This window comes from Lepidochelys olivacea (genome assembly GCF_965140295.1).
Source record: "Lepidochelys olivacea isolate rLepOli2 genome assembly, chromosome: 2".
NCBI lineage: Eukaryota > Metazoa > Chordata > Testudines > Cheloniidae > Lepidochelys > Lepidochelys olivacea.
The window spans coordinates 82253656-82308708 of NC_140412.1; the positions used below are offsets into that span (position 1 = coordinate 82253656).

The 55053-nt window shown below is 45.4% G+C and overlaps 1 protein-coding gene across 1 annotated transcript; it reads left to right on the plus strand.

The window, feature by feature from the left end:
* The first annotated feature begins 1945 nt into the window (after positions 1 to 1945).
* On the plus strand, positions 1946 to 44510 carry ANKRD29 (ankyrin repeat domain 29). The gene is made up of 10 exons (XM_084620301.1): positions 1946 to 2514; positions 13984 to 14094; positions 16196 to 16294; positions 20285 to 20383; positions 25922 to 26020; positions 29595 to 29693; positions 36513 to 36611; positions 37355 to 37450; positions 39635 to 39733; positions 42690 to 44510. Exons 1-10 carry the CDS (start codon positions 2494 to 2496, stop codon positions 42771 to 42773), a joined length of 906 nt encoding a protein of 301 aa, XP_084476427.1. The 5' UTR covers positions 1946 to 2493; the 3' UTR covers positions 42774 to 44510.
* Positions 44511 to 55053: the final 10543 nt, after the last annotated feature.

A 55053-nucleotide genomic window follows, 5' to 3' on the forward strand; every position in this document is an offset into this window, starting at 1 on the left:
GGTTCATGCACTTGGCAACATTCAGGGCACACCTGGAGTATTGTGTAGGAGCAGTGCACACACGGCTCCTCTCAAGGGCATGAACCTTGGAATCTCCCCCAGATGACATGAACCGTGGGAAGCCTCCCAGGACTGGGCTCAAGGCCCGAGAGCAAGGAATGCGGTAGATAGATATTGGTAAATAAGAATATTAAACAAAGCCAGTGTATTCCTTTTATCTGTTGGAGTATGTAATGCGTGGGGGGAGAGAAAGAATAAAAGAGAGGGTGGAAAGCTGACAGGAGACCAGCCCGTCGGCAGACCAGCCTGCTTGCTTGCTTAAAGCCTTGTTCTGTCTTGTATTTGAACCGCAACAAATTGGTAAATATGGTATTAGAGCGGGCATCTGTGTTTGAAGACCATGGTTTGAAGGTAAACACAAAGAAAACTGAAGTTATGCAAGTACGGAAGGTGGAAGAAGAGCTATTGATTGAAGTTTCAGGAGAGAAGCTGAAGCATAAGAAAGAATGTGTGTACTTGGGGCATACAATTAGTGTCATCAGAGAGGGGTCTGGAAAATTGCAAAGAATGCAACGTGCATGGGCGGCAGTGAAAAAGTGGCAGGGGTACTGTGGGACCGGCAATTAAGCAACAAACTGAAAGAAAAAGTGTATTGTGTTTGTGGGTCTTACAGAGATGGAAGAAAAGAAGAAACTGGTAGTATGAGAACAGCTGGCAAGTGGAGGTGAGGTGGTATGCATGGAAGAAATTAGGGGGAAGATGAATTTGGGACTCTCAGTGTTAGGCTGAGTAGGGCACATTTGAGATGTGCTGGACATGTGATAAGTATGTGTAGCCCAAGGTCCAGTCTGCTTCAACAGCTGCCTTGAGAACTACAAGTTGTGGACTACAAACTGTGGCATGTTGGGAGAGCTTCCTGGTTCCTGCCAGGAAGTCACCCCTGCCCCTCCAAGCAGGAAGTCTCTGCACTGACTGAAGCTGGGAGCAGGAGACAAGCAGTAGAAAAGAGGCTGAAGTGTAATCCTCTTCTATGTTGTTGTTTTTTAAACAGAATAAAACCTTGTTCCTGGTGGTTTGTCCGAGTGGGTCTGATCTGAAGTGAACACACACAACGTAGACCACACAGAGACACTTCAGGTCCAGCTTCCCAAAGTTGTGTAAAAAGTCACAAGGCAGACTTTCCCTATGTTGAACACCTTCATATTGGGCCAATGAACAGGAGAGGGGCTACAAATGGAAGAACCACCAGTAAAGAAAGCATGGGAGGAAGAGGGTGGCAAGAAAGGATGTGCAAGACTGAGCATACAATGGAAAGACTCTGTCAAAAGAAGTTTGACGAGAAAAGGACTGGAACTCCAAGACCCACAAATGCATGCCATGGACTGGAAGGAGTAGCAAAGAATTGTGGGCGTGTAGATGGGAAAAGAAGTCAAGAAGTGAAGTTTTGTGGGGGTGACATCAGTGCATCTATAAAGGCTTGTCTGCACTCAGATTTTGTACCACTTTAACTATATCTGTGTGAAACCACTATAAAGTCACATGGTACACCCCCTTAGTATGGATGTGATCATACCTGTATAAAGGTGCTTATGTAGCTTATTCCTGTAAATATAGGGGAGCAACCTATAGTGAAGTAAGGCACCTTTGTACCACAGTGAGTGCATTCATATTAGGGAGTTGTGCTGATTTAACTATTTTGGTTTAAAAAAAATTGCAACCCTAACTGAAAAAGTTAAATTGGTGTAAAAACTGTGTGTGGACTAGGCCTAAGAGTTAGAACAAAACAAAAATGATAGTATTATAAAAATAGTTGTGTCTTGTTTTATCTTGGATCATATTGCTCATCTACTTGATATCAAAACTCCACCTTTGGAAGGAGGGTGTAGTTTGGTGCAATATGCTTGCATTTTCATGGGTTTGGGTTTGTACAATGCATATGTCTGTCTGCATTTGGTGAGTATATAGCAATATTGTCTGATCACGCATACATTTATATTTGGGAAGTGTATATCATGAAACATCCAACTTTATAGGCTGCAGGCGTGTGCACACATTTGAAAACTGTATTATCTGCATGCGTGTGATGCATCGGTACATTTGTGTGTTCACTGGGAAGTATGAAGTGTGGGAGTCAAGGCGGAGGCATCTGTGTGTACTTCGCAAAGCGTCCATCGCTGGGCACACAGGCTTGCATGATGCGCCTTGGGTCCACAAGCCTGCACTGTTCTATGCTGTGACGCGGGTAGACGGCGTATGTGTGTGTTTGGATTCCCGAGCGAGTGGACGGTGCAGCGTGTAGCAGCTCTCCGCGAGCAGCTGCGAGCCCTGGGGCGCGATGCAGCCTGCAGCCCCTGCAGACGCTGTGCTCCAGTCACTCTGCAAAGCGAGTCTATGATCGCCACCCTGCCAAGTGGGCGAAGGGCTTGAAAGTGCGAGATCGGACAGCCGGCTCTGCTCGTCCCCCGGGCTAGCTCGGAATGAGCTGCTGCGGTGATGTGCAAAATGTCTTTCAAGGTACGCTTTGCTCACTGCACTGCCGCGCTGGGGAGATCCCATCCCGCCCTCCTCCTGCTGCCGCTGCCATGTCCCGTTAGCTCTGCAGATGCTGTGGCTTTAGCAGGCCTGGCTGATCGGCTGTAGTCTGAGTCTGCCTCTGCTTCTCTGTATACGGTCTCGGCTCTTGTTTCCCTCTGCCATGGATATATTTCCTTCCCACGACCTTCCCTCTGCAGCCGATGGTCCTGGTGGGTAATAGGCACAGCTGCAATTGTTGTATTTCATAATATGTTGATCTTCCTGTATACGAAGCAGGGAGGAGCGGGGTGGTTAAAGTCTAAATGTGAACTTTGGTGAGTCACTGTGAGGTTAAGTTTAGTATGGGATAACTCTTGAACATACAGGGTGCAGATTGTTGGGATAGTACTGGGGTGTGGTGGTGAACAGCTATACTTAATACAGAGCACAAGAAAGGAGGCATAATGCAGGAACTAACTTTAGATTTTTTCACCTACAAATCTATAAGCTATTAGGTCTGTTTTACATTATATCTCTTTACTTGTTTTATACTTTGTCACAAAAGCCTGTCTTTGTGAAACTCTCCATATTATTTGTTTAAAGAAAAAGCAGGATTGTTTGACCTCAAGGGAAACAAGAAGTAACTCTGTAGGTTTATGGGATACATAAATCTTATTATTTTAGGTGTTAATGGAACTAATATTTTATCTAAAAATTAAATGTATTAGCTCTATAGTTTATATATAAATATTAAGTTAAGTTAGTCTGTACATTTGCTTTAGGACAGTCAGAATATACACATATGTATATTGTGTGTTTATTATTTGTAATCTTAAAACCCTTACCTGTCATTTGCAAAAAGAAAAGGAGTACTTGTGGCACCTTACAGACTAACCAATTTATTTGAGCATAAGCTTTCATGAGCTACAGCTCACTTCATTAGATGCATTGAATTTTAAAACAGATCATTTTAAAAACTGAATTTACTTTTTCCCATTTGTTTGCCATTTGTTTACAATCTGCATTCCACTCAGTTAGTGAAATTAGACTGGTTAGTCTCATTTTCTGTTTCTAGTCAGTTTTGCTTTTGTGAACACTGTTAAACAATGATGTTTTAATTGAGTTTCCATATCCCAGTGGAATGTTTATATTTAAAAACCTGAGTAGGCCTTGTTCAGAGTCATCCCAGTGGAAACATCCATGAGGAAGGATCGCAAGATCTGTCCCTTGTACCTGATCTCATAAAAGAAAACCATAGATCCAAAAAGAAGATTAAGAAGACCGATAAGAAAGGAGGAAAGCAAGAAGCAATTTATAGATAACACTGGAGAACATTTACTCTGGAGATATAGCTCCTGGCTAATTGTGCAATTTTCGTATCATTTACCTACTCTTCCCCTATTGATTGCCCTCTCAGTACCAAGCCTTTGCATTGCTTTGATTGATTGTCATCAGTTCCCCTTTTTCCTGTAAATTCCTTTCTTTGCTCCATTGCCTCCTACAGCACCTGCCCTTTCTTCTGTATTGCCTTTCTGTAGCTCCGCTGTATTATTTTTAATTGTGATAGTGCTTGACATGTGCGGGGTTCCAAACAGTTCCTACCCTGAAGAGCATACCCTTTCTTACAATGCTCTTCACCCTTATTCTCACCCTTGAATACTCCAGGGTCATGTCCCTTCCACCTTCTGTTGTCCTCAAAACCCTTCATCTTACCTCCCTCTACTCTGTTTCCATTATTCTTCTTATCCTTCTGCTAACTTATCTCCTCCTTTCCGGCATCACAGATATTCAGCTCATTTCCCTCTATCTCTCATTCTCCTGGATGCTGGTAACAGCTGTTCGACATAATTACAGCCCTATATACACCTACATTCTCCTATCTTAGCCAGTCCTACCTCCTGCCCTACCCCTCAAGCTTTGCTCCTCTAACCTTGTTTCTGACAGCTGCCTCTCTCATGCCCTACTTCCCTTTTCCTGCCCCCTCAGGGATTTTTACTCTTATCTAGCTCTCTGCCTGACTAATATAACTCTTGCAAATTCCATCTCCCCACCCTCACCCTTCCCTGGCTATGTCTGTGGCTGCCCTGTTTTATGGTGTTCTCTCCTTCTCCCACTTCCCTGCCCAGAAGGCTGCAGTGCATCCTCTCTCCCTTGGCTGTTATCTGTCTCCCTCCTCCTCCTCTTCCGTCTCCACCTATGAATTACATGTGATTTTGATTTTCTTGTCCATATAATATTTCATATGACTGTCATTTCTCCTAGCAGCTCCTCTGCACATTTGGGTGCTTAAGTATTCTTCTGCATCTCCACCTACCTCCCTCCTCTCTTCTTGGATATTATACATGTATTTAGGGGCCATATTGACAGTATCCGACAAAGTCCTCAACTCCCTTCTTCACACACCCACCTTTCATTGTATCCTCTTTGTTCCAAGTCTCCAGCTCTACTTCTTGAATCCCTCAGCCAAACCCCCTAGCTTCTAGTGGGCCTGATTCAGAGGCAATCGAAGGAAAAGGGAGATTGTCCATTGACTACTTTGAACACTGAACCAGGCCCAGTCTGATTAGATCCCTTTCTTATCTTGTCCTTCTCTCTCATCGTCAACCGCTCTCTGTCCTCTGGCTCTTTCTCTCCATCTTCAAGAACACTGTTGTTTCCATAACTAAGAAACACACCCTCTCTTTTCAGGTGTCACCCCATCTGTCTCCTCTCAGGACAAACAGCATGTCAGAGATAGAGCAAGGAATTGAACCTGGGAGTTATAGAATGTAGAAAGTATTATTATTTTTCTTCTAGCTACCACTAAGCTGATATATAAAATTACATTTATTTTACTTTTTTCCTTCACTGCCATCCAGAGATGGAATGTCTGATCTAGAAAATATCCACGTGTTTTCTCTTCAGCATTTTTGAAGAGGTGCTTATGATGGGTGCCAGTTTAAAATGTATACAGTACCCCATATCGCCTTTAAAGTTTACTGAAAGTATATGCAATCCAAAATATCAGCACAGCCGTAGTTTAGAATAATGCTTTAAAACATCTTGATGAAGTAAAGGAGATCAAATCATATCCTGGTGCTAGAACAAATGGCATATTGAAATAAATAAATCACATTTGCACCAAAGCTACCAGCTGATAACTTTTCCATTATTATATTCTGTGCCACAATTGTCAATGTTAGGGATTAGTTATATACTTTAAAGATTCTTTTTTTCTAGGGTTTAACTAACTTTATAAATATGTCACAGTTTTATCTGACAGTTTTATCTATTCCTTGTAAGTTGGTAGTACTAAAAAGAATAAAACCAATTGTTCAAGTCAGATATTTTTTGTACTGCACCTAGCACAAAGGACTCCAAGTCCTTGACTGGGGCTCCTAGGTGCTGTGGTCATACAAATAAATAATAAAGATAGGACTGAGTCAGGAACTGAGCAATAATGATCGAGGCTTGTGGCATTTCCTGGAGATTAAAGATCAGTGGGGAGGAGTTCATTGCTCAAGGATCATTAAATCCAGCTGGTCAATAATGCCAAAATAGAGCCCTGCTCTAAAATTACTATTGCCCTACAATCTGAAAATGAAAATAAAAAACATAGATGTAGATCTTTGTTTTTAACTTGGTGGTGTAATTCCAGTTGGTAGGTACAGGGCATTTTTGTAGGATTAATGTCCTGTTCACTGGCCAGGTTGCTTGAATCATCTCTGTACATTCCATTCAGCTTAGAACATAAAATAGCAAATGTTTTTTCTCATCTGACTGTTACATGCTTGATGCTCTAGGTCAGTGGTCCCCAAACTTTTTACCTCGTGCCACCCCCTTACTCCTGTCTGCACCCCTTTCCCCCTCCCCCCCAATCAGGTTGGCAGCTGGGGCGCGGAACAAGGCCACGGTTGGGGCTGAGGCTGGAATTGCAGCCGGGCTGGGAGCCGGAGGCAGAGACTGGGGCCACAAATGGGGGCAGGTCTGTGGCTGGGAGCGGTACCACAGCCGGGCTTGGGAGAAGAGCCATGGCCGAGCCGTGACTGGGGGCATGTCTGGGAGCGGGGCCAGGAGCTGGGGCCGGAGCAGAGCTGGGGGCAGAGCAGGGCTGGGTGGCACTCCCTCCCCGCCTCCTCTAGGGGCTGGTCTGGGCCCCGCCTTGCCCACCAAACATTCCTCCACACCCCCTTAGAGGGCCGCACCCCACAGTTTGGGGACCACTGCTCTGGGTGTACTGCATACTTAGCTTTTGCAAGGAATGTCTGGCTATATACAGCATGAGGAGAGAAAAGTGCATTGCTAACATGGCAGCTCCAACCTGAGGCTGGGAAGCAGTGCTTTGAAAAGCCAGATTCATGTGCTTGGTACACATGACAATGCTGCCATGGCTTGGATCTGATCCAGAAGGTATGGGGAAGCTTTTGCTGGAGGGTTAGTGCAGGATTTATTCCCTAGCAGGGCAGGGGAAACAGTTCACAGGCAGAAGGAAAGAGGAATTTCATGAACCACAAGCTTAAAGGCTCTGGGTTTGATTCTTCTCTCACACTGGTTTTATGCTGGCACAACTCCTTTGATTTTATTGGAGTTATTCCTGACTTACATCAGTGTAAGTGAACAGAGAGTTAGGCTCTCTGACTCCTTCTGCTTAGTCCCTGAATCCTGATTCCAGATCCTAGCTAATCCATAAAGGCCCTTCTGTAGAAGTCAGACTCAGCAGTATGGAGTCAGACAGCCATTATGAGTGGTGAGAAAACTGTGGCAGGTGAAAGAGTCTTTCCTACAAGCAGCAAACATTGCAAGCCCCAAAAGACTTTCAAAACATTTAGGGTCAGAGTGAAATGATAAAACTAATCCAAGGAGCATTGTCCATCAACACTGAACTCCCTTCCAGAGGAGCTGAGAATAACTACAAACCTCATCACCTTCAGGACAAAATGTCAGATCCCACCTTTTGCAATAAGTTTTCCAAAAACATCATAGCAACAGCAATGTTCTAAAAAAAACTAACTAGACCATTGGTTCCCAAACTGCGGGATGCGCCCCCCTGGGGAGGGCGTGAAGAAATTTCAAGGGGGGCACGAGGCTGCCTGGCCCTTGAGCTTCCGGCGTGGGCAGCACAACTTGCTTGGTAAGAGGGCAGGGAGCAGGGGGAGGAGGGTTGGATAAGGGGCAGGAGGTCCTGGGGGGGGGGGCAATCAGGAGACAGGGAGCAGTGGGGGTTGGATAGGGGGTGGAGTCCTGGGGGCTCCCGGGAGGGGGTGGTCAGGGGACAAGGATTGGGGGCATTGGACGATGGTAAAGGAGGGGTGGGGGCCATGAGGGTTTCTTGAAAATTAAAAAGGGGGCGTGATGCCGAAAAGTTTGGGAACCACTGAACTAGACATCTTCCTCTGTTTAGTAGGTAGGAGAGAAACGGGCAAGATGGGTCAACTGATTGTGTAGGTCACCTGGCTGGATTTATGTAAAATTGTCCAACGGCGAGTGCGGTAAGAATAGATACACCATCACTCTTCACCAATGGCTAGCAGGGCAGGCTGAGACGGTTAGTAGTTTTGGGCCAGACTCTGATTCCAGCTGGTGTCAATCTGGAGTTAGTCGATTGTAACAGATCAGAAAATCTAACCTATTGTGCAAATCTCTATGCTCCTTCCCTGCCTTCTGCCATCCATCTTTTGGTATGTAATAGTTCAAACCACTTTATGAAGTGTCTTGTGATTTATGAAACGGTTGAAACTTCTCATGCAGTTACCAATGATCCTAATTGCTAACAGCTATAAAAATAGCTATGTCAGAAGGTAGCTGGCCCTCTGAGATCTTTTCTTAAACACTCCAGCCATCAAAACAACAATGTTAAGACAACATAATAGAAACATTAAAAAAAAGTAAAAAAAAAAGAGACCATACTAGTGCAAGACAGCACAACCCTTCTCTTCCTTCCAGCGTCAGGTATTCTCTTGAGAGGAGAACCTCAACACTGAAGACTTGCCCCGTTCACCAAATACATTTGGAGTCTACAGTCCAATCTAAGCAGAAGTCAGCCATGACCAGTTGTTATTGCTTAATTCCATAATAGGTGCTGCATTCCTCCATAGAGAGTCCGTTACATATGCTGAAAATTCTGCTTCTGGTGTCCTTCCAAAATGTGGACACAAACACAGCTCCTTGATACACAGAAATGCGTTCCTCCATGGAAAACAAAAAACAGAGAAAAAGGAAAACAATCATTCTACATCAATAGCAAAATCCTCACAGTCATTACGTAATACTGATACTGCATACCCCTGACATACTAATTAATCAACCATACTTTTGGTCCAACTCTTGGTCCAACAGCCATATTCTTGGTCCACCCTGTACAATAATCTTTCCAATTCCCACCATATCATGAGCTAAAACACATTTCAGCATCCTCTTACTCCTTCACAATTTTGTCCTGAACTTACTCCTGACAGCCTCTGGGCCTATGCACTGGGCTCCTCCCCCACCTTCGGAGGAGAGAGGCCCAATCCAAACTCAATCCATGTTAAACTTGGATGTGCCTCCATGACTTCCTCTCCTTCACCAGCGCTCTCCCATCCCTCTGTACTGATGTCTGCTGTTGTTGCTCTTCTCCCCCAAATAACATGGCATAATAAACCTGGATCACATCCAGCATCTCCTCTGGATCTATCTGGTATACCTCCTTTCTATGTTCCTCAGTCCCAACATGTCCCAAGCTGCCTTCCTCTCCTTTCTGTAGGCAAAAATCTGGTGCCAATTGGTCTTCACTCTTACAGCAGCTATTTTCCCTTTAATTTATTCTTAACCCTGACATGAAGGCTCCTGATATTCTTCTCCCCATTCTTTAGATTATCACTCTTACCCTGACTTTGGACTCCCCTTGCTAGTATTGTTGTTTCCTGCATTAACCAATCCTCAATCAAATTTAGAAGAAACTGTATTGTTTCTAAAAAAGAACTGTTACTTTCTTTATGTCTGCAGCGGTTAAAGAAACAGCCACCACACACTGCCAGTGCCCTTTACCTCATACCGTCCCATAGTGCTTCTAAACACTCTCCATCAGAGAGTTGTAACGAAAGCAGAGGTCAGCGTCCCTCGACCTTGGCAGCTGAATAGCCATTAGGAGATCCAAAGGCACAAACCCAATGCCTTTCAGTATAAGTTCCTATATTAAGAGATCTCTTTCTGGCATTGGTGTTGTTAGGGAAATGTATAGAAAATGGACCATATGCATCCATGCCTAGCTCCAATTAGTTGTCCCTGTACCCATACTTCCCTTCCCCCACCCCACACTCTCACACTCGGCCTCCTGCCCTAACTGTTGGCCACCATCCCTTCCTCTCAGTCGCTTCAAGGTCTCTGCAAAAGATAACACCAACCACACAGCACCTCACTTAGTAGTGGCAAACGCAGCATCTGATTGCAACCCTTAGCTGTCATTGTCCTTTTCCATGCTAGGGGCCTAAGCTCCTGAGAAGACCCATGCAGTTCCTTGCTCTGCTGCTGCATTCATACCACACCGGCCTTTGCAGCTGTCCTACCGTCCCAGAGAGCCCGAGCAGTAGAATTGCCTGAGTTAGCCCTGTCTTCCTGAGTCCTCGATTTTTTAGTAATCCTCCTCTTTTGCTTGGGAGACTTTTGTTCCCTAATCAGGCAGATTATCCTGTTTGTCCAGTTGATCCGCCTTCTCCAATCCCACTCCTTCCTTGTCCTCCTCTTCAAAATCCACTCTGGTTCGTTCCAACCCGCTCACTTTCCTCTGCTCTATGTCCACATCCTCATCTCTCCTCAGTGCAGCTCTCAATCCAAGCACCGTATGAGCAGTGACTGCCTTCACCACCAGCTCCATACTAGGCTTTCCTCTAGGCACTAGTGACTCATCAGGCACCTGGGATGCTGCTCACTGCACCCCAGGCCTCTGTTGTTCCTCGGGCACTGCAGACATCATCCACATCAGCTGTTACTGCCAGTTCTCGTGACTCACCCTCCACCACCAGGTATGAAAGGGTGTGCCCAGCTTGTGTCCCTATCCTCCCTCCACATTCCCTGCTCCGCCTGGTTCCATTGGTCTTCCTGCTCCACTATGGAATTTGCTACAGCCACGATGCTCAGTGAAGCCCGCCCAGATCCTGTGGCTGTTACTGCTGTACAGCTCTTTGCCTTCTCCAGGGTCTTTTCCCCCAACCTCTCCAAACTATTGGCCCTTCTGAATCCCAACATCCTCCTCTGTCCTCTAACCTGCTCACTGCTCTCAGAAGTCTTCTGGTTTACTAGTTGTAAGAACTCCTCCTGGTAGGGTGGGCTCCCCAGAGAAACCCTTCTCCCCACCCACAGACTCAAGAGGCAGGCCCCTTCTCTCCTGGCTCAGTCCTACTGGACTGTCCCAAACTGCTCTCCATACCCTTCTCTTTGTGCCCTTGCACTACTACAACCCCTCCCAAAACCTTCTTCTGTCCTCTTCCCTTCTTCATCCTCCTTTTCCTTCCCATCCCTTGAATGAGAGCCTTCCAGAAGAGAACCCTGCAAAGCCCCTGGGTCTCAACCCTAGAGCTGCAGAGCCTCCAGACTCAACAGCCATCTTGCCCACATCCATAGCTGACCCTCTGAAGGGGTCAAAGGCTCAGCCTACCTCTGACAGATTCCACAAGGGGGAAATGAGGCAACTCAGGTTCTCCTGGGAATAGTTAACTCACAGAGTAATATGGATGCAGCGTAGTTGTAGCTGTGTTGATCCCAGGTGGGTGAGGTAATATCTTTTATTGGATCAACTTCTGTTGATGAGAGAGACAAGCTGAAGAAGGGCCCTGTGTGGCTTAAGAGGTTGTCTGTCTCACCAAGGAAGTTGGTCCAATAAAAGAAATTACCTCACCCACCTTATCTCACTGAGAAATTTAGAGGCAATTAATTAGACAAAGAAGTACTTGAGCATGCTAAAAGGCTAAGGACCTCAGTTAGAGGGAGATTCCTGAGGAGGGGAGTTTCCAAGGAGCCTGAACCAAGCAAAAACTGTGTCCTAGGGTAGAGAGCCTGAATTAGGTGGAAGCCATGCTTGCAGGGCAGGGAGATTGAGCTAGACAGAATCTATGCTCCTGAGCAAGGGAACCTGAGCCGAACAGAAGCTGAGTTCCTAGGGAAAGAAGCCTGGATAAGCAGAAGGCAAACTCCTAGAGCAAAGAGCCTAAAGTGGGAGCCTGGAAGGAATGCTTTTGGAGAGGGGAGAACCCTAGTGGGAGAGGGACAGCAGGCACACAGCCCAGCCAACCCCATTAGTATTTGGAGCGGTCCTTGGAAGAACCTCCATGAACCATTATGTCAGAGGAAAACTCCACCCAGGCAGCATCAAGAGACCAGAGGCGAGAGCAATTAGAGGCAGTACCTGGATGGAGCTGAATGCTGAACTCAGGACAGCTGACAGCGAGTGCCTCAGCTTGGAAGCTGAGCTAGGAAGGTGTGATGTGTGCGCCTGTGTGAAGCTTTCTGTTAAACAAAGCAGAGCCTCTGGGGAAGTGCTCTCTAATACCCAAACCAGGTTTGGACTTGTTTATACTCTGGGTAGAGGGAAATCAAGGCAGGATTCACCTGCAGTGCTGCACCCAATCATAAGGTGATTGCCAGGGTGACTTTCCACTCCTTCACAAGCTAGTGCTAAACTAATTAAGTACACTGAGTGTGACAGATCCAGGACACACATACTAGCGAACTTATGTCTGCAGGATTTTGTGAGGGAAAGAAAACTGCATCGGAGCTCTGATGTGTTCTTCTGTTTAAATATCTTCCTATGTGGCACTGAGCACTCTCAGCAGCACTAGTGTGCCATCGCTTTGCTCAAATGTCTTTGCTGCCTTCTGCATGGGCCAGGAATTAATGGGTTGTCTGTACCCTCTCTCCCCTACTGTCCCCATGCAAGGCAGTGATAATTCGGCCCTTGACGTGGGGTGTCATTGAGATACTGGCTGTGTTCCTAGGATTGAGACCCAGGGAGATCATTACTGTTAAGTGATGTCTGTCTGTACTTTAGCTGTTCAACTGTACTATTTATATTGTGTAGCATCCCTATTTTGCTATTCTGTCTGCCCAGGATGTTGCTGTACATGTCTAATAAATGCTATTATAGCCCTCTGAGGGCATCATCTTTAAGGGGCATCATCTCAAAGACATATCACAGCAAGAGAATCTGTATCTGAGGTGCACATCTGTCAGGCCCCACTAGCTGATTAGAGAAGAGAGTGTTTGAAACATAGATTATCTTCAAGACAAATTGGGGGATTTTGTCTGAGCCAGGTGTCCTTGTGAGACTCAGACCAAGTACATGCTGCCTGAATATGATCTTGAAGCATTGGTGGGAGGGGTTTGTATATGAAAATTAGCTTTTTCAAATTTTAAAATCATCTAGTGTGAAGAAAGACTCATTCTGATTCTAAGTATCAATTTTGTAAGGTCTCAAATTCAGCTTACAGCCCTGTAAGCATCCATGACTTCAATACACACAACTGGGATTTTTTAAGTTAATTTGTTTTTAAGTGAAATGTTAATGTTAAAGATGACAACTGATAAAAGCTCTGCAACACAAACCCTCTCCCCACTGATGTTTAACTATGCTCGGAAAGGGTTGCTCAGTTTGTACTTTAGTGAATGCCCCAGACACAGACCACTGAAATGTGGGATATGCTAATATGACGTATTTCAATATATTGTCATCATGTTTTCTGCATTGCTTCTCTTTGACTCTGATATCACTTCCTCTCTTCTTTGTCTGTCTTGTCCCCCTCCTTTTACTTTCCCTTTCCCATCCCTTTTTATCCACTGTAGTTTCTCCTTGCTCTCTTTCCTGTGTCTTTGCTGTTTCCCCGTCACCTTTCTAGCTCTTATCTCCTCTCTTGTAGAATGGTAGCATTTCTCGTGCAGCTCCCATACTGCTAAGTTTGGTCTTCTCCACACCCCGTGTCCTGCGCACAGTTGACAGCAAAGTGCTAATTAAGGGGAGCAGACAACTCAGTAGTATGGAAGATGTGTGAACAGCATGTTTCACATCTTGGGACTTAGAGGTAGCAGGGAAGGAGGTGGTCAGGAAACTGGCTGAAAACCAGGAAGTCCCACAATGGGACACTTGAGATGCATAGTTGAGACTCCATGATGATCCAGTCTTTGGCTTCTCTGCTGCGACTGGCAATATGGGTACCAATTGTCACTGTTTGTCACACTTAGTTGTGTTGTGGACTCCTTTTCACTGGGAACTGGACTAAGATCACCAACTCACATTACCTAGGCCACCAAGAGTCAACCGAGTATAATGACTTTCAGTCAGTACTGACATGGGACAGATTGGAAACAAGATAGGGCAGCTTATAGAGGCCAAGGTTTCTAACAAAGCAAATTAACCCTCTTGCCCCAACCTGGTTATAAAAGAATGACACATTGGTTTGAACTGAGAGCATGTGATATTTGTACTTGTTCTGGAACAGATTTCAATCCTTTTTGTCTTAACAGAGGGAAACACCGCTCGCAAATGCTGCATTCTGGGCTGCAAGGAAAGGAAACTTGGCTCTTCTTCAGCTGTTGTTGAACAGTGGGCGAGTAGACGTGGACTGCAGAGACAGCGTAGGCCCTCTATACGTGCACGCCAAGAATATATGCTTTACATCACTTTACACAGCCCTCTATGGCATTAGTGATTTTACTACAATCATTTGAGTGTCTTATGTTGCTTAAGCAAGATTTAAAACCTTTAGCAGCTATGAAAGCAAGTTTCAAAGCTGAGTTGTAACAACGTGATGAATTATATCAATCGCCGGTTTTGGATGCGGTTAAGAAATTTGTGAACATCCAAAAACCTATCTGTTAATTATTTCTTTGTTGCACTGGCTTTGCACTAGTGTAAATAATTCATGAGGTGCAGAGCAATGCAGAATCAGGCTTAATAAGATTTCTTAGTGAAGATAAGCCCAGATACCCTGCAAATATGTATGTGATTCTTTTCTCTATGGATGGTCATAACTTTTATTTCAGAGTAGCAGCCATGTTAGTCTGTATCCGCAAAAAGAAAAGGAGGACTTGTGGCACCTTAGAGACTAACCAATTTATTTGAGCATAAGCTTTTGTGAGCTACAGCTCACTTCATCGGATGCATTGGCATTGGTGGGAATTAGATATGAAATTAGAAATGGGCTGAAATCACAAATGCCCTGTGTCCTGTTGCTTCTGCATAGCATATACATACAAGGAGTGGGCTGTACTTGGATTTCCAAAAAGGCAGAGAAAAACAAGGTTAAGAGATTACTTGAAATAGAACAAGTACTTTGTGCTTAGTTAAAAATGTGAGCTGTTGAGAGACACTGCCACACATTGGATGATTTTAGTGCCACACTGGTCTATAACACAAACCTAGCCAACTTCGCTCGCCTTGAAAATAGCTTGGGGAAGATTTTAGCACAAAAGGGAGTTAGGTACTTAACTCCCATTGACCTTGAAAGATGGATCTTACTGCCCTTTTGCCTTTCAGAATCTCCCATGTTGTATTCTAGGGATCAGTCCTGTGTGTGTTTTTTCCCAAGTAGAATTTTGCATGTGGAAGGATGGTGAGATCAGGGTGAGAATCAAACTGGAAACAGATGGAATGTGAAGAAATCAGAACAGTTATTGGTTAATTAATTTTTATCAAATTGGTGCTTAATTTTGATCCAGGTTTATGCAAAACACTGAGAATCTGGTTTGCTAACTTGATTAGGCCTTTGTTTACTATAACAGAACTACAAGTTTTCTAGACTAAAATATTTTAATGTGATGTAGGGTACATGCTCTTTCACTAGTAATGTCTCACATTTGCAAGCATGATCAGTACATACATTTTTCAGAAGGGGGGTGAATTTCATCCCTATGCAAATGGCCTCTGAACAACACATACACTGCTCTTCTATTCCACGAGGCTTAAATTGAATTTAACTAGTGCATTGAGCTTGTGTGGGTGTCCTTTGCACAGGGTTGAATTCTACCCACAAAGTAGATTTCTGGCTATGGAAGTATATTTGATATAATTTCAAATACTACAGCGTTTAAGACAGTGTGATCTGGTGATTAATGCAGGAATTAGGCATCCGGACAACTTGGGTTCTATTCATGACTTTGTCTCTGACCTCACTGTGTGACATTGGGCAATACCATTCAGTTCTATGTGTCAATTTCCTCCCCTATGAAGTAGGGTAATGATGCTAATCTATCTTTGCAAAGCTCTTTGAGATTCCCTGACAAAAATTGTATTTTAGTGAAAGGTATTATTGATTATTATTTATTAATAGGGGCCATAACACGAGATCATTGCATAGTAATTATATCCTACTTGGGCTACACTGTTAAGTTCTGATCGTGCAATGGGCTCAGTGCAGAGAGAAGCTTGTTATAGGATTGGGCTTAGCACTGAAGGCAAGTGTGTGAATGTTTGTTGCTGTAACTACTTTTATTTATTTGATTGATTCTTCACTTTTCAAAGGATTTTAAATGGCAAATGTTTAACTTTTTTTTTTAAGGTAATTTGTTGCCCCACAATTATATAAAGGGGAGAACAGTTTTTGTTCTCTGGGGAAATTATAATCAGTTATCATAAGTATCCCCCCCAGTTATGCTGAGAAGTTGTTTGTTTTAGACAGGCTGATTTATTATTAGAGGTAATAGTCTAACATACTGATTTGTTTTTCCTTATGCCCAGCTTGGCACAACAGCTCTGATGGTAGCTTCTCACTATGGCCACATAGAATGTGTGAGGGAATTGGTGTTACAAGGCGCAGACATCAATCTGCAGAGAGAGGTAAGAAACGTTCTGCATTTAAAAAAAGAGATTGCAAAAGCAACCATTACTGACTGGAATGATAGAAACCATAGAGGAGTATTACCAATTGCTTATCTGTTTGTTGCTATGCAGTATACGTACAAACAATATCTATTCGGTAGATTCTCCTGAGAATACATAGGATTTCAGAATTTTAAATTGAAAAATGAGGTGCAGGATCTACTTCTATAAATAATCCATCAAGAGTTTCTAGTGCACCCAGTTTGTGTAGACCACTTTCATCACTACTGCAACCCCATTGACACCAAGCATGCATTGACCATTCTATTCATTGTTGCAGTAACATGCAGATTTCAGAAAGTGATTAATAAGGAGAGGTCGCCTACCATTAAATTAAAGAGACTAGCCATAAAAATGGAGTTGGCAGAGTTACCCCAGGAATTATTCTGGCCCAGTGTGCTTTGTAATATGTTCATCTCAGTTGGCAGCAATAGACTTTATCACACATCTAAATCACACCTTACTTTGTGAGGACAGGACACGGTTGCCTCCAGTTTGTTTGTAGAACATTCATTATAACTTTAAGTCAGGGTTGGCGTTTGTGAACGTCCCATCAGTAGCAGCATCTGTAGTCATTCTGATTTGTAGGATGTCTAGACATACAACAAAATTGCTCTGTTGGCTAAGGGTCCTGAGAGAGAATAGTAATTTAACAAGAGTTTGCAGTAATGTTGGCTGACTGCAGAATAAAGTGATAGCTCAAAATAATGGCACTGTTCTCTGCACTGTAATGATAAGTGTATACATTTCTAACCGCTCTTGGTTATCTGGAACTAAGACATAAATCCCCTGCTGACATCTGGAAATTATTGCCTCAACGAATGTAATAGTCGATATCATCAGTTTTCTGGAATTGATTTAACCAGTATAAAATTGCTCTATTAGTGATTACGGGTAGACTTTCAATAAGGCCCCAATCCAGCAAAGCACATAAGCACAAGCTGCTGCAAAAGTAACACCAAAAGGACAGGAACGATCTGAACTACAAGCTTTTTTGAACTCATTTTTGTGCATCACTTTGGATACGTTAACTAGGCCAGGCAGCAAATAAAGAAACAGAAAGGAATAGAACCCCTCATAGGGCAAAATTCACCCTTGTGCACAGGGTTCCTATGATGACAGGAATACAGGAGACCCTAGCTGAAGTTTAAACCCTGCATTAAAGACTTAGAGCCTTATCTTGCAAATAGATCCACATACTCAGACTTGTACTCTTGCAATCCTATTGGAGTCAGTGGGACACCGCATAGGAGGAAGGGTCCATATATGTGGCTCTGTTTTGCAAGACTGGACCCTTGAATGGTACATAGAGCCATGTAAAGGCTTTCTGCACTGGTGTGAATTTCCACATGTAGCTCCCTTTTTTCTGCCTCTCCAGATGAGATAAGAAAGCCACAAGCAAGGAAGGCAAGAGTTTCTGGGGATAATGATGCTAACCTTCCTTTGTAAAGTGCTTTTGAGATCTACTGATGAAAAGTGCCATATAAGTGTGATATACCAGGGTATAATCCAGACTAATGAGCTGCTGTGTCACCCCTGCTCTTCAACCCTGGGTGCCTTATAATGCTTTGCTGAAGTAGCTCCCACCTGGATGGCTCACAAACAGTCTTCCAGCGTGCAAGCCACACCCTGTGTGTCTGTGTGTAACTGCAGTCTGCCAGCCACATTTGGGTTACGCTCTGCCTCTCACCAGCCTTGGTTGGGTGACCCCAACACACCCCCAGTTCCAGATTTCCCCCCAGACTTGTATATTCTGTACCACCCAGGCCCCTCCTGGATAGTAAAAAATATTTTAAGTCCATTATTCCTTTAAGGGAATAGTATGCCATCTTATTATGAATAGTTATTCAGACACTTCAATTCTAATATACTGGATTAGATAAAAGCGTAAAACAAGTTTATTAAGAGAGAGATTTTAAGTGAGTGCAAGTAATGAGGAATGAGTGTCAGAAATGGTTACAAGAAAAATAAAGATAAGACATTCACTAATATCTAACTTAAACTATATCAGATTCAAGCAAAGTTTCTCATGCATGCTTTCAGCAGTAGCAGTCTTACTGACCAAATCCTGTAGGTCAGGATCCCTCCCCCAGAGCATTTCCAGCTGGAAGCAAGGCAACAGACACTGTGTGGAAGGGGACTCCATGCTGTTCCTTTGCTAAAATGTAGATTCCCCCCCCCCCTTTTTTTTTTTCCCTGACCTCTTTCCTGCCAAAAAATGGCCACTTAGCAGGTAATGGTCCATCAGCATTGTTTACACCTGGCTGAGACAGCAGTTTACCCATTGTCTCTGAGAAACTGGTCTTGCCTCTCCCCAGACTTCTCTGGAATGCATACTTTTAGTCACGATCTCAGCTTATGTTTATAACTTCACATGTAAAACTGCTACGTGCATTTTGCCATGTTGTTATTGATCAGCAAATTATGAGGTTGTAAAGGAAAGGATACCTCACAAGACATGGCTTGTACAAAATTGTTACAATAGTGTGTGGGGTGTGAACACAGGGGCGTATTCTGTCACAATACGTATCAATAATAATAATATTCTCTGGTAATTTTTGTATCCCAGAAATTTAAGTCTCAAAGGGTGGATTCTCACCTTGATTTATTGATATTTTGGTGACAGAACTAGGTGTGGAAAATATTTAGGCTTTGATTCTTCGCTGTATATGAGCTGAGTTTGACAGTGGGAGTTGATTCCCTGATTCAGGCCTGCCTGGCATCTGTGCAGGATACCATTGGCATAAGTTAGGGCTGTACAGGGACAATGGTGGGGACCTTGCACTAGTGGATAATAAATAGGGGAGCTCTGCTGTGTGATGCCCCCTCTGTTCTTATCTATACTCCACTCCCAGTACATCCCCTTGTTCCCCTTTCACAAGGGGTAGAGAGGTACCTGGTGCAGGATGTGGTGGGAAGGTCTCCTGTGCAGGAGGGATTCTCCACTGTCTATCTTTAGCCTGTTTCAAGCCACTTTGCTCTGTTTATGGTGACTGACTGGACTGGAGAATCTGGTCGTGAATTTTTCGAAAAGAAAAATATATTTGGGGGGCAGAGGGAAGGTGAAGTAGGAGAAGGAATAGTCTGTAAAATATCATCAGTAGACATGGTAATTGTAATAGCCTTTAAGATTTAATCAGCTGGGATACAAATATTACCAGAGAATCGTGCTTACCTCACTTTGGGCTTTCTTGTCTCACTTGAACAGGACAAGAAAATGAGTAATATAGTAGAGGCTTCACCCAGAAGCCCATTTATGTGAAGGGAATGGGAAATATGGATCTTATGCAGATAAACAGAATGTGGGATAAACATCAGTAAGGATATGATTCTGTCACCGCTTCTGTGATTTTTCCGGGATCTCCAGGACTTGTTCTGGGGAACGGTTGGAGCAGCTGTCGACCCCGGGGCCGCTGGAACAGTTGATTGGCGGCCGGCCCCAGGTGCAACAGGCCAGCGGCTAACCCCAGGCACAGTGGCCCTCTGGGGCTGGAACAGCAGTGGTCACCCTCTGCTGCAGGAGCAGTGCCAGGGCTGTAGCAGCTGCAAGCCCCAGCAGCACTCTGTTTGTGTGTGTCCCGGCCCCCCACCCCCGTGTCCTGTCTCCTCCGCTCCCCTCGGGATATTTTTCATAAAAGTCGGGATAGGTTGGGGGCTTCCGTTAATTTTTGTTTATTGCCCGTGACCTGTCTGTGACTTTTACTAAAAATACTCATGACAGACTCTTAACCTTAAACTTCAGACATTTCAGTGCAGTGAGATGAGAAATGACCTCCTCCCCTAAGTTCTGTTGTATCCTCTACAGTCCCAAAGATCATCATGAGTCTGTCCAGCTATCGTTCAGTTATTCAAGTTCAATCCATTTTAATTCTGTTTAAAAATTAAGTGCATACTTTATTCACATTTTATCCATGTTTGTTTGAAATGTGTTTCCTTTTTTGTTTACAGTCAGGCACAACTGCTCTGTTCTTTGCTGCACAGCAAGGCCACAATGATGTTGTGAGGTTTCTCTTTGAATTTGGTGCCTCTACTGAATTTAGAACTAAAGTAAGAGATTGGTCTGCTTTATTTCCAAAATTTAATTCTGCATTAATGGCTTGTTTCCTCTTGATCTGCGACATGGCATTACAGCAAGAGGATCATAAAATAATTTCCCTGCTTGCACATTTTCTAAGCTATGAGTAATACAGTCCTCTGGCAAAGTGTTAATTCAAGGCTAGTTTTTATTGTCTAGGCTTGATAGCTTGAGGTTGGTACCATTTCTTTACAGTGTATATTTTCAGATTGTGAAAGCTGCAGTGAAGAGATCAGTCCCTCTCATGCTGTCCCACAATGAGAAGAAGAGGTCACACAATGAAATTGTTGACAAGTAAATTTAGAACAAATAGAAGGAATTAACACAGTGGTGAGTCTGTGGAATTCACTGCTGTAGGAAGTTAAAGTTAAGAAGCGCTGGTTAATCATGTTTATATATACTACATGAGTAGTATGTGTGTGTTAAGAGGGGTAATTAAATCTGTTTGCTTGATGCTTTAGGATGATCATGGAAGAAATCAGGAAATCTTTTTCCCTTCATATTCAGCATTGCACTGGTGGCACTGTGCCTATTATTAAGGCAGCCTGATACTTTCTAAGACCTTGTTATAACTGCAAAACTTCCTTTGTTTGAGCCGAACTCTTCCAGGCTGGGTGTCAGCCTCAGATCAAAAATTTTTTTAGAAAATTTTAATCAGAACAGTTCAGCTGTTTCAAAGAATGAGGCTAGTGAAATTTTCTTTGCCGATGTTAAAATATTCTGATGAACTTTTCTTGAAAAGCTCTAGCCCCTCACCCCTATGCTTTAGGGTAGAGGCTTGCAATTTAATGGGATGGTAGCCTTACTATTAAGGATGCACCTTTTGCCATCCCATGGAAAATCCACCCAAATCTGGCCAAGTGGTAAGCCTTTGAAATATTGCAGTTCATGCATGTTCAATAGAGATTTTAAGCAGCTAAACCCTCCAAAGATTCCATCCTCATTGAGGATGCTCCACCCTGTCCCAGCTCCTGTGTGACTGGACTGTGCATGCGTCAACCCCGCAGAGCAACTGAGCATGCTGCAGCCCAGAGCTGTGGGAGGCTCAGAAAGACTTTCCCTGTAATGGCTGCTCCAAGCCAGTGTGGTACATGGTTCCCTTGTTCTCCGTGACCTTTCTGCTGGCACTCAGGAAGATGTCTTATTTGAATGCAATGGGGATGAAAGCTAGGCTGAGGGGGGAAGGAAAGGAGTAGATTGGGACAATGGGACTGAGGGGGGGAGAAGAGAAACTGGGACTGGCTGGGCAAGGAGACTGGGACTAGGAGCTAAGGAGGGCAGGATTGGGAGATGGGCAGGGGAGGAGCACCCTGGGACCGGTTGGGTAAAGAAACTGGAAGCTGGGAGGGAGGCAGGTGAAGGTGGGACTGAAATCAGGTGGGAGGAATGTTGGCAAAGGAGACTGGGTGCTGAGGAAGTGGACTGGGACTAGGATCCAGAGTGTGAAATGGGACTGGGAGCCAGTTGGCAAGGAGGTGAGATAATATGAGCAAGTGGGAAGCTGGAGGTAGGAAGGCAACTGCAACTGGCAGGACAAAGACTGGGACAAGGAGCTTGGGAGAAGATGAGGGGACAGAAACTGAGACTGGATGAGGAGCCAGGGAAGAGAGCTGGGACTAGGAGCCAGTCAGATCACACAAGGAGCTGGGAAGGAACGAACTGGAAGTGGGAGTTGGATGGTGAGACTGGGACTTGGACTCTAAAGCTAGATGTGGAGACTGACTGGGATGATAAATCTGAGGACTAGAGACTGGAACTGGCTAGGCAAGGAAAAAATGGGACTGTGACAAGCAGCCAGGGGTAGGGAAGAAACAGGCCTGGGACGAGGACAGTTGGGAAAGAACAAAGCAGAAGGGGTCAAGTTTAGGGGAAATGAGGTGAAAAGTCTGGACCCACTGGAGTACACTCCCCTCCACAGCTTGCAATGAAACCCCAGGTTCTCAAGTCTCACCATTCCTCTGCAGTCAGAAAATATCTGTGAAACCCACTGGCAAAGTGTGTATCTCATCCCCCTCTATTGCTCCTCCCCTGCCCATCTCCTATTGGTGGTCTGCATAGGGTATGATAACCTACTACTGCTATCAGTTCATATTTATTTAGGTCAGAAGGGACCATGATGATCATCTAGTCTGACCTCCTGCACAACGCAGGCCACAGAATTTCACCCACCACTCCTGCAAAAAACCCTCACACCTATATCTGTGCTATTGAAGTCCTCAAATCATAGTTTAAAGACTTCAAGGAGCAGAGAATCCTCCAGCAAGTGACCCGTGCCCCATGCTACAGAGGAAAGTTACTCCATTAGCTCAAGGGGCAGAGGTCTGTGCAGTGGATTTAAAGATTCCAACACAGCTGATGACCCATGTGTCATTATACTGACACCCACATGATGGAATTTGTTTCTACAGTTTGCTTTTCTTTAAATCTAGCAAAGTACACACACAACTCCATTAAAAGGACACTGTTACAGGGTTACAGTCAAGCACTCAAAAGTTAAGAAATGCCAGAATTCAGATTGTGTGTGGAACCTTAATTAGGCCCTTTGTGCATATGAATTACAATATATTTTTAAATACATGATCACTAGGATGCTTTAGGGGTCAACCCAGACCAATAAGGGATCATCACCACCTTCCCTGTAACCTTGTGTGCTGTGCTGCTTTGGCTCAGATCGCTGACATGAGAAGCATCCTCAGAGCACTGTGGCCTCACCCTGGCTGCCACCAGTTTGGTTACCCCTTCCAGGATGACACCAACAGCTCTTCTAGCCCTGTCATGTCCACTCACAAAACCGTACAAGTTCGCTGCTACTTTAAAAAAGAGACATTTCAGAGTAGCACCCGTGTTAGTCTGTATCAGCAAAAAGAAAGAGGAGTACTTGTGGCACCTTAGAGACTAAGGCATTTATTTGGGCATAAGCTTTCGTGGGCTAAAACCCACTTTGTGCCCTGCACCAGCCAGTTAGTTAAGCTGAGGATTTTACTCTTCAGTTTGAAACACTGCACTAGGATGGCTGTGTAATAAAGCAAGATTAAGTCTATTAGCAAAGAACAGCTATTTAAATGATACCAAGCAGAAGTAATTGGGATAGAAATGGTTACAAACAAGCAAAAGTAAAAATACATTTCTAAGACCCAAAGCTAACTTAGAGCCTTTGTTCCAAGCAGTTTTCTCACCACAGTTCTTCCAGCATGGCTGGCCACTCCTTAGCCAGGGCCCAACGTGCTTCATTTCTCAGTCTCCTCACATGAAAAATGCCAACATAACTTTGAAAGATATAAGCAGAGAGAGAAAAAGCTAATAGTCTTGCTGGAGGAGTGTAGCAAAGCCAAGACTCACTGTCATTGCACCTCCTGCTGGTTGTCCTGGGAATTAGCTCTTTCCAGTCTAAGGAATGCCCCCTGCAGGCCACTGTCCCTCCCAGACCCCAGTGCCCTTTACCTTGGGGTTCTGCCCCAGTAGTACCCCCTCACTCTGGGTCCCCAACCCTCTAAACCCACCTTGCCTCAGTGGCTACTGCCAGTCATCATCTAGCCCCCGCTCACTGGGGCAGACTGCAGTCTATAATGGCTACTCATCATTCACAAGGGGGTAGGACCTGCTGCCTTTGTCTATTCTCAGGCTGACCCTCTGCAACCCCAGTACCTTTTCATAGGCCTTCATCAAGGCCTGCAGCACAGTGGTTTACCAGGCTAGAGCTCCCCATCTCCCTTTTGCCCTTCCCCAGCACTGCTCTGTTTCAAGTACCTTACTCCCAAGCTGCTAGCCCTTCCCACTCAAGGGCTAGAGTGAGACTCCTTCAGCTCCTGGCCCACAGCCCTCTCATCAGGGCCAGCTGGGCCCCGTTTGAGCTGGCCACAGCTGTGGCTGGTTCCCCAACCAGCCTAGGTTTGCTGCTTTCACTCCTTTTCCCCAGCCACAGCCCTCTCCAGGGCTGCTTTTATCTCCTGTTCTGCAGGAGTGGGGCAGCTGCCAGGAGGACCCACATTCCTTCGTCTGGGACAGTGGGATTTAAGCCCTGGCTGCCAAACACCTTTTAAGAACATATTTCCAGCACATATTAATAATTTTTCATATAGCACCCCTACATACTCCATGCAGTAATACTAAAGCCCAGTGTATTGCCAGTTCACGTATGATACCTTACATGATACATTTTAGATACAGATCATCACAGTGAGTTGGGGTACACTGATTTCATCAGGGCTAAACTGCTACATATGGGGGAGCCTCTTGCCCTCTGAATTGGGGGGGGGTCTTAGGGTCACAATCACACACTGTTGCAATACTGCTAAGTCATCCTACCCTCTCTCCCATAACCTCCCAGAGACAGACCTGGTTACAGCATCCTCCCCCTCCCTGCTCTTCTGTTGCTGCGGCTGGAACACCCTTACCCTCTGCTTTGGGAACAGCTCTCACCTTCTGCACTGGTAGCTATTTGAGTGGTGTTGGGGGATGTCTCTCCTGGGAATTACCCTTTTTCGGCATGGGCAACAGTGTTTAACAACATGGCAAGCCAGGCATTTTGTTGCTAGTTACTGCTGGTGAAGTTTCTGTCCTAGTGTCACTGCAGCTCTTTTCCATCATGGCAGTTAAGTTACATGTGAGGGAGCATGTCCTACCCCGATTTTGTACACTGACTTAATGAATAGCATCATGTCTCCCTGTAGTGGTTGACTCACAGTGCCTATAACAACCTGTGATTGCTGACACCTTTAGCTGAAGCGGTAGGGACTTAGAATCATAGAATATCAGGGTTGGAAGGGACCTCAGGAGGTCATCTAGTCCAACCCCCTGCTCAAAGCAGGACCAATCCCTAAATTTTTTTTGCCCCAGATCCCTCAAGGATTGAACTCACAACCCTGGGTTTAGCAGGCCAATGCTCAAACCACTGAGCTATGCCTCCCTCCCTTGTGCCTATGGTCTGTGATCTGAGTGTTGTGTGTGCTTCCACAGTTCAATACAGATCTCATCTAGCAGTACAGTCCTGTGTCTGACTTCCCCTGCTGCCAGTTCTCAGGCAGGGAACCAGTGAGTGGGAGGCAGGGCATATCAGGAGGTCAGGCTAGGGCTAAAGGAGAACTGTGGTTGAGGTGGATCTAGTGACTGCTAGAACTGAGGTCAGCAGCATGCAACTTAGGCCATTGGATCAGAGGCCAGGTGTGCTGGCAGTCACTGTGTGGGGTAGGGTGTTCTGTTTATGAGAAGGACAAACTAGGAGTGGGGAGGGAATTAAGTTCATACAAGGGGAAAAGAATCCGAGCAGAGTTTTCTTCCTTCCCATTCCTCACAAAAGAAACCTCAGGACAAGAATTCTCCTACTGACACAGCTACGGTCTAACTTATGGGGGAAAGACTCAAAGTACAACTCACTGCAATTCACTGGCTAGATATTGCATATCTTGTGTGAGCCAAATTCTGGTACTCAGCACTTGCTTATGTCTTACGGACCCGTTCTGTATAGCATTTGCCTTCTCTTCTTATTGTCCCCATTCTTTGCTTGTTTGCAGGATGGCGGTACCGCTCTGTTAGCAGCTTGTCAGTATGGCCACACGCGAGTGGTGGAAACTCTACTGAAGCATGGTGCCAACATACATGATCAACTATGTGTGAGTTCATTGTTTGTTCCGCTGTCAGTGGTGTTTATATCTACTTCCAAAGTGTGGAGTTTTACAGTTCAGCTACTACAGATTGTCTTAGCACCAGTGCAGTAAGGCATTTGCCAAAGGTTCTCTTTTTATACATTTTTAATGTAACTGTTATTAATTGTGTGTTCGTTACGATACTGGGAGAAAGGTACAAAGCCAAGAAGGAAAATTTAGTTGGTCTATATTACCAAGTTAGGTCATCTGAACTACATCATTCACGGCTGTGAAAAATTTCACTCTCTGTGCGATGTAATTAAGCCATCCTAAGCCCTGGTATCGATACTGCTGCGTCAACGGAAGAATTCTTCTGTTACCCTACCTGACGTCTTTCAGAAGTGGATTTACTACAGTGATGGATGAACCCCTTCCCTTGCTGTAGTAAATGTCTATTTTGCAGCAATGGCACACTTCTACCGTATACCTCTCCTTTTGTGTATTGTGGCTGAAAGGAAAACTTTCAAATCTTTGGGCCTGATTCTCCATGCCCATTGTGTCATTTTTCACACGCCAGAGTAAATAGCTACATAAGGTGCAAGGCAGTGGAGGATCAGGCCTTTAGTTTTTCTCTTGACATGCGGATATCGTTACAGGTAGAACTGCAGTTACATTTTCTTAACATCATTACATGCTGACATTCAGTTAAAGTGAAGATACTGGGGGAATGTACCTCTCTCACCTGACAATGCTTTGAAAACAAATAAAAATAAATAACTGGTACAAATGACTTGATGGACATAATATAGCTGGATTTTCAGAGGGCTGGAAGGGACTGATCAGGCCCTGGATGAATCCCCATCTGATTTACTGTGGTAGAGTTGCATACAAGCATAATAAAACAAAAATGCGTGGCTTTGCACCCTCTGCCACCCTTCCCTAACTCAAGTCAACCCAGACAAAAAGGAAGTTATCCTCTGTGGGGTTATGATGTTCTCTCAGCTAACTCTACTGGAGCTAAGTCCCATGATGGGAAGTGCTCCCATAAGGTGCTAAGTCCCTTCATCCCCCCTCATTTCACAGCAATGTTCAACATCTTCCAGTTTCAAGCCCTAAACACACAGTATCCCCTGTGTGTAACATACCTGGCTATGACTTCCTGTTCCATGTTTGCTGTTGCATAGTGATTACTTTTTTTACCCTGAGGGGCCATATTTAGCCATGTTTGTCACTTCCTGGTAGGGTGTGCGCTATGTATTTCCACTGAGGTCTAAAATAACATTTGCCACATCCAACGCATGCACTTAGATGTGAAGGCAATAAAGTAACCTCCCTGCCATCTCTCTAGGAATGGAGCAGCATTCTTAATTGTATTTATAAGCTTGTTTTGATTACCCGTAGCCATTTTTTTTAGAAGTTGTGCAATAACACCCTTATGTAGGCAGTTAAAAAATTAAAATAAAAGAGAATTCAGAGGAAAACAAGTATTAGCTCTGCTTCTTTTGCCTAGCGCTGCTGAATTAAGTTTGCAAGGTGGTGGTGGTGTCTGGCTGCCTACTTGATTGGCAAGCTTCCATGCAAGAGGGAGTTCAAACCCAAGCTTGTCAGAGCAATTATTCTAAAAGCATCAGGATTTCACTTTCAATCTTTAAGCTGACTAAATGTTAGCAGTGTGGGGAAGAGAAGGAGCCCTAATTAAAAGGAAACCTTTTTTGCATTGATTGGTGCTGTAATAAAGAGCTGTTTTCAGATTACTAAACATTATTTGTTCTGAAAGAGGAACTTGAACAGAAGGACTCCTGTTGTGTCTGTCTGGTGCACACAGCCTGCAAAAGGGGCTAAACACAATTACCCAACCCTGTGCGCCTGCCAACTAGCCAGACACCATCTAGCCTTCAGTGTGCCCAAGTAACACATACATTACTTGTATGTTGGAACAAGTCAGTGTGCAATCAAATATAATAATCTAATGGCTTGTCCACGTAGCACATTACTGCATGGGAAGCCATGGTGTGAATCTACAGACCACCAGCTTGCCACACAGTAACATCCTGTGTGGACACTGCTACAGCGCAGTGAAAGTACCAGAGTGTAGCTTAGCGTATTGTCCTTTCAAGTAGTAGCACCTCAGCCGCACTCTAGGACTTTCATTGCACTCTAGCAGTGTCCACCTGGGATGTTACTGCACAGCAAGCTGTGCACTGTAGATTCATATTATGGCTTGCCATGTAAGCAAGCCCTAAAACCCATGAAGTGTAAGAAACCTAGCCAAAGAGAAATATGGGAAATAAAATCTCGTCCATCAGACGCTTCTTCTGATTCCCAAGATCTCAACCCTCTTGGCATCAGGGGCAAACTTTCCAAATCTGGGACCTGAAGCAAGGACCACTGGCAACCCACTGATGCTGGATCAGGTCCCTGGTGATTGGAAAAAATAAGGTCTTCTATTGTCTAAGTAGCTCCGCTGAGTATAAACAACTGCAGTTAGTCCCAGTGTAGTGATGTACCACCAACATGTAAGCAAGGGGCTTTTGCTAAAATATTCCCCTTAGCCTGTGATAAACTTAGTGTGCCAGGGGAGAATGCAGTTGCAGAGGGAGGGTGGAGCGGGTTTAGCATCTTATTAATTTGTTTACCCATTTAAACCAAAACACTTCCTCTTAACCATAGGGGAAACAAAATTCCCTTAATATGCACTTCAGTGGGAACTACACAGGCAGAGACTGCATCATGTCTGAATGCCTGTCCCAACACCAATGCAAGTTTCCACTCTTAGCTAGACAAATAAAACATTACAGCTGACTGAAATTTTGAAACCTTTTTTTCATTGGAAAATGGCCTTTTTTCAAAGAAGAACCTAAAAATGTTTGACTTTTGGAAACCTAACACAGAAAATGTTTTTGGATGTCAAAAGCTGAAAACATCTACAATTTAAAAAAAAAAATGTTTTTTGTTGAAAAGCCAAAAACTGTCTGTGAAGTGTTTTGAAAAATCAAAAATTGTTAATTTCTTTCAAAAGCTTTTATAGAAAATACCATTTTCCAGCCAGGTCCACAAACTACCTTGCTGAGTGTAAGCCACTGGTAAGTGTTTCTATTTCAGGTCCTCCTTTTATGGCTGCTCTACAGAGATGAGTCTACTGCAACTGCCAGCCAAAGGAGTTAATCCTTCAGCTCGACTGGTAGAAGTTAGTGATTTTAGGCCCCAATTCAGCAAAGTGCTTACGCAGATGCTTTAAATTAAATACATGGTTAAGTCCATCCTTCTTTAGCAAAGCACTTAAGAACTTTGCTGCATAGGGATGGACTTAAGTATGTGCTTAAGTGCTTTGGTGACTTGGAGGCCTTAACATGGCAGGCCCTGGGTTCAAATCTCAGCTTTGACCCATGATTGCAGACATTACATTTGTATACGTAAGAGGAATGCTACACACCCAGTCTAGTTTGTTGTGAACTAAACTCAGGATTTTGGTGATGACGAGTTTCTTGTGTGTAGCTATTTATACGTTATTAAGTTGCATAATGGCACAGACAGGGAAATATGTTTTGATGTAAATATCTAGTGTAGCTTTACCAATTAAGCTTTATTTATTTTTACTCAGGATGGAGCTACTGCACTTTTTCTGGCTGCCCAAGGAGGTTATCTGGATGTCATCAGATTATTGTTATCTTCAGGAGCAAAGGTCAACCAGCCAAGGCAGGTAATGTTCAGCATTGCACTACCAAAGCAGAGACGGCATTTAATTAACATTCTCTTGCTAAAAATATGGCTGGAATTTTCAAAGGCCCTAAGGGAGTTAATCTTTCAACTGAAGCTGGGCACCTAATGTCCTCAGGCCCCTTTGAAATTCCATCTTAAAACACTAGCAGTCGATAGTACTCCACATATCCCCTGCTAAAGTCAACCAGTCAGACTTATGTATTTATTAAAACCCAACCACAGCTATGTCTTTGGTATCAAAGTTAATCTTTGATAAAAAGCTTTGACTTTGAGTTCACTTCATGCTGTCTATACACACTGTAATAATCAGTCGTAAATTGTAGTTTAACCTCCTTAAACATTTGGTACCTGTACAACTGCCATCCCTGTTTCAACTTAGTTGCTCTCTAGGTTCTGATGCATAACCACATGCATAACTTTAAGCATGAGAGTAGATCCACTGAAGACAGTGGAGCTACTCTCCTGCTTTGTTACACAATGTGCTTAGTGCTTTGCTGGATCAGACACTACTGCTCTGGGGGCCGAATCCAACTCCCGTTAAAGTCAAGTGGAGTTGATTCAGGCCTCAAGGGAATGCAAACATTTTAAACTACATCAGGAAGTAAATATAGATGAAAGGTTTCTAACGTAGCCGTAATTTTGCCTCCTTGTATCTGAAGAGGGAGTCTTAATAGGTCTTAATAGGTCAGCCATTTTTTTTGCCTTTGGATGCTGACATGCATGTAAAATGAGCACTTATGTATCTAGCCACCAATTTGAGCATCCAGATGGGGATTTGCAGATCTTACTTAGATACCCATATTAGAAAACGGGGTTTCCCAGGATGCTTGATTTTACATCAGAGAGTCTCACCTAAGGGTTGCTAAACCAGTTCAAATAAGCTAATCTACCCTAAATCTTCACCACACTTAACCTGTACATTTAAAAATATTTGGGTAATGTTCCCTTCTTGCATTGTTCATGTATGTCTCTGCTAGCTGGCTGAGGTTTACTGGTTTCAGCTGGGTAGGAAATGAGGAAATAGGAGAAAATGGGATGAGAGAGCCCTAATACAGTGCAGAATGTAGTATGTGAATAGGCTGTCTAGCTTTTCCTATATTTCCTGACTTCCTACCCAGAAGAGCCCAGCAAGTCACAGCCGGGCAGCAGAGAATTACATGTACTGCTTCAGCAGCTTCTGTGAGGGCCATGGGTGTCTTTTCATTGGAAAAATCTCTGCTGCTACTTAGCACAAGGAAATAGGACCATCCATTCATATACCTGTATATCCACATTGAGACCATCCTACCCCTCTGTCTGTACCCTCTCCCTTAGCCACCAGTTTATAGGTAGAAAGTTGGCAGGTGTTCTCTGAGCTGATGCTTACATTACTCCTTGGCTACAGTCTCTCTGGCTTTGTCTAGTCTGTGATTTGTTAAAAGGTGGTAACCAACACATTCTAGGTATCTAGGGCAGTGTATACTTTAATATGAGCTAAACCAGTCAAGATAAAGCTATGGGGAATGCCGAGCTTTAACTCGACCATGTTAAAGTGTACACTGCCTTGTCTACACTATACTCTTAGCTAACATGTCAACTAAGTAAGATGTTCTAACACCTAATAATAACACACTCTTAAACTGAAGTCCAGGCCGAGCCTCTCTGTCTTGTCTCTAAGGGTATGTCTATGTAACCCATGCCCTAAGTTCCCTGTAAACCGCACCGCCGCGCAGCAGCCTATTTAGCACCACGCAGGCGCTCAGAGAACCCGCCCGGGGACCTGTCACCTGCCGAGGCTGGGGGAGGGGCACCCCTCCTCCGGTCCCAACCTGCCATGGCCGGGACCTGCCGCAGCTGGGGCGCCCCTCCCGCAGCCTGAACGAGGCCAGGTCAGTGCAGCCTCAGCTGCAGCTGGGGCAGCCCTACCCCAGCCGGGGCAGCCTGGCCCAAACCCAGGTGACCTAGCTTAGACCCAGCTGTGGCGGCCTGGCTCCAGGGCAGCACGACCTGAACCTGCGTGGTCCAGCCGAGGCGGCCCGGCCTGGCCTGAACCTGGGCGGCCCAGCCTAGACCCAGCTGCTCCAGGGCGGCCCTGCCTGGCCCCAGCCGTGGCAGCGTGGCCCCAACCCAGCTGCTGCCGGGGCAGCCTGGCCCAAACCCGGGTGGCCTGGCCCAGACCCAGCCGTGGCCAGGGCGCCCCTCCCTCAACCCAGCCCGGATCTCTGGGGTCAGGGGAGGGGTGCCTATCCTGTGGCCCCAGCCCCAGAGCTTCTGCGGCAGGGAGAGGCGCTTCTCCCCTGCCAGCCGAGGTGCTGCTGTGGGGGGAGAGAGCTAGGGGGAGTCTTCTCTCCCTGCCGTAGCCCCAGAGCACTGTCCTGCATCCCAAATCCCTCCTCCCAGCCCCACCCCAGAGCCCACACCTCCAGCCGGAGTTCCCAACCCCCTGCCCCAGCCCTGAACCCCTTCCCATACTCCGAACCCCTCGGACTCACCCCCACCACATGAATTTTGTTATGTGCACCAATATGGAGGTGATGTGTCCTCCATATTGGTGCCCATAACAAAATTCATTCCGCACATGGGTGGGGAAAATGAGAGGGAACACTGTATGCCTGCAGGGTGTGGTGCTCTGAATACTTCTGGTGGCACCTAAACAACCTAGAGATTGATGAATCCGTTATAGCCTTGGTTAAAATCCATGGGGGCTTTAGCTCATGCAGTAGAGGCTCATGCACTAAGTTTCAGAGGTCCCAGATTCGATCCCGCCCGCCGACAACCGGGGTCTGTCAGCATTACATCTGCACAGTAATTAAACACCTGTGGCTGGCCTGGGTCAGTTGACTCAGGATTGCTGGTTGGGCTCGGGCTGTGGGGCTGTTAAATTGAGGTGTAGACATTCGGGCTATGGCTGGGGTCTGGGACTCTCCCCCCTGATAGGGATTCCCAGGGCCCTGGCTCCAGCTCGAGCCCAGGCATCTCTACAGCAATTTTACAACCCCACAGTCTGAGCTCCACGAGCCTGAGTCATCTGACCTGGACCCACCACTGCTATGTTGCAGATCTTTTATTCCAGTGTAAAAGTACCCTAGCAGTCTAGACCTAGATCGGTGCAAGGTTCCTTTTGGCCTTTGCTAAGTTCGGTACCTAGTGACCAGCTGCTAAGTTTAGCTCTGGATAAATTCCGTGGTGTTTATGTCTGGAATCTTTGTTTGGGCCCATCTCTAATCTGAACTGTTTTCTTAACAAATGAAAAACCTGTTATTATCACTCTGATAATTAAAGAAATGGCTTGATGGGCTTTCATCACTTCCCCCGCCCCGCCCACAAAAATTAGCCTTGGTTCAAGTGTGAGAAATATCCATCCAAGAGTGATATTTAAACAGTGCTCCTCAACCAGCAACTGCAACATTGCTATATTGCCATCACTGATGTAGTAAGTATTTCCTGGTGCTATGTTGCACTGTATATAAGGCTGGCCTTAGGCTTTGTAGGTCCCTATGTGAAGTAAAACTTACCAGACCCCATCCTTCTCTTTCCCCCCTCACCACCAGGCCCTCTTTCTGTCTTGCTCTCGTGAATGTACATCTCAACATTTACATTATTTAATAATGTAGCTTTGGGACCAATTTCATTTGTTTCTTCCTTAACAGTATAATTTCTGCCTGCACAGACATCCTTTCCTTCCTTGTGACGTTGTGACAGGGTCTCCATGGGGGCTGCACTGACATTCTTTTGCCATCATGTGGTCTAGACAGAGCTTTGGGAGCAGCATCTGAAGCCTGGTACAGGCTAGCTTTCTTTGCCGCTCTAACTCCAAAACAAATATCAGAGCGGTAGTCGTGTTAGTCTGTATCCACAAAAACAACGGGGAGTCCGGTGGCACCTTACGGACTAACAAACCAAGATGGTTGTTTGCCAGTGAGGTTCACATGAAGGGTGACATGCTGCATCACACCAAGTTTTTAGTCTTAGATGCCAGGGGACGATCAAAATATTCAGTCTCTGAAAATTCAGCTTTTAAAGGGTTTTTTATATTAGTTTCCATATAACATGCGTTGTGTGTGTGTGTGTGTATAGACACACACAATAAAACCTACAGACATTTTACGTGTGGATCAAGAAAGCATTGTTATCAGCAAGGGGACAGAACTGCAACTGGTGTAAAAGGCACAGCTCCATTGCCGTCAGTGGAGCTATGCCAGTTAACACCAGCTGAGGACCAGACTCTTAAGGTTACGCAACGCATCTGCCATGGCGCTCCTTAGTGGTAGTGCCATGAACACCATGGCTACTACCTTGATTTGGCCCCTCCTAAAAATCCACAACCACATCCAAACACTGGTGAATAGTAAAGTCCAGAGCCACAAAGCGGTCTCTTGAATTAGTGGAGTAAGATAAAGGTCAGCATAAATGTATGTCAGGAGGGAATGATATGATGATAGGTTATAGGGCTGTTAGGTGTAGCCAGATACAGTTTGTCTCTTTGTTTGCAATCACATAAGAAAATAAATATAGTTTTAATATAGGTAATGTATTTAAAATTCCCTATATTAGAAATATAATGGCCACATCAGGTCCAACCAAGCTCTGTTTGGGAAAGGATCCAGTGGCGATGGGGAAGAGAAAGGCAAAGGTAGCTTAGAGCCACCTTTTGACCTCCCCCAATCCCAGGGCAGCCAATGGCAGCTCTTACTGAACCTGGCTGGTAACACACACCTGTGAGCTGTTACACAATTGGGAATGGCTGAAGTGCAGCAGCACTTTGGCAGTGCTCACTATGCTGTGGGGTGGGAGTGAAATTGTTTAGACTCCACTGCGCTGGCTCTGTGCTACTGAGGAGTCCTGTATACAAGGGAAATCCTCAGATGGCTTTTTTAGGGCAGCTTCATGTCTTTTTTTTGCACCATGGACCCGTGCAAAGGGGACACATGTCAGGGGCCAAGCAGCTGGCCTAACGTGTAAATATTGTACCTATTTGGATGGTACCACTCTCCTCACCCATTGGGGACACCAATCTCGGAGGAAGAAGCTGCAGCTAACAATTTGCCTATGTACTGTATCCTGCTCTGCCCCCAACTTCATTTGTTTTTGTCATCTTTGCGTGTAAGCTCTTCAGGGCATGCACAGTCTCCTACTGTGTGTTTTAACAGCACCTACCATAATCAGTGCCCTGATCCTTTGGGCACTACTGCAATATAAATAATAGTGTTATCATTTCCATCTGCTTCTTTTTATTCATATAGTAAAACCTTAACTTAGCCTGAACTAAAGCAAAGCTACCAAGTCCCCTGTGCTAAACTTGTCTCGTCGTGTTTTGCAATTCTTACATACGTAGAACCACAAACTGCGCAATACATGTTCTATGTGCAGATTTCCCTGTTTTGATGGGGCTTGGATCTTTTCCAGACTTTTCCAGCTCATGACTCTGGTGCCATATCCTAGCGCTCTCTGCTGGACAAAGTTTAAAAATGATCATGAAACACTTGAGTCATTGAGGGGGGAAAAGCTGTATATTGGAGATGGACAATTTTTGCCATCCCACTTGTTAGCGTGAGTTATATATATGCTCTGCATAAAAGAGAGCCTTTGAATTTTATTTTTGGATCACCAAGAAAATTCACTGTGTAAACAGGATGTATACTAGGATGTGGGCAGCCACTGTGATATCAATGAGAACATAGATACAGAATTCAGAGTAACAGCCGTGTTAGTCTGTATTCGCAAAAAGAAAAGGAGTACTTGTGGCACCTTAGAGACTAACCAATTTATTAGAGCATAAGCTTTCGTGAGCTACAGCTCACTTCATCAGATGCATATCGTGGAAACTCCTAGATACAGAAATTACTCAAGAAAAAAAAAGCTCCTTTTTTTTTCATTATTACTGTGTATTGGGCCTTAACTATGAAACCATGATTTCAGGATGTATCTTTGCTCGTTCTGTGCATCAGAAAAGACAGAAATGTAAAGGCTCGGCATGTATCAATGGGAGGAATGTTCTGCCCATTCTACCAAATGTGCTTAACCAGTTTCCCACCAAATGTGCTAAACAGCAAGCTGGTGAGCACACAGTTGGTGAGAATAAAAAGGATTTAACAATAAAAAGGAAAGTAGGGTTCTATGTATGTAGTGTAAAATGTTCAGCTTGGTTATGCGTGGGGAATTAGGTTTGATACTTTCATTCCACAACAATGGGAGAGGTCTGCCTAATACACTCAGCTCCCAAATGGTGCTTAAATGAAACCGTCTGTGTCTAGTTATGGCAGTGGTCCCTAAACTTTTCAGGGTCGTGCCCCCCCTTACTCCTATTCCCCTTACTCCGCCCCCTCCTCCGCATGGAGCCAGAGCCAGGAGCAGGGCCATGGCGACAGGAGTAAGGGGGCTGAGGGCAAGTCTTGGGCCAAGAGCGGAGCCTCAGCTGGGAATGGAGCTGCAGCCAGGGGCTGAGGCTGGGGGGCAGGGCTGGGGGCAGGGCTAGGAACGGAACCATGGCTGGGCCGTGGTCGGGGATCAAGGCTGGGGCTGGGAGCAGAGCCTCAGTCAGGAGCTGGGGCTGCGACAGAGCTGGGGGCAGAGCAGGGCTTGGTAGCACTCCCTTCCCATGCCCCGTGGGGGCTGGCCCAGGCCCTGCCACGCCCCCCCAAACATTCCTCCATGCCCCCCTAGGGGAGCAAATCCCACAGTTTGGGGACCACTGGTTTTATAGCATAAGATTTTATTAAGGTATCCAAGCTCACTCCTTCCAGTAGCCAGAATCTAGCAGTGAGCTGTCAGAGAGCAGTGTCACAAAGTGAAGTCTATATCAGTCTTGTTTTGCTTGAAGGATGGGACAGCTCCTTTGTGGATAGCATCTCAGATGGGTCACAGCGAGGTAGTGAGGGTAATGCTGCTCCGGGGAGCTGATCGAGATGCCACACGGAACGTGAGTAATTTTCACTTTTGGAGTGACTCTTAAAGGGAGACTGCCCATTTTCTTAGCAACTTTCATCAGAGGATCTCCGCACACTATACATCAATTAATTTAGTCTCAGACCACCCCGGTGAGATAAGAAAAAATAATGATGCCTAATGTACTGTTGGGGAAACCGAGGCAGAGACACATTGGAATTAGCTCAAGATCACACACACAAACTCTATGGTGGACATGGAAATAGGACTTACATCCTCAGGAATCTTCTAGGGCCCCAAAGCCATCTGCATGAAAGCATTACACCTCTGTACAAGTTTGGGGATCCCTGTATCCCCTCTCCTTGTCAGGCAGTGCAGCTCCAGTGAGCCAGGATGCCATGAGCTGCCCTTTCCCTCGGCCTCTGGGCCCATCCTTTTGTAGGGGTTCTTTAGTGCAGGAGATGGGGAAAGAAAAGTTCATACAAATTCCCTGTGGTGTTAGAGATGAGTGAGACTGAAGATGATGCGTGTTGTCCCCAGCTTTACCCCTCCTGCATTCTCCCTCCCTGCTCCCCATTCAGAGATCCCTAGATTTGCAGATGGCCCACCATGAATTCCAGAGACAGACGGAATGATGCTGTGGAGGTGGATATGCAAAGATCATGCATGGAGGGGACTATCCCTACATGGAGTCAGTGGGAACAACCCTCCATTCAGTCAGAGAGCTTGTAAAGCTATCATAATAACTGAACACTTTTCTTTCTTTCTCCATTAAAGGATGGTACCACTGCTTTACTTAAAGCTGCTAACAAAGGGTATCATGACGTTATAGAGGAATTACTCAAATTCTCTCCTGCACTTGGCCTGTTGAAGGTATGTACTGAAGTATGTTGATATTGGCATATAGAGTTTGAGAGGCAAAAGGCCTGCTTCTCTACTGCTTTCATTGACATCAGTACAAAGCGAGTGTTCTGATTTGGTGCTGATTCACAACCATTTTATAGGTATTTATAACTATGAAAAGGGAAGGCAGTGAAAATCTATATTCTTTTGATTTCAATACTCTTTAAATATGATTAAAACTCTTCTTTAAAATCCTACATACTAAGCTTTGGGAGGAAGATGCATACTGTGCTGTAGATAGAATTAAGCTTTGTTTTCTGCTATTTTTGTCTGAAATAAATAGATTGATGCAATTTTAGTGCCAAATCCTGCCCTCTGTTGCACTAATGTTACTGAGGGTGGAATTTGGCAAAGCAAGTTAGACTGCAAACTAGAATTCTAAGAGTGCTATTCCAGACAAAGCAATTCTGTATTTGATTTAGTTCTCTCTGAATGAATGTAGAGGCTTTGAAAATTACATCGGCTATTTGCAGGCAGATTTTTAAAAGCTGATTTCATGTGCCCATAGATTGCAGTTGCAAACATTACTGGCATGATTTTGCAGCTATTTTGGGGTGTAACTAATGTCACTTGGAGGTGTTAGTACCAGATTTTCAAGTAGAAACAGGTACTTAAACATCCAGGTGACATTAACTGTGGGTAGTTAACCACTACTGTATCACTCATTACAAGTGCAAAATTGCATCCCCACTTATTTGCATTTTCAATTCTGTGGCCCCAAAAAGGAGGCAGGCCTGTGGTGAAAGGTCTGGCCCCAACTCTCCAACATATATATTGAGAGAGAGAGAAAGAGAGAGAAGAAGCAAAAAACCCACAAAACTGGTTTGCCTAGAATATATTTCAAGTGATTTTATTTTGCTTTCTAAAGGCTGAAGTTAGTCTCCAGATCAACCTTTTGTTGTTTATTTAACATACTTCTAGTCTATTGAAAAATAGAATTACAAAAAAAACACTACTACTTGGTAATGTCAGCCTGACTCTTATTTACACTAACACGCCTTGAATTACATTTATACCCACTTTAAAGCCTGTCATAAATATAAAGGGAAGGGTAAACCCCTTTGAAATCCCTCCTGGCCAGGGGAAAGCTCCTCTCACCTGTAAAGGGTTAAGAAGCTAAAGGTAACCTCGCTGGCACCTGACCAAAATGACCAATGAGGAGACAAGATACTTTCAAAAGCTGGGAGGAGGGAGAGAAACAAAGGGTCTGTGTCTGTCTGTAGTCGTCTTGGCCAGGGACAGAACAGGAATGGAGTCTTAGAACTTTTAGTAAGTAATCTAGCTAGGTATGTGTTAGATTATGATTTCTTTAAATGGCTGAGAAAAGAATTGTGCTGAATAGAATAACTATTTCTGTCTGTGTATCTTTTTTGTAACTTAAGGTTTTGCCTAGAGGGGTTCTCTATGTTTTTGAATCTAATTACCCTGTAAGATATTTACCATCCTGATTTTACAGGGGGGATTTCTTTATTTCTATTTACTTCTATTTTTTATTAAAAGTCTTCTTGTAAAACACTGAATGCTTTTTCATTGTTCTCAGATCCAAGGGTTTGGGTCTGTGGTCACCTATGCAAATTGGTGAGGCTTTTTATCCAACATTTCCCAGGAAAGGGGGGGTGCAAGTGTTGGGAGGATTGTTCAGTGTTCTTAAGATCCAAGGGTCTGGGTCTGTAGTCACCTAGGCAAATTGGTGAGGCTTTTTACCAAACCTTGTCCAGGAAGTGGGGTGCAAGGTTTTGGGAAGTATTTTGGGGGGAAGGACGCGTCCAAACAGCTCTTCCCCAGTAACCAGTATTAGTTTGGTGGTGGTAGCGGCCAGTCCAAGGTGTAATATTTTGTACCTTGGGGAAGTTTTGACCTAAGCTGGTAAAGATAAGCTTAGGAGGTTTTTCATGCAGGTCCCCACATCTGTACCCTAGAGTTCAGAGTGGGGGAGGAACCGTGACAAAGCCCCTGTACATTGCCAGGAAAGAGACTCATTGTTAAGGCCCTGTGTCTTTATGTCTGATCAGATCACTTTTGATGGCCTAATCTCTATAGTGTTGTTTCTCTTTTCCTTATACGCAGGTCTGTTCTTTGCTGCTGTTTCTGTTTTTGTTGTTTCCCCCCCATGCACCTGGTACAAATGTTTAGATGTATGTTTATATTTTCTAGAATGGGACTTCTGCTCTCCATGCGGCCGTGCTGGGTGGCAACATTAAAGCAGTCGCACTACTTTTGGAAGCGGGAGCAGATCCTTCTCTTAGGAACAAGGTACATTTTGGTGTTTTATCCAGAGCTTGTACAATGTACCTGTGAAAACATTAAACATTGTTTCTTCTCTGTTACTACTAAACTCATTTTGAACAGCGGCAGTCCGCACTTTTGCATGTTGTCTTTGCAATGTGCCTCAACCCTCATCCAAAGAAATTATTCTCCATGCCCATTCAATCTTTAGTTTCTCTATAACACTAATTACAAGGATGCCAATTAGTGCCACTAAGGATAGTGGTATTTGTGATGTGGACATTAACCCAAGAAGAATTGGATGGGGACTATGCAGTCATTCAATATAGATAGACCACCAAAGATTAAATTGTCACAACTTTCCGTCATACCAACTCACACCAGTCAGTTAGAAGTGAAAAGCTCTGTATACCATTACTGCTCCCCTGAGCTATCCAATCTCACTAATTCATAAACTCTGTGTTGGTGTGCAAACTATATTTGAGAGAAACTATGACCAGCTAATATTCTTGGACAATCATAAATTACAGATATCTATGCACCAGGACTGGGTTGCGCCACCGGAGTTTAGATCTGGATTCAAACTTTCCCAAACCCTGTGTGTATTTGGATCTGAAATTTTGGATTAGTTTTAAATTAGATTACATTTTGGATTAGAAACAGCAGGTTGAAATCATAACTTATTTTCAAACTTTATATAGCAGGGTCCTTGAGATGATTCAGCTTCTTGGGTCTCCCTTTATTAATTATATTGGGGAGACAGAACAAATCACTCAGATCCCATAATTTATTACATGAATTCAGCACTTTTCATGTTTGCAAATTGCATGCAAACAAGTTTTTACTTGATTCCATTAAGTATGTTATAATATGTATTGCATATCTTATGCAAACGTTTCTTCCTCTGTAGTTTGTTCATGAGCTATTTGTTGCAAGTACACCTCTACCCCAATATAACGCTGTCCTCGGGAGCCAAAAAATCGTACCGCATTATAGGTGAAACCGCGTTACATCGAACTTAATTTGATCCACCGGAGTGTGCAGCCCTGCCCACCCCGGAGCGCTGCTTTACTGCGTTATATATGAATTTGTGTTATATCAGGGTAGAGATGTAGTTGCTATCAGGTTGGGTTGGTTAGTTGTGATTGGACACAGGTCACATGGTATTGTTTTCTGTTCTCTGAATGAATGAGTGAACATTTCAGAATCAGGTTTCTGGTACAAATATTCTTGTTTGTGAATTCATCAACATTTATTTTCTGAGTATTCTCTAACAGTTGCTTAAAATATGCTGTTTCCATGAACACTCCTGGTAAGGTCATTTGCTGAAATACAGAAGAAAAAGGCTGCAAACAGGTGGAACAAACTCTCATTTTAAATCATGAGAATAGTCACATAAAATATTTAAGTAGTCAGACAGGCTTGATATAGGGAAAGAGAATGATTTCTAAAGCATTTTAAGATTTACCATATAAGAACTAGGAATTATAATTATCTTGAATAAGGGAAATAAAATTTACATATACTATTTCTATCACTTTCCACTAGATGGAAGCAGAGTCAATCTCTTTAAAACAATAGTTTTTATTTTATTAGTAGTTCATGCTTTGTTTTGATAATATCCAAACAGATGTGCCAGTTTTTGCAACTACTAACAGTTATTTGCAGAGGGTGATAGAGTCCTTTCCTTGAGCTTTATTCTATAGTTCTTTCCCCTCCTCCCCACATTGGAAAATATTTGGAAAATAATATGCCATTTGGTGTCGTTGGGTGGATTTCCAAAACAAGAACATTACTTTGAAGAAATATTTCCATTATATCTAAATGTTAATTTCTACAGGTCCTATTCCCATCGTTTTTGTTTTCAGTGGATATAAAGTAGGAGACAAAAATCTTTGATACTCTGGTCACTAAGAATCTAATACAAAGCCCATTTGCTGCTGGGGTTTTTTTTGTTTGTTTGTTTTGTTTTCCCCCATGCACACAGTACAAATGTTAGATGTCCATTTACTTCTGCGGGCTTTGGATAATGTCCTAAAGATCTGCCCCTGCTGCCATTGAATTCAATGGCAATATTCTCTTTTGCTTCTATGGGACTGTCATAGGGACTCCAAAATCCCCCCAGCGCAGAGCCTGTCAGCTGTTCAAATTTCACATAAGCCTTATTTTGAGGACTTGAGTAGAGCTTACATGTTTTATAGGCCTTGTGTTGACCCCTTTGTAGAGGACCAAATTTCACTTTTAAGGCCTCTCTACACTGTCTAAAATTTGAAATGGTTTTAAAAACTGGTCCACTAAATGATAAAGGAGCCATAGAGTAGACCAGGCTTGGGTAACCTGTACAGCTTGTGATGAAGTGGGTTCAAAACAAGCATATGGCAGGATTATAGGAAGTGAACACAAGGAAGAAAGAACAGGAGGACTTGTGGCACCTTAGAGACTAACACATTTATTTGAGCATAAGCTTTCATGAGCTACAGCTCACTTCATCAGAAGAAATTGTGATTACTCTTTCAGGGCTAGATTTTAATTAGCCCTAATAAGGCCACAACAGGTAAAGAAGGGGGGTAGGGCAAGTAAGGTGAGTGTGGCCACATTAGGGGTACCCAGAGCCCGGCATGAGGGGATGGGGCTGGAACAGGAGCTACATGTCAGATACCCTCCCCCGCATGAGCAAATGGGTAGAACCACTGCTCTACTGCATGCTAGCCTATGGAGCTGTCCAGACCTTTAGGAGGGAGGGAAGTAGCATCCAAAAAAAGGGGGTGAAATAATGTATTCCTCCTCAAAGCGTACAGGGAAGGAACTGTGACTCAGCTACAGTCACTGTTAGGTAGGGTTGAGCCTAAAGGTTCATCTTAGCCCATAGTAACTAGAGTGCAGCCTACATTTAAACACAAATGATTCTTTATTGCGCCCAACGTTTTCTCGAGGACTTTAAATTCTGGCCCGCATTTTCTAATCATGCTGTTTCTTGTTTCAGGCAAATGAACTGCCAGCAGAACTAACACAAAATGAACGCATCCTCCGGCTCCTCCGGACAAAAGAAAAGCACAGGAAAAGCTAACCCAACTTTGTGTCGGATGTGGTTTGGCAGGGAGGAGCCAGGTCCACACTGGCACGAAAGCAAATCTGGTTTTGAAAATGGCTTATTGAACCTGATTGCAGAATTGATTTAGCATGATTTAGCAAGGTCAGCCTTCAGCACAGAGCAGGGGTGCACTAAAGCTTCAGTTTTGCACCATTGAACTCAATAGGAGTTTTGCCATGGGCTGCAGTGAGAGCAAGATAGGGCCCTAAAGGCCTTTTTGCACCACAGCCCTGTCTATACTTGAAAATCCCAGCATTCCCAGCAGTGCTATAAATCCTAAAATGTGTGTAGTACACTTTATAGCCACACACAAGTGCTCCAACCATTTCACAGGCATTCCCACTACTGTTTTGACTGCACTAGCTGAGATCAAGTCCTAACGCCTCTTTGTGTACCTGTTCAGTTTGAATCATTCAGCTTGTGTAGATGGGAAGCACAGATGTTCCAGCTGCACTGGTTCAATTAATCTCCTCAGCACAGTCCCCCAAGGCTTCAACCCACCCTTCAGTGATGGCTTTGGCAGTTTGGAGACCAGGCTGTGCCCCCCTTCCTCCCCACGGCCATTCCATGCAGGCCTGAAAGCTAAGGGGTGCTCATCTGGTCTCAGCTGTGCCCAGTAACTCCTTCCCTGTTTGCAGCCACATGTAGGACAGGAATATAGGACACAAACCAGCCTATTGAAATCACAACTTTATTTAGAACAAGGAATTTTTTTTTGGCCAGTACGAAAACAACCCACAACACAATGGGGAAAAGTTAGGGAGCAGAAACACCACAGCATCTACACACCCACACTAGAAACTTCAGTTCCATATGTAATGGACTACCTTACTCTGGAGTTGGCATGGCACGGAGGTAACTGTTTCATCTGTATCTCATATTTGCTGGAGACCTGAAAAGGAGACTTAAGTGAAAACATATCCCAGGCTGCCCCCTCCCCCATCCCAAGTAAATCCTAGTTCTCTTGCTTACTAGGAGTGGGGGGGTTAAGTAACTTCTGGTTCTCCCCACTATCCTTGAGGATCAGAACATCTGCTAGGGGGCGACTCCCTGAGGTGGGGGAGGAGGATTGGAGAAACTGGCTGTGTGCCAATGGGTACCTCAAAGGGGTGTCCTCCCTGCAGCCCCTGGCCTTGACTGCTCTGTTTGGATCGTAGAGGGAGACACAGGAGAAAAGGTAGGTGTTACTTAAGCAACAACTCATTAAAATGATCCAAAACTTTACAATTTACCCCAAAAGTTATCAAGCAAATGAGAGCAAACTTGTTTCCTCCTCAGATTAAACTTTGACCTGTGTAGTACCACAATCCATCCAACAGTGGGTATGGGGAAAGCTGGTGGCCTTCTGCAATGTAGTTCCCTTTCCCTCCTAACATATGCTCAAATCCATGGACAGAACAGAGCCACTGGAAACAGTCACTGTGCAAACCAAGCGTAGCATGTTGTTAACATATATTTAGCTGTGAAGCATACCTGTATGGGTGTTATAAATGTACAGTATACATTGTACACACAAACACATGTATATGACGTGGCTTAGTGTTCACCAGCTACTATGCAATGCAGCTGCTCCAGGGACCTGTGCCTGGAATTATGGGAGAGGGCCCATTATGAGCAGGTACATCAGCAGTTGGTAGGCCATGTGTAATGTGGGCACATTATACTCCTGAGGGCATTCTGTGCCAAAAAAATTAAAAAAATCTGTGCACAATATTTTAAAATTCTGCAAATTTTATTTGTTAAATAAATGTGAAGGCTTCAGCATGGCATGGGGGAGCACAGGCCACTGGCTGCACAGAGGTGGTAGATCACTCTGCAGCTTCTCCCGGGACACGGACTCACTGGTGAGGCTGCACCCAACCCTGACACAGTGCAAGGACCAGGCCTTCCCCAGAAGCACCCCAGGGCCTGCTGCTCCATGCGAGGTGCACCAGGTGTGGGCAGGCAGGTTCAGCACGGCAGGATCCAAGTGTGGAGGGGCTTAGTGTGGGGGGATCCAGGTGTTGGTTGAGAGGGTTCTGTGTGGGGCCATGTGGGTGTGGGCAGCTCAGTGGGGGATTCAGGTGTGTGGGAGATCTGTATGCACAGGGACTTGTTAGGGGGTTCTGGATACAACCATAATGGGATGCTGCAGGAGGGTCCAGGAGAAGGTGGTTGGGGCTCGGCGGGGAGGGAGCCTGGGCATGTGGGGTAAATAGAGCTGGGGGGGGTCTGGGTGTAGGAGGATAGAGCTTGGCAGGGGGATATGGGTGTGGGAGAGTCCAGATGCTGGGGGAATGGGGCTCGGTGGGGTGGAGATCCAGGTGCAGCTGGTTGGGACTAGGTGGGGTGGGGATCCAGGTGACTTATCAGAGTGGTCCAGGTGCAGGGGGAGTGGGGCTCTTTAAGAGGGTTCTGGGTGTGGGGGTGTGAGGCTCCATGGGAGGGTCTGGGTATGAGGGGTCTGGATGCACGGTGGTTGGTGGGTGGGAGAGCAGCTCTCTGTACAGTGATCCTTCCCTCTGCAGCTGAGGAGCGATGGGCGCAGGAAGTGGGGGGTCGGGGGGTTTGCAGACTTTCCTGCAGTTGGGGGCGAAATCTCGGGGTGGGTCTGACCCAGCCCTTGATGCTGTGCAGGGGAAGAGGAAGTCCCGTCCTCCCCAGCCCAGCCAGGACTAGCAGCTGAGCCCAGCGCAGGGTAGGAGCCACCAGCCAGGTCTTCCCCAGTTCCGCCCCGTGCCCCACAGAGATTTACCTCTCTGCTAGCTGCCGTGGGCACCCAAAACATACTGCTGGGGAAGGTCGCATGACTGCTCTTGTGGCTTCCTTTTGCTTCCCCGTCAGAAAGTCATTTTTCTGCAGGGAAGCAAAGAAATCTGCAGGGACATAAATTCTGCACATTCGCAGTGGTGCAGAATTCCCCCAGGAGTAACATTATACCAGTGTGTACAGTAGAGGCCCATTAGTGTGGCCACAACAAATGGCTGCATTAATAAATAGTTCTCGAACACTCAGCTGCAACATTTAACCTTGCTGTGCTTCAGACCTCTAGTGAAGCTGGGACTTGATACAGCATGGTTAAGGTTCTGTAATGTGGATAGGACCTTCACATGTTTTAACCATGGCCCTGTACCATGTTACATCTATATACAGTAGTTATTGCAGTCAGTATATACACGCCCTAAATCATGTTAGTCAAAACCAAAGTTACAAATTTCCCTTGGTGAGGTTCAGACATGGTGCTAATTCAGTATGTGGACACAAACCATTCTGCCCACCTCCAAATCATGGCAAGTTGCTTCAAAGTGTTAGTGTGGACAGGGCTTTCATTCCCAAGGAAACATGGACTGCTGCCCTTTTAAAATTAGGCTGCAAGTCTGACCTTTAGGTGAATCATTGCACTTTTCCTTTAGTGAATAAAAAAGAGCCACATTACTATTGCTTGAGGGAATATAGTTCACTTTAGTGCAAACCGTTTCCTCCAATGTATGGATCATAGCCATAATTATTGCAAAACCAGGAATCTGGTACTCAGTGCAACTTATTGTTTTCTTGAGGGTAAGGGAGGTGGGGGAGAATCCAGGTCCTGGTTAATAGAAGTGAATGCACCTTTGTTTGCAAGCTACTATTATTATATATGGTATTAGAAGGGAAAACTGAATGCTTTCCTGTTAGAGTATGAGATGGTACCAGAACAATCTGCCTGGTTGGGTAATTAACAATGTGCTTTCATTGAATTAAAGCAACACTTTTGCCTAACTGAGTCTTGTAGACAAGCTAGTATGGGATTAAAGAATTATGCATAGATACTTAAAGCATTGCTGTCTCCATGACACTCAGGATCTGACCCTGCAAGAGTCTGGGAAGTACTAAGCACCCTCGAATCCCAGTGACTTCAGTAGGAACTCAGGTTAAGGGATTCTAGGCAGCCCTGACCCCTCAGAAGTAAATCTCTCCCCTCCCTGATCACCTAGAGCTTCTTCAGAGCAGCAGTGGGTGGAGGTGAGTAGAGGCAACCAAAATCATGCAAAGAGAAGCCAGTTGTAAGGCAGACAGACAATCATTTAAAGCCCTCAATAGCCAGCCTCGGTGGGCGAGTCAAGGATAAACACACCTTAGTCATGCAGTACTGGACAAGCCACAGTCCCAAAGCGAGGAATATTTGGCTTCTCTGACTCCAGAAGAGAGAGGAACTGGCCACTGACAGCCCTCTTTTCTCACAGCCTCCTGATGGCAGGTCAAAGTAGAGAGGATAGAGTAGCCAGCAGTGGCCCTATCTGCAGCTGGAATAAAGGAACTGCGAGATCAAAGCTCAGGTGGCCAGTTAGTGCAGGTTTCTCAGTGAGTACTTGTCTCCAGTCCTGCCCAAGATGGGCAGAAATCAAGGAGGGGACTGTTCTTGGCCTCTCCATGGGTGTCTGCTCCCTGCATTACTACAGGACTTTTCAGGTTCTTGAGTGTGTTCCCCCTTTCTTTTACATCTGGCTAACTGTTGGGGCAGGGAGGCTCTAATGACACAGCTGTTGAAGAATGTCTGGGATTCTTGCTGCTATGAGGAAGCCCTAAGGGCCTCTTTTAGAGATGTCAACAGCAGAGAGTGCACGTTATCCCAGAGTCTCCTTGATCCCCCCTTTTAAAATAGAGCCATGCTGGGCTTTGTAAAAATGGAGGATCAGGGGGAAAGTGACTTCAGCCAGACTGGGATTGAAAAACAGGAAAGATCTGAGCACTTTGAGTATTTATTTGAGCTCCGTGCCTCTGAAGGAGGCTGTTTCAAACTCAGATGCCCAGGAGGAAAACAATCAAAGATGCACTGTGTAAGTGCAGATATGCTGCTGCAATTTCTAAGCCTACCTCCCCATGCAATGAAACATCCCTCCTCACAGTGAAAGTGTTATAGTACTTCTGTACACTTAGATAGCCCCTTTCGTCTTCACAGTGTTGCACACACGTATACTAATAGGATTTGTTGATTATTCCAAAGAAGGGACCTGCTTTCTCTTTGTTGCTGGAGAGAGTCAGCATTTATATTAATCACAATAATAGAATCATAGGACTGGAAGGGACCTCGGGAGGTCATCTAACACATTTCCTTGGCTTACTTTCAATTTTTGTAATCTTAGATGAATCATTTCAGGCATGTTTTCAGGGGATCTTGTCCCTGCCTGGTCTCTCTCTCTGTCCAAGAGAGAACAAAGAGAGCACAAACAAAACCTCCCCACCCCAGATTTGAAAGTATCTTCTTTCCCTACTGGTCCTTTTGGTCAGGTGCAAACCAGGTTATTTGAGCTTCTTAACCCCTTACAGCTAAAGATTCAGTACAGCTGCCCAGGAGGGATTTTATGCTACCCTTATCTGTATGTATATGACAGATGGAGATTCTACAACCTCCCTGGGCAATTTATTCCAGTGCTTAACCACCCTGTCAAGAAGTTTTTCCTTTTGTTCAACCTAAATCTCCCTTGCTACAATTTAAACCCATTGCTTCTTGTCCTATTCTCAGAGGTTAAGAACAACAATTTTTCTCCCTCTTCTTTGTAACAACCTTTTATGTACTTGAAAACTGTTATGTCCCCTCTCAGTCTTCTCTTTTTTAGACTAAATAAACCCAATTTTTTCAATCTTCCCTCATAGGTCATAGGTCATGCTTTCTAGACCTTTAATTGTTTTTGTTGCTCTTCTCTGTATTTTCTTCAGTCTGTCCACCTTTTTCCTGAATTGTGGCACCCAGAACTGCACACAATACTCCAGTTGAGGCCTAATCAGCGCGGAGTAGAGTGGAAGAATTACTTCTCGTGTCTTGCTTATGTTGCCGGCACCCAGTGCCGAGAGGCTGAACAACAGCTTGAGTTGGTTCGTTACCCGGTGTGCTGCACCCAATAATCACAACGGGGTGGAGAAGCAGAAAAGTTTATTTGAAGCTTCAAAAAGGTACAGGGAGATTTGAATCTCAAATCCTGTACAACAGAGCAGGAAGTTACACAGGCTTTTATACATCCTTTTTCCCAGCATACTTATCCAATAGCAAGCTGCTCCAAGTATCCATATAGCCAGCCAATCCAGTTCCCAGCTAGTTCCCTGATTCTCTGTATCATTTGTTAAACTATACATAAAGCTGCTTTATTCAGCATTGTTCTTCCATATCTCCCCTGTTTGGCCTTGCTTAGTTTCAGGCAGTCTGACTCTGCAACATACTGTTGCAGATTCTCAGCATAACTGCTGTGTGTGCCTCCAGGCAGGGGGGCCAAGGACACTTGGGCCTAGTACGCAGAGCTGCTGCGAGTGCCTCCAGGCAGGAGGGGGGGCCAAGGACACCGGGGCCTAGTGCGAGGGGGCTTCATCGACACTCGTGGTCTTCCATCCCCTCGAGTTACCTAGTGGCCATGCCCCAGTGTTCCCAACAACTCCCCCCTTTGAGAACACTCAACAGCCTTGGCTCTGAGTTTTCTCACTTGGGCTTGCTACATTGGAGATATTAACTGGACGGCAAGTTACATTTCCAAACCCCTTTTTTTGTGGTAAGATTATTTGTAAGTGTTTCCCTAAAAGGGGAGGAACCATTACACCCACACTGTTGGCCTCCCCTGTTGGTCTTTATCCAATACCCATCAGCCCACTGTGTAATAACACAGGAGCTCTTTCCCACAGGATGCCCATAGGGATCAGATTGGTTTCGGGTAAAACATAACACTCCCTCAGTGAGTACTGCAACTGAATACTCCTGGTCCTGATAGGTGGCTTGCTGTAAAGAGGTCTTGTTCCAGAACGGTGAGTCCGTTCTTTCCTGCTCTTTGGTGGTGGCTAATTCTGCTAGGGTCAAGGGCAGCATGTCAAGGGGCATTCCCGTTTTGGGGGATAGTGGAGTCGGAGCACACACCCAGCAATCAGTCTGGTTTGTTAAAGTAGCAACATGGTGCGCAAGCAAAACAAAGGAGTTATGCTCCCGATATGCACAATTTGGAAATACCAATACAAAGAATAACAATGTTATCCAATTAATTATTACCAGAGTCTTCCCAACCCAGGGTCTCCAATACCTGGGTGGGCCCATTTTAGCATTAAGGTGCCCGCTATTTGTGTCTTTTAAACAGTAGCTTTAGCCCGAGATTGTCACTAGATGAGGAGTCAGCAGGTTGGACGGTCCACTATTCTGCTGACGAGGGGGCGGGTACTGCCTTCAGACGAGAGGGATGGATCCAGTTCTTGTGTCCCTCGATCTTTGCCGCTGTATGGGAGATCAGCAGGACGGTATAGGGTCCTTTCCACTTTTCCTGGAGAGGCTCGTCTTTCCAGGTGCGAACAAGCACAGAGTCACCGGGCTGTAAGGAGTGAACGAGAGAGTCCAAGGGGAGAGGCTGGGAATCCTTGGTATACCTGTGAAGAGACAAGAGAACAGCAGACAGGGAACACATATACTGTGACAAAAAAACATTACCCAACTCCCATTCCCCTGACAGAACCTGGGTGCCATTCATGGGCCATGCCCTTCCAAACATAATTTCAAAGGGACTGAGCCCTAATCTACCCTTTGGGAGAACGCGGATACGGAGTAGGACGAGGGGCAAAGCATCAGGCCATCGCAGTGAGGCTTCTTGGCACACTTTTGAGAGATGCCGTTTAAGGGTCTGATTGGTACGCTCCACTACACCACTGGCTTGCGGTCTCCAGGGCGTATGGAGTTTCCAGGGGATCTGTAAGGCATGTGAGATGCTTTGAATGATTTTTGACGTGAAGTGTGTCCCATTGTCAGATTCCATCCACAGGGGGAGTCCAAAGCGAGGAATGAGCTCCTTAACAAACTTGAGGGCCACTGTCCTGGCAGTGCAGTTACGGCATGGGAAGGCTTCTGGCCATCCGCTGAACCGATCCACTATAACAAGGAGATATTTGAACCCTTGGGTCCGGGGAAACTCAGTAAAGTCTATTTGCCACACTTGTCCGGGGCCCGGAGTGGGTTCTAGGGCAGCTGGTGGCACAGGATGTCCCGGTCGGGAGTTATTCTTTTGGCAGACTAAGCAGTCCGCTTGTACCTGGGCAGCCAGGGGTCGGAGTCCGGAAGTGATAAAGTATTTTCCCATTAGCTGGATAAGTGCTTCCCTGCCAGCATGAGTGGTTTGATGTAGTTTCTGCAGCACTGACCGGATTGGGCCCTTTGGTAAGAGGACCTTCCCTTCTGGGGAATGGAGCCATCCCTCCTTTTCCCGGAGACCGAGTTTGTCAGTTAGCTGTCTCTCCTCCCCAGAGTACTGAGGGGTTGGAGGCTCCCCTACTTATGGGATAAGGGCATGCATATGGGCGTTCTCAGCCTGAGGGGATGGCAGGGTGGCAGCATGCTTAGCCTCTCTATCTGCCCGGGCGTTACCTCTGGCCACATCTTGATCCTCCCTTTGATGGGCTTTACAGTGTACCACCGCCACTTCCGAGGGAAGTTGTACGGCTTCTAGGAGCCGGAGGATTTGGGGCCCGTACTTGACTGGGGAGCCTTGGGCTGTCAGCATTCCCCTTTGCTTCCATAGGCCAGCATGAGCATGCAGCACACCAAAAGCATACTTTGAATCAGTAAAAATGTTGACCCGCTTTCCTTTTGACAGTTCAAGTGCACGGGGTCAGGGCTATTAGTTCGGCCAGCTGGGCAGAGGTCCCAGCAGGCAAACCTTCAGCTTCCACAGTGTCATGGAGGGTCACAACAGCATAACCCGCCCTCCTTTGTCCATTTATTACAGTACTGCTACCATTAGTGTACCACTCATAATCTGCAATTGGGAGGGGTGCATCCTTTAAATCCGGACGGCTGGAGTACTGGACATCTATGATCTCTAAACAGTCATGTTTCTGTTCCTCTGTTTCTGGCAAGAGAGTGGCTGGGTTAAGGGAGGGGCAAGGCTGTAGGGTGACTTCAGAGTTCTCTAACAGCTTAGCCTGGTACCGAGCAATCCGAGCCTGGGTGAGCCAAAGCCCTCCCTTTGCATCCAATAAGGCTCGGACCATATGGGGAGTATAGATTTGCATAACCCCTCCCAATGTTAGCTTCTCGGCTTCCTCAAGCAATAGGGCAGTAGCTGCGACCGCCCGTAAACATGCCGGCCAACCCTTTGCAACCTGATCCAATTGCTTAGAAAAATAAGCCACAGGACGCTTCCATGCTCCTAACAGCTGTGTAAGCACTCCTAGGGCCACCCCCCTTCATTCATGTGCATACAACTGAAACGGCTTAGAGAGATCCGACAGGTCCAGAGCTGGGGCTTCCATCAATTTTCTTTTCAGGATTTTAAATGCCCTGTCAGCCTCTGGGGTCCAATAGAAGGGGTCATGATCTGCTCCTTTTACACAGTCATACAGGGGTTTAGCCCACAGTCCAAACTCTGGGATCCATATCCTGCAAAAGCCTGCCATACCCAGAAATGCCCTGAGCCGCTTACGGTTACTTGGGGTAGGAACTTGACAGATAGATTCCTTTCTTTTTTTTTCGCTTGAACGGTCCCCTTGCCTTAGCTGTAACCTGATCCCTCTTCACCTCAGACAACAGGGTTCTCAGGAGGATATTACAGTCGTCTCAATCGGCTTGTGACTACTGAGGCACCCCTCAAAGACTGAAATAAACCTGCTTGCGTTCGTTGAGAATTCCCCAGCCTGTGTTTTAAAAGCTGCTAAGTCTATTGGATTGAATGGCACATGGATGTAAACTTGCATAGTGGTAGCCTGACGTCCATCTGCCCCTGAGCAAGCCACAACAGTCTCTGTAAGCAAAGGATAGAGTACCACCAAGGGGGCAATCTCTGTAACCCGAGGCATCCTACCCTTATACGGTGGGGGTGTGGGGGCCGAAGGGGACACCGGCTCTGCCATTACAGTGGGGGTGGGGGTCTGGGGAATAACATTAGCTGCTACCGAACCAGTTGGAGTCAGATTACAGCGCTGTAAAATATCTGGTCGAGTACATAAAGTCAGAAACAAATGCGCATACATATGTTCATTCCATTTCCTTGTTCTCTGACAGAACAGGAGTAACTGAAGGATCGTGTTGTAATTAATTGACCCTCCTGGTGGCCACCACTCCTGGTCCTCTAGTTGATATTGAGGCCAGTCAACTGTACAGAATCATTTTAATTGGCTCTTAGTCATCGGATCCGCACCAAATACCTTCCAGTTTGCTAGAATGCACTCTAGGGGCGTACACTGTGCCCTAACCTCTGAGCTCTGTCCCTGCCCCATACCTACAGGGTAACTCTGGGCGTCCCCAGGTTCCAACAGAGCATATAATCCGGATTTTAAAAGGTTCCTACCTTATCCAAGGGACCGGTTCTTCACCGCCGTCCTGTAGCTGCTCCTCCCCCATGTCTAAGGGACCGGTTCTTCACCGCCGTCCACAACTGCTTCTCCACTATATGAGTGCGTTGCACCGTTGTGCCCTCTGGGGTCGATCAAATTGCGTCTCCTCCGAGGCCCCCGATGAACTCACCGGTGCGCGCTGGGCGTCGGTTCTCGCCGCAATCCTCGACCTCCAGGAGGGGTCCGGGCAAGGCTAAATTGCAGCCTCGAGTCCCATCTGGGTCGCCAAAAGCTGTTGCCGGCACCCAGTGCCGAGAGGCTGAACAACAGCTTGAGTTGGTTCGTTACCCGGTGTGCTGCACCCAATAATCACAACGGGGTGGAGAAGCAGAAAAGTTTATTTGAAGCTTCAAAAAGGTACAGGGAGATTTGAATCTCAAATCCTGTACAACAGAGCAGGAAGTTACACAGGCTTTTATACATCCTTTTTCCCAGCATACTTATCCAATAGCAAGCTGCTCCAAGTATCCATATAGCCAGCCAATCCAGTTCCCAGCTAGTTCCCTGCTAGTTCCCTGATTCTCTGTATCATTTGTTAAACTATACATAAAGCTGCTTTATTCAGCATTGTTCTTCCATATCTCCCCTGTTTGGCCTTGCTTAGTTTCAGGCAGTCTGACTCTGCAACATACTGTTGCAGATTCTCAGCATAACTGCTGTGTGTGCCTCCAGGCAGGGGGGCCAAGGACACTTGGGCCTAGTACGCAGAGCTGCTGCGAGTGCCTCCAGGCAGGAGGGGGGGCCAAGGACACCGGGGCCTAGTGCGAGGGGGCTTCATCGACACTCGTGGTCTTCCATCCCCTCGAGTTACCTAGTGGCCATGCCCCAGTGTTCCCAACACTTACAACACTTCCACTAATACATCCCAGAATGACGTTCGCTTTTTTTGCAACAGCGTTATACTGTTGACTCATATTTAGCTTGTGGTCCACTCTGACCCCCCAGATCCTTTTCCACGGTACTGCTTCCGAGGCAGTCATTTCCTATTTTGTATGTGTGCAACTGATTGTTCCTTCCTAAGTGGAGTACTTTATATTTGTCCTTATTGAATTTCATCCTATTTACTATTGTACATTTTGTCTGAGGATTGCAAAGCACTTTACAAACACTATTAGCTTCATAAGCTTCAGAATGTATCTGTGAAGTAGGCAGGGAGATATATATGAATCACTTCATCCACCACTGAATTGCATTCACTTCTGGGAGGATGGAGGTGGGAAGAGAGCAGCAGCTGTTTAACCGCTCACTGCAGCACTACACAACAGTTTAGGCCACACATCAAGGTATACTGTACCCAGCTAGAATAGCAGTGGGAATGAGGGTAGGCAAGTGAATTTAAATTTGGCCAGGACTTCAGGGCTAATACCTTACTCTCATAAAAAGTGCCGTGGGGTCTCTCATAACCACATGTGCTTGGGACCTTGGTTTTACATATCACCCAAAAGACAGCAACTCCGGAAGTACAGTGGCCCTGCTTTGGCCACTACGCAAAGTAAGATTCATGGGGCCCCCTCCAATACCCCTGTCCACCTGTGACCTTTTCAGGCACCTCATGACCTCCCCTCAGCAATGAGTGAGTGCACAGTCTGTTAGAGCATGTGCAAGCTAGGAAGCAGGCCTCAAACACAGTGAGTAAAAAAGGAGGAAAAAATCTCTAGCACCACCCCTTTCAAGCATTAGTGTCAGACCATAGAAGGAAGAGAGGATGAGCATGGAGGAGGGGCTACAAGGCATTGAAAGAGCTGACGTTCCAGACTCAGTACTGTGCTGTCGGGGCCCATGGACACAAAGCTCTCTGTGACCACATCAACTTAAGCCCACCACCACAATGCCACCAGTAATGTGCTAGGGGACATGTTTGGTAATGACACGGGGAACAGTTACACTGATTGAATCATAGCACCACCACTTCTTGCAGCACCTAGGTCTTCCTTGGAGGTCACCTAGC

Bases quoted from the DNA above. Each gene is read 5' to 3' on its own strand.
- ANKRD29 (XM_084620301.1), top strand. From the start codon at position 2,494: ATGTGCAAAATGTCTTTCAAG. The intron at 26,021-29,594 runs GTGAGTTCATTG...ATTTTTACTCAG, and splicing joins ACATACATGATCAACTATGT to GATGGAGCTACTGCACTTTT. The intron at 29,694-36,512 runs GTAATGTTCAGC...TTTTGCTTGAAG, and splicing joins AGGTCAACCAGCCAAGGCAG to GATGGGACAGCTCCTTTGTG.